The 71,867-nt window shown below is 43.8% G+C and overlaps 1 protein-coding gene across 4 annotated transcripts; it reads left to right on the forward strand.

The window, feature by feature from the left end:
• Nucleotides 1-6,983: 6,983 nt before the first annotated feature.
• On the forward strand, nucleotides 6,984-51,791 carry Lsm14a (LSM14A mRNA processing body assembly factor). Of its 4 annotated transcripts, XM_028877787.2 has the most exons (11): nucleotides 6,984-7,206; nucleotides 23,083-23,246; nucleotides 26,760-26,889; nucleotides 34,165-34,287; nucleotides 39,239-39,415; nucleotides 39,676-39,741; nucleotides 44,672-44,854; nucleotides 44,955-45,126; nucleotides 46,246-46,477; nucleotides 48,411-48,467; nucleotides 50,455-51,791. In XM_028877787.2, the coding sequence occupies exons 1-10, from the start codon at nucleotides 7,086-7,088 to the stop codon at nucleotides 48,432-48,434; spliced, it is 1,392 nt and encodes a 463-aa protein (XP_028733620.1). In that variant the 5' UTR covers nucleotides 6,984-7,085; the 3' UTR covers nucleotides 48,435-48,467; nucleotides 50,455-51,791. The 4 variants fall into 4 exon arrangements, with proteins under 4 accessions (XP_028733620.1, XP_028733621.1, XP_028733622.1 ...); XM_028877788.2 differs by lacking the exon at nucleotides 48,411-48,467; XM_028877789.2 differs by lacking the exon at nucleotides 39,239-39,415.
• The last annotated feature ends 20,076 nt before the right edge of the window (nucleotides 51,792-71,867 follow it).

The following is a 71,867-nucleotide window of genomic DNA, read 5'->3' on the forward strand; positions in this document are numbered from 1 at the left end:
CATACACAAAAACACACATGCACATAAATAAAAGTAAGTCTTGAAAAGGTAAAGGAGCTGGTGATGTAAGCATAGTCTACATTTTAGCTAGAGAATGATAAACAGGAACAGCAGAAAGAGTTAAGCATACTTTGCCTCTGTGGGAGCACAGCTGGAGAGGCTGGGAATGGCTGCCATGTGTTATGATTGCTTCTACACGATGTGATGGTTTCATTTCATGTATGTATTAGCAGTATTTCTATTTGGAAGAAAAATGACGGCAAGTTTCTTTTTCCTTGTGTTGCATTGTTTCATTCTGGAATCTTCCAATTAAGCTTTTGGCTAAACACGTAAATATGATAATGATAATTATTCAGGAATTGAGAGGTTTGTGAAAACACTGTGTGCCATTAGAGTAATCAAGCTAAGCTCTCACACATCTTGGCTTTTCAGGATAATTACACCACACTGGAGGCCCAGACGGGGTGAATGAGAAAGCCATGGGTGTCTGCCACATAGGAACAAGAAAACACCACACAGAATTACTCAATTGGCAATTGAAATTTGCAGTTAACGTAGCACACAAGAAAGGAATTGGAATGCTTGGACTTGGGGGCAAAACATTTATTTTCAAAAACCAAACATACAACAGAAGAAATATCCCACACAACTTACCTTAATCCTTGAGTTAAGACACAAACTTTAAAGTTGGAACTAGTTCCTTTTATATAGTCTATTTTTTTAAGACTTAAAACAATTTTAGATGTATGTGTATGAGTGTTTTGCCTGCATGTACGTCTGTTTGCCACATACATACCTAGTGCCTGAGGTCAGAAGAGGGCATCAGATCCCCTGAAAGTGGAGTTACAGGACATTACTAGCCATCACCTGGGTGCTGGGAACTAAAGCTGGGTCCTCTGCAAAAACAAGTGCTCTTAACTGCTGAGCCACCTTCCCAGCCACCCACCCACCCAGATTTTACGTTTTCATTTTAGGAAGTCTCACTGTGTAGCCCAGGCTAGCAAAGGCCTCAGATTTTCTGCCTCCAAAAGCAGATTACAGGCATGCAGCACCATCTTCAGCCACCCCCTGCTCAGTTCAACTTCCAACTCAACTTCCATTGTAATAACTATTTTCTCTGTGGGAAGAGAAAGGGCTTAGCTAACCAAACGTGAATCTCAGGAAGCTCCTGAAATTTACATGATTCAGGAAGCTTGGAGAGTAAGGCCTTTCCCCAGGGTTCTACCAATATCCAATAATTGCTGAGGGGAAAGTGTTCTGAATAGCTCAAGTAGGGAGCTCCAGGGATGCAGCTTTTGAGATGGCTTGTTTCCATGATGTTGGGGCCTGTTTCCCTGTGAGTAAGCCAAATGAACATTTGCTCACCAGCTAGACTTGGGTGCAGTCATTTCTGTCTATGGATAACACCCTCCCTGGTATGAACAGGCTTTTGTTCATCTCCCCCAGGAAAAGTCACACAATAGCTCACATCTTAGTTGACTAGGAAAGGAAAAGACTTGCCCTCTCTGGGGAAAAAAACTGACTCCAGTCACCTTAGTTCTGTATCTAGCATAAGATGTAAAGGAAGGCTGGGCAGTAGTGGCACACACCTTTAATCCCAGCACTCGGGAGGCAGAGCCAGGAGGATCTCTGTGAGTTCGAGGCCAGCCTGACCTACAGAGTGAGATCCAGGACAGGCACCAAAACTACAAAGAGAAACCCTGTCTCAAAAACAACAACAAAAAAGACAGCAGTGTCTCACTTTGTAGCCCAGACCTGGAACTCACAATTCTCCTGCCTCAGCCCTCCTAAGTGCTGGAACTACAGTTGTGCAACACCATTCCTAGCTAAATTTAAATAGCTAACTGCACATTCTAGAACTGAAAAAGACTATACTTACTGTGATGACTAGCTGGTTAAGATCAGGACAAGAGGGGCTGGAGAGATGGCTTAACAGTTAAGAGCACTGGCTACTCTTCCAGAGGACCTGGGCTCGATTGCCAGCAACCACACAATGGCTCACAACTGTCTCTAATTCCAATCCCAAGGGATCTAACACCTTCTTCTGGCCTCCACAGGCACTGCACACACTTGATACACACTTGTTCTGCAGGACAAACACCCATATACATCAATTAAAAGGAAAGAAAAATATTTTTTTTAATATCAGTACCAGAAAGAATCATTGAAATCAAGGGTTTGGGGATTAGCTCAGTGGTACTTACCTGGCATGCACATCTAAGGCCCCAGGTTCAATGTCCAGCACCACACACACACACACACACACACACACACACACAAAGAGAAATATATGCTGTGTGGACATCCATGCTTTTAATCCCAGTGCTCAGGAGGCCTAGGAAGGTGGATCCCTTTGAGTCCAAGCCCAGCAAGATCTACATAGAAAATTCCAGAAGAGTCAGGGATACACAGGGAGACCGTGTAGCAAGACAACAACAAAAGATTTTGTGTGTTTCCTAGTTAGAGTCACCATGCTGTGATAAAACACTATGACCAAAAAGCAACTTGGGAAGGAAAGGGTTTATTTCACTCACACTTCTAGGTAACAGGGAAGTCAGGGCAGGAACCTGGAGGCAGGAGCTGATGCAGAGGTCATGGAGAGATTCTGCTTACTGAGAGATTCATGGCTTCCCTCAGCCTGCTTTCTTATAGCACCCAGGACCACCAGCCCAGGGGTGGCTCCACCCACAATGGGCTGAGCCCTTCCCCATCAATCACTAATTAAGAAAATGTCCTACAGAAAGATCATATGGAAGTATTTTCTCAACTGAGGCTCCCTCCTTTTACATGGTTCTAACATCTGTCTAGTTGACATAAACTAGTATTCACAGTGTGAATGCATGCTACCCCCCCATATACAAATATTGAGACAAAGGAAAGTAGAAAAGAAGGAACAAAACAGAATAAGAAGGAGAAGAAGAAGAGAAAGAAGAAGAAGGAAAAGGAGGAGGAAGAGGAGGAGCCTATATGTGAAGAGATAGAGCCTATATGTGAAGAGATAGAGCCTATATGTGAAGAGTCAGGACCAGAACTTATCTATCAACTTGAATAAAAATACAAAAGTTGGGTTCAGGCCATGACTTGGTAAACTGCTTGCCACGAAAGCATGAGGACCTGAGTTCAATTCCCAGGACCCACACCAAGAAGGAAAATTGGGTAAATCCCTATAATCCCAGTACTGGGGAGGTGGATACAGGAACAGATACATGGGATTGCTGGCCAGCAAGTTTAGTTAAACCAGCAAATTTCAGGTTGCAGTAAGAGACCCTGTTGCTGTGGGATGTTTTCTATGCTGTGAATGTGTTGTTCTGATTGGTTAATAAATAAAGTGCTGATTGGCCAAGCAGGAAGTATAGGTGGGACAAGGAGAGAAGAGAATTCTGGGAACAGGAAGGCTGAGTCAGGGACAAGCGGCCAGCTACTGCCATGAGTACCAACATGTAAGATACTGGTAAGCCACGAGCCATGTGGCACGATATAGATTTATAGAAATGGGTTAATTTAAGATATAAGAACAGTTGGCAAGAAGCCTACCATGGCCATATAGTTTATAAGTGATATAAGTCTCTGTGTGTTTACTTGGTTGGGTCTGAGAGGCTGCGGGACTGGCGGGTGAGAGAGATTTGTCCTGACCGTGGGCCAGGCAGGACTGGAGAAAAACTCTAGCTACACCCTGTCTCAAAAAATAAGGTAGAGAGCAACTTAAAAAGATACCCAGCTTTGACCTCTGGTCTCAACATACAGCATACATCCTCACATCCATGCATACGTACCTTCAAACACATGAACACACATGAACACATACATGAAAAACACAAAGCTTAATTATGTTATTACAACATAATAAAGGGTATGCAACACCTAACATTGCCACAAGAAAGCTGTTATAGCCCTCTCATGATAAGCAAAGCTGACTTCACAAAAGGATCATGAAGACCATCCATAATGATGAACTATGAATTGCAAAGCACAAAGTAGAATTAACAAGATTAATTGCTGAGTACCTAAATAAGAATCCCTGTTCTCAAAACTGGATACTGTATTGGCCAGTTTTTGCTCTTACGTTGTTTTGGTTTTAAGATGGGGTCACATGTAGCATAGCCTGGGTTCAAACTCACTATGTGGCTGAGGCTGGCCTTGAATTCTTGATCTGCCTGACTCTGCCAATAAATACTGGGTTACAGGCATGTCACCATACCGCATCATTCTGTTGCTATAACAAAATACCTGAATCTAGGTACTTTAAAAGCAAACAGGGATTTGTTTAGCTCACTGTTGAAGACTGCAAATCCAAGATCAACTGTTCATTTGATTGTGAGAGATGCCACCCCCCCAAGTGAGTCACACATGATGGCATCATAGCTGAGAGCATATAGTATGTTTAATAGGAAGAAATACAGTGAGACAGGAAGCCAGACAGCAGGTGGAGGTCAGCCTTAACATCTTGCTCTTAAAAGAACTTATTTCTCAAGACTAGCACTCATCCCCCCACGGGTGAAGCCACCAATAACCTGAGGACTTGCTGCCCAGCTCTTGGGAGGCAGAGACAGGCAGAGCTCTATGAGTTCAAGGCCAGTCTGGTCTACAGTTTTAGGACAGCCAGGGTTAGAGAGTGAGAGCCAGATGGCAAGATGGCTTGAGTGGGTAAGAGCTACCTGCTGCCAAGCTGGATGGCCTGAGTTGATTCCCAGGATCCACATGGTGAAGGAGAAAACCGATTTCCTCCAGCAAGTTGTCTTCTCACTGTACTTGGGTACAATGGCACATGTGTGCATCTACATAAACACACACACAAACACACACACACACACACACAACCATTTCTCAATATTGCCCCAGTGGGCACTCAATTTTACATGAATTATTAGGAGATCCAGTAAAACTATAGCAGACACAAACCACAGGACACTAGTCACCCTAGGAAACATGGATAACAGCAGTTTTTGTGGGGAGAAGGGAGAGGTAGATGCAGTAACGGAGAAGTTGTCAGACTGGCAATTAAATGCACTATGTGATTAGGGCAGGGGTATAGCTCTGTATTGGAGCACTTACCTAATATGCATGAGGCCCTGAGTTCTATCGCCAGCCAGCCCCATGGGAGAAAAACCAATGTAGGTGGCAGGGGTGTGGTGTGTGTGTGTGTGTGTGTGTGTGTGTTAGAAGCCGGGAGATGTAAATTTGAGTACCGCATATCATCGGTTTATAGGAACTGCCAATGGGAAAGATGTGCTCACTATGAAGCATGAGAAGGCAACTCTGGTCTGAGACCTACAATGGGAAGCAAAGCCAAGCCCAAGCTTTGCACACCCTGGTACTGACTCTGTACTGAAGCAGGGACCCTTGGAGCTATTGTGCACCAATCACACCACAGCTCATTACCCTCTCCGGCTTCCCCCACTCGAACACCCAGATAATCACTGGGCACCCTCTCAGCTCACCAGACATTCTGCTTGCTGCTCTGAGCTCTGCTTTCATCCCAGTTGTTCATTCTGGCAGCAAAAATCTACAGAGCAGCTGTCCTGTGCCAGTTGCTACACTTGGCCGCGATGACGCAAGCAGTGACCAAAAACAACATCCCTTCCTCAAAATATTTGCATTTTAGCCAAGGATGTAGACACACACCTATGATTGGACATAGTAGGAGAGATAAGTGCTGTTGGGGGAGGGCAAGCCAAGTAGGGGTGCGAAGTGAGGTCCATGACAGTATTGTGAACAAATCATCTCTTAGGGCTTGGAGCGGAGTGTAATGAATTGTGAAAGCTCTGTGTAAAGAAGGGATGCTTGGAACAGCATGGAGTTGTGTAACGAGAAGCTAAATCATCTATGTCCTTATAGGAAGTGTTGTTGACAGTTAGTGTAACATGTAATCTGTGGAGAGTATTGAGGAGAGGAGGGATGTTATCTGACTTGATTTGCTGAAGAGTCCACCATCTCTTGCTACTTGAACATGATGCCCCGGCTGCTGTGCTAAGAAAAACCTAGTAGGAGTAAGAGAAGTAGAGAATTCTTAGGAGGCTACTGCCAATAATTCTGGCCAGAGTAATTGAAGCTTCTTGTAGAACTGTGCGAATGGAGATAATCCAGACCCAGCAGACAAGATTTACAGTTATAACAGATGTGGGGGTGAAGGAGAAGTCAATCCAGGGTTAGGGTTTTGGTAGCTAAGTAAATGGTCCCGGTTCCTAGTTAACTCAGAGAACAAGCTAGAGGGACGAATTTGGGGTAAAACCGAGCACAGCTAAAGCTTTGGACGCAAGAGTATTAGGATGCTAATTTGGCACCCACACGGAGAGACGATCGTTGTTAAGACACTGGAGTTGACATAATCAAAGCTGCAGAGACACACTTGGGACTTGATGGTGTCCAGTGGCATCTTGAAAGCTACGAGCCCGGATCAAGCCGTCTGGAAAGCGTTGGACCTAGCAGGAAGGGAAAACAAGTTTTGAGGACAGTCCCAGCGCCTCCTGCAGCAGCAGCCTTGGGGTGTGTGTGTAGGAAACTCGGTGGGCGATGAGGGCTGTGCTGGCATGACAGCGAGAGCTCGGTGACCCGCGGATGACCGGCAGCTGGCCATGGGCTAGGCGGCGACCGCGTACAAAGACACTGGGCTCGTGACAAAGTACAGCCCGCCCGGAAATGGCGGAGGCCGCAGCCAGCGTCACCAGGCGGGATGAGAGCTCGCCACACGGCGTCTCGGTGCCGTGGAAAAAAACTTTCGCTTCTCCGAAACCGCCTCCGAAGCGAAAGCCAGCGAGAAGCCAGATCCACGGGACCTCCGGACGCCGCGGAAAAAAAAGCCAGCCGGGAGCGGGCCGTGGCTCGCCGAGTCTCGCGAGAGGGTGCGCGGCCTCGCCCTCCCAGCATGCTCCGCGCCGCCGCCGCTGCCGCCGCCGCCGCCGCCGCCGCGCCGCGGTTTGAGGGCGGGAGGCTGGGGGAGGGTAGCGGAGCCGGCGCGGCCGCCATGTTGGTTCTGAGGCGGCTGCTGTGAGGTGCCGAGCGAGCGAGCGAGCGGGCGGGCGGGCGTGTGGAGCGGCGAGCGCAGCGCGGGATCTGCCTGAGTGAGTGCGAGCGACGGCGGCGTCGCCATGAGCGGGGGCACTCCTTACATCGGCAGCAAGATCAGCCTCATCTCCAAGGCGGAGATCCGCTACGAGGGCATCCTCTACACCATCGACACCGAGAACTCCACCGTAGCCCTCGCCAAAGGTACGGCGGGGCGGGCCTCGGGGCTGGGGAGCGCGGCCCGGGCGCCCCGCGCGGCCTTCGCGCTCTTCTCCCTCTGCGAGCCGCAGGGGAGGCCGCTCCCGGGCCCCCGAGCAACGAGGGCCGGGGCGCGGCCTCTCCCGGCTCCCCGGGCTGCTTCCTTCCCCGGAGCTCCGCGCCTTCCATCCGGGGAACTCCGGGAACGAGTGCGCGGCGCCCGGGGCGGGGCGGTCCTGAAGTCCCGGGAACCAGCCGGAGAACACACCCAGGTTCGTGGCTTCCAAGACCGAAATTCGGTCTTTCAGTCTTCTGAACCGCCGAACAAAGCCGGAGGAGTCCAGGAATTTTTCCGCCTACCTTGACTTGGATGCGATGTGTGGATTCCCCGGCACCCTTTTTCCCCCTCTCTCAGCGTTCTTCATCTCGGTTGGTTGCGATGGTGCTCGAGTGAAGTACCAAGTAATGTGCTCAAAACTTTGGGTTTGCGCCGCAGACGTGTGATCGCGGAAGGCCATTGGTACGGTCGAGCCGATCGCATCCGGTTTGTCTCCTCCGTGATTGTTACCTGTTAAACGGGAATTCTCGTGCAACCATCTCTTTAGGGTACACGTTAAAATGCTTGCTTGCTGTCCCCACGGGCCTCTTTTCTGGAACCTTGGTAGAAAGGAAAGTTCAAGTTTGATGATCCGGGACTCTTGTGCCCAATTCAGATCGAGTATTATAGGGCGCTCACCGGCTCTGCTGTACGTGTTCCACGGGGAGGGAGTTGTGTTAAAGAAGGGGGACCACCCTACCCGATAGCCTTTAGCGTCCGGACGATCTGGGTTGTGTTTCGATACACACGTGCTGGGCCTTTGCCAAGAAAGCGGAAAGAAAATAAACTTGAATGTCTGATCTTAGAGGAAGTCCTACGACGATTTGTAATACTCGGGAGAAGTATTTTCCCACCATGAGAACTGCGTCCACTAGGATAAGAGGTCTGGGGATAGGAAGGTTCTGAATCTCAGATCGTGTCAAATCATTAGCTGAATGGGAGAGTCGTTCCACAGTACCAAACAAGTTTTAATGACCCGGTTTTTGAGATGTTTTGGTAGACCCTTTAAACAGTATTTGTTTTGGGACAAATCGACCTAGGTAAGAAAATTTTTTATGTTGTTGAACCATACCTGATAGAGATTAGGGTTCGGTCCGATTGGCAAGAGCTCTGGCCTAGAAAGTGGGAGATCTGGATTACCTCCTCAATACCATGAAAACGCTAAAAAGGTACACTATAGAGGAGTAGGGTGATATTTCCCACAATTGAATTGTAGTGATACTTGTGTAACTTTTGGCAGTTTGCTTTTAAAACATTCTTGAATCAGACACTTAAGTCTGTTTTCTAAAAAGCAGTATGAAGCCTGGTGCTGTGACACTTGGCTGTAGTCCCAGCTATTCCAAAGGCTTTGTGAACTAAGGAACTTTGGGCCTGCTTTAGCAGTACAGGCAGGTCATCTTAAAAAACAGATAAATACAGGTATCTCAGTTGATAGAGTCCTTGCTTATCATGCATAAAACCCTGGGTTCAGCCGGGCGGTGGTGGGCGGTGGTGGCGCAGGCCTTTAACCCTAGCACTTGGGAGACAGAGGCAGGCGGATCTCTGTGTGTGAGGCCCGCCTAGACTACAGAGTGATTCCAGGAAAGGTGCAAATCTAGACAGAGAACCCCTGTCTGGAAAAACCAAAATGAATGAATGAATGAATAAATAAATAAAGCAAGCCCTGGGTTCAGTCTGGAAAAAACAAAATAAATAAATAAAGCAAACAAGCCCTGGGTTAAATAAATAAATAAATAAATAAAGCAAGCAAGCAAGCCCTGGGTTCAGTCTGGAAAAACCCAAACAGATAGATAGATAGATAGATAGATAGATAGATAGATAGATAGATAGATAGATAGATAGAGCGATAGAGCCAGCCCTGGGTTCAGTCCCCAGTGAGAAAAGCTGGTTGTCGTGGGTGGTTAGTGATACATGCCTATAATTCCACTAGGGAGGTGGAGGCAGGAATTCAGACATTCAAGATTTGCCTGGTATACAGGAAACCCTCTCAGAAAAGACAACTGAAAAGCCAAGGAACACCCCAAAGCTTCCTCTTTGCTTTGTGGTGTGCTGTCACACATTGCCTGTTAAAGACCCTGCTTTCATCTTTTTAGACACTCAGTATACTTGAGGATGTATGTTTCTCTTTAGTAATTAGGACCTGACCAATGGTGTGAAGCTGGTCATAGTAGCACAGGTCTTTTTCCCAGCATTAAGAGTTAATGGCAGGTGGATTTGAGTTCCAGGCCTGCCTGGTCTATTTAGGGAGTTCTAGGCCAACAGAACTACATAGTGAGACCCTGCCTCAAAAACAAACGAGAAAGCTTGACCTAGATGCTTTTTTATCTGCTTCTTACTGATGGAGATTTTGCTTCATAGGATCGGTTTTAATGATTTTATTCAAGTGTGGGAAAAGCTCTCAAGTTCTTGGTGCTCTCACCAAGTGATCTAGATACTGGTTGAGAACAGTATTTCTCCTTAAGGTGGTTTTGTAGAGGTCTGGGAGTTTGTTTATTTGAGTCTCATGTAGTTTGGGCTGGCTTCAGACTGGACATATAGTCAAGGGTGACTTTGAAGTATTGATCAGCTTCCACACTGAACACCTAATCTTCTAGCCACCACCTAGGTGCTGGGATTGATTATAAGGGATAGTAACTTTTGTTTTGTATTTTTAGACAGGCTTTCTCTGTGTAGATTTGGTGGCTGCCCTGGATCTCGCTCTGTAGACCAGGTTGGCCTTGAACTCACAGAGATCCTCCTGGCTCTGCCTCCCAAGTGCTGGGATTAAAGGCGTGCACCGCCACCACCGCCCGATGGGATAGTAACTTTTATTATTCTTAAATAAATAAGAATATTTAATATGTGTGTGGTCTGTGTGGTGATAAGCACTTGTGAGTACAGAGACTGACAGAAGCCACAGGTGTCAGATCCATTAGCCCCATCTTGAGCTGGAATTACAGGCGGTTGGGACCCACCTGTCAGTGCTGGGAATCTAACTCAGGTCCTCTGGTGGAAGAGCAGTATGCACTTTTTTAATGGGTGAGCCAAAAAGTTTTTGAGATTTCTTTTTCCTATTTCCTCTGGGTTGGTCTGTTGGTCATTTGGTTTACCTGAGGAAATCTAGAACTCTACGTAACTCAGACTGGCCTTGAAGTATAAGTGATTCTTTGGCCCCTGCTCACCAAGTATTGGTACTGCAGGGATAAGCCCCCATGCCCAGCCCTTTTGGATGTTTTGACGTAGGGGGTCTCCAGGATTATAGACTTGAGCCATCACAGTCTATTTTTAATATTTTGAATGTATTAAATATTTCTAAATTGTAAACCTATCCTTTTATACTTTAACCTTAATAAAACCTTTAATGATCTTTTTTTTTTTTTTTTTTTTTTTTTTTTTTTTTTTTTTGGGTGTTTCGAGACAGGGTTTCTCTGTGTAGCTTTGCGCCTTTCCTGGGACTCACTTGGTAGCCCAGGCTGGCCTCGAACTCACAGAGATCCGCCTGGCTCTGCCTCCCGAGTGCTGGGATTAAAGGCGTGTGCCACCACCGCCCGGCTAATGATCCAAATTTTTAATTAAAAAAAGTGTCTCTTTAACGAAACAATTTATTAAGATAAAATATTAGGCATTTTGCCAGTTTGTAATAAATTCTGATTATTTAATTTATAACATTGTTATTTAATCTATATATTGATATATGATTTTTTCCTTAATGTCCAGTACTTAACACCTCCATTTTCAAAATGAGAAGTTGGGGGGGGGGCTAACTAAAGCCTGTGAGATGGCTGACAGCCGGAATTCAGTTCTTAGGACTCTCATGGAAGGAGAGCACCAACGCCAGCAGATTGTCCTCCATCCTCCACACGTACACACAACATAAATTTAATATGTTTAAGAGTATGGATGTTTTGCTTGCATATGTGTCTGTGCACCACATGCATGCCTGGTGGGACTGGAATTACAAGTGGTAGTGAGTTCTGAAAGAACAGCTATGCTCTTAACCCCTGAGCCATTCTCCAGCCCCCCACATAATTTTTAAAAGTTACAAGGAGCTGGAGAAATGGCTCAGCTGGTATGAGCACAGCAGTTAGAACTTTGTGTAGATAGACTCTTTTACTTTGGCTTTTAACCTTCCCACAGGTTTAGATATTTGACAGTTAACACTTAGTTTGTTTATAGCTTGGGGCTATTCAGAAAAATGCTTTTAGGAAAATTAGTGTTTAAATGCACTGATGTGTTGAAATCTTTTGGGGGACATACTTAGAATTTGAATTGCAGGAGCACAGGAAGTGTATGTCTTTACTAAGTAATGCAAAGCAGGTTTTTCTAGTAGGTGCTTACTAGTTTTTATTTCAATAGTAAGAATTCTAGTTGTTCATATGTATCACCAACAACAATACTGAATGCCATATATTTATAATTCTTGCCAGTCTGGTGGGTAGGTAGTTCAATGTGGTTTTATTTTTTTTTTTTTTTCCAGAGCTGAGGACTGAACCCAGGGCCTTGCACTTGCTAGGCAAGCGCTCTGCCACTGAGCTAAATCCCCAACCCCAATGGTTTTATTTTTGTTATTAATTAGACGAATGTGTAGGAAGTTATGTGCACGTGAATGCAGACACCCACAGAGGGCAGAAGCTGGAGTTACAGATGGTTGTAAGCTACCTCGAATGAATGCTGAGAGTCAGACATGCTCTTACCCGCTGAGCCATCCACAGCCCTTGAGTGTGGTGTTAGTCCCTATTTCTCTGGCTACTAATGAGTTTTAAAGGTCTTTCCATAGCTAAGCCATTTGATGTTTATCCTTCCTTAAGTTAAAGCCTTTGAAATTTATCACTGGAGTTAGTCTCTGGAGTGTGAGTTCTAAATATAAATCCTTTGATGGATGTACATACATATTACTAATAACTTTTCCCATGTAATGGTTTTATTGTATATATTTCCTCATTTTAATTTAGACATGTTTATCAGGCCTTTCTTTAGGGCTAGTTGGGTGGTGTTTCTTTTCTTATTTATCCATGTTAATAATGTCTTTTTCTTTAATCCAATGCTGTGGTATTTCATCTTTTTTTTTTCTCTTTACATTTAGGTCTAAAATGTACCTGATACTGATTTTGTATATAGCATAAAATGTTTAGATCTTTAACTTCAGTAAAAGAGTCACTTGACTTTTATGGTCTGTACTATAATTTAGGTCTTTTACATGGATATAATGTATAATATATGTATATACAATATATTGTATTATAATATATACATTATATTATGTATGTGTATATGATATATACATTATAATATAATGAGGTGTGTGTGTGTGTGTGTGTGTGTGAGAGAGAGAGAGAGAGAGAGAGAGAGAGAGAGAGAGAGAGAGAGAGAAACTACACAATTCTTTTGAAATGTGGCTAGTTAACATTTGGTATGGTATAGAATTAGAGTGACCAAGCCGGGCTTGGTGGCACTTGCCTTTAATCCCAATCTCCGATGAGCGATGAGTGTAGAACACTCATTAAGATTTGTGACATGGCTGGGAGGTGGTGGCGGCGGCGGCGGCGGCGGCGGCAGCAGCAGCAGCAGCAGCAGCGCACGCCTTTAATACCAGCGCTTGGGTGGCAGAGCCAGGCGGATCTCTGTGAGTTCAAAGCCAGCCTGGTCTACAGAGCAAGATCCATCCAGGACAGGCACCAAAACTATACAGAGAAACCCTGTCTCAGGGGAAAGAAAAAAAAAAAATTAGGGTGGCCATATCTGTGGCTTTGCCTGGTAGAAAGTCATCATTTATGCCTGTTTTAGTGTCATTATTAAAAGCATTTCTCTCTTAATGTTCCAGTTTTGGTAATTAGTTGTATATCCCACAATAATAAGAAAGTGAAAGCCTGATGGGGAGGAACTGGTAATGGTTGGTTTCCCTTGTGTTCTGCTAGAGATTTCATAAATTAGCTCCCTTCTAGGGATGAAGTCCAGATAAGCTTGATGGCCTTTGATCCTAACAGCCTAGGTGAATGTCAGAAAGTCTTAAAAGGTGATCTGAAATGACGTTGGCAGCTGCCTTTAAGTGTGTTTGTAAATAATCTAGGTCATGGTGGTTTCAGCAGCTCCTGCAGTTTGTAGTCCTGTGTTAACTCCTTTAAAATTAAAACATCTGGGGCTGGAGAGATGGCTTGGTGGTTAGAAGCACTGGCTGTTCTCCCGAGGACCTGAGTTCCCTTCTTAGCACTCACTTGGCAGTTACAGCCATCTGGAACTCCAGTCTCTGGAGATCTGACTCCCTCTTCTGGCTTCCAAGGGACTGCATGTGTAGGGTACACATAACACACATATATGCAGGCAAACCATCCATACACATAAAACTTTTTAAAATTAATTTAAAACCCCTAAATGGGAGTATTGAGGAATTTGCATGAGTGGGTATGTAAAAGAGGAAATTTTATAACAAGTAGACATTATTAGGGAGGTAAACTTTTACTCTGTGACTTAAGTTTTCACTTAGGAGAACCAAGCAAGGATGTTGAAGAAAACTAATAAAGCAAGTAACAGGCATACATAATTTGTGGAAAAATTCCAGTCTGTTTGCATTTCACTTGTGGATGAATACATTTAATAAACCCGGTGTGCTGAATGAGGAAATTTTTGTTATTGTTGTTTTGTTTTTTGAGACAGGGTTTCTCTTGTGTAGTTTTGGTGCCTGTCCTGGAGCTTACTCTGTAGACTAGGCTGGCCTCGAATTCACAGAGATCCTCCTGGCTCTGCCTCCCAGTGCTGGGATTAAAGGTGTGTGCCAATGCTACCCGGCTGAGGGAAATTTTTATATAAATGAAGAAATTCTTGTATGTTTAGTTAGTTATCCCTGGGGAATCATTCAGGACGCCATTGCAGAAGGAAGAGAATAGAAAATGAATGGCAAGTCAGTAGTTTTTAGATGAGTTGCCCTTAAACTTTCAAGGGATTTGGGTCATATACAAAGGTGGTAAACTGTTAACAGTCTTTCATCATCTGCGGGTCTTGTCCACTGTCTTAGTTTACCCTTCTTGATTGTTCATGGACCACATAGTCATAAACCACCATCCTAATGGAGTGAGCAGGAGCATTGGAAGTGCCGATGAGGCACCTCATTGACCTATTTTGAGATAGGGTCTTTCTATGGAGCCTGGCTGACCTGACACTTAACACTGGCCTCAAATTCATGAGCTCACCTGCCTCTGCCTCACGGGTGCTGAAATTAACAGTGTGCACCATCATGCCTGGCCACAACTTGATGGTGGAAAACAACTCACAGAGTTGCTGCCTGGAACAACAAAGATCTCATGAAATTTAAAGCCCTGATTTCTTTTGTTTGCCCTATTTAGTGAGGTTGCCTGAACTAAGGCTTAAAAAAAACATCTTTGTTGTTGCTGCTATACAAGCCACTGAAATACAGACTTCTAAGAGTCTTAACTTGCGTTTTGTTTTTGTTTTTTCTTGGAAGAGGCATAAGATGAGCCATGACTTTCTGTATTCTAATACTGAAAACAGTGTATGCCAGAAAAAAAAAATAGAGGAGGGAAATGAAATAACAGTAGAGAAACTTTACTGACTTAGGGTAACAGCAAGAGCTGTATTTAACTCAGTGCTTCAGTACGAACCACAGCAAGTACAGGTAGTTGAGCTTCATTCTTCTCCAGGAACACTTTGCCCTTATTTTCTTTCATATATTGTGTAGATAAAGTGTGAGTTGGTCAGGCTTACTCTAGTTTAGTGTGTTTTTGGAAGAACATACGACCCAACAGGTTGATTGGAGTACAGAGAGAGTACTTGACCATGGCCAAGTGTTTTTGCATTTGTACCTTTTCCTGTGAGAATGTAATGCCTACCTTTTACTCTTCCTGATAATTACATGAAGTGTTGCATAAAAGTAATCAGCTTAGAGTCAGTGCTTAATGAAGTAGCAAAGCATTTTTAAGTGCTTAGTAACTAAACCCCAACTTCTGTCATCCATTCAGCTTCCAGTTTCTTGTTGTGATAGTCTTTTGACGCCTCTCATTCTCACTCATCATTTCACTGTCTTTATCCTGTTTAAATTTCATGAGCAGTCATCACAGAGTATTGTACCCTCCTCACTCCACACCCTACATCTCTCTTGTGCTCTTGTACATAGGAGCTTGCAGAACTCACAGCCCTCATTATATAACCAGCTTCACTCTGAATTGACTTGGATTCCCTGACCTCAGCAGTCTTAGCCACTTCTCCTAGGAGTCATGCTGTATTTCTATCCTCTACTCTTTCCTGTGGGGCTCCTGTGTTCCTTCTCTTTTCTTTAGGCCTTCAACACTTTCTACCCCATTTTTACCTCCAGTCTGTTTACTTGTTTTTTGACTCAGCAAAGAGCAGCAGGCAAAATGCAGTAGATAACAGTTACCGTGTTATAAATCTCAAAGGACTAGAAGTAAGGATTTTGGAAGTTTGGCGATAAAGGAATAAAGGTAAGGGGACAAGTATGTTAAACCTGACTTAAACATTACACAGTGCAGATCCATGTAACAAAATATCACATGGCACCCCATTGATAGGTACAGTTTCTGTGTTCTTATGTATCAGCTTAAAAATAATAGAACCACTAAGGTGGGTCTATAAAAGTCACGTGCTGAAAAGTCTGATGTGATGACCTGAGTCATTTACCTATAACCTGGAACCCACAGGGCGGAAGGAGAGAACCAGCTCCTGCAGATTGTCCTCTGACTTCATGCAGTGTGTGGCACATTCGTATGCACACATAATATGCCTGCTGGTCAGTAAGAGACAAACCACCTCCACCCTTCTACTCGGGCACTTTGATCAGTTCTGCTCTCCTCGATGTTTTCTTCTCCAATTGTACTTCTATTTTTCTTGGTTGTATCATTTGGGAGATTAAAATAAAGTACCGAACAAGAAGGAATGCCCAACTGAAAGCAGCTTACAAAGTCAGTATTAGGCCAGGTGTGGTGGCCTACACCTTTAATCCCAGCACTCCGGAGGTAGAGGCAGGTGGATCTCTGTGAGTTCTAGGACTACATGGACCCTGTCTCAAAAAAAAAAAAAAGTCTAGGTTAAATGTTGACTGCTGGGGAAGGATAGCAAATTAGACCTTTTTTTTTTTTTTTTAACTTTTTCTTCCTGTTGATAATTCCTATCAAAAATGCACAAGATGAACAAAAGACCAAGTACATTTGGAAAAGAGATAATATTAAAAAAATCTTGGAGGCCGAACAGCAAGCAAATGAGTTTAAAGGACAGATTCTTAGTAGAATTGTACCTGTAAGCTAAGTCAGTGGTGGATAAAGCCAAGAAGTAATCTGATCTGTACCCTGAGCCCCTGAAAGGCTCAGAATTGGCATACAAGGAAACTAGAATACTATGAAGTCGTTGAGGGTATAGACAGAGCTAAAAACTAGAGTTTATTCAGACAGTGCTCAGACCAGCAAGTCCTTTCTTCCTTTATATGACTGGTTACTTTCTAGTTCACTGGAGATGGTAAAATAATAAAACTGGTTGCAGAGAACCTAGGCACGCTCGAGAGCAGATGGACTGTAATGAAGATAGACACACTGGATGCTGAGACAACTGTGCCTAGTGTGTTCCTCTCCTAGTAAGCTGCATTTTGATAGTAGGAATTAGTCAGTGTGTTGTTTTTGTCTTGTGGTTTTTTGTTTGTTTTGGGTTGTTTGTTTTGGGTCTCATTATATAACCCTAGCTGGGAACTTGAAGATCAGGATGGCATTGAACCTGCCTTGATCAGCTTGCTTCTTTGTGGATGCTGGGGGTTATAAGCATTTACCACCACACCCAACTACCTTAAATTGTATTAAGTACAATTCGGCAACTGTAATTTCTCTCTTCCCTTTTTAGCAGCTTCGTTGTCTATAGTTTACATGCTGTAAAATTGACCCGTTTTAAGTGTGAGGCAGTAAGAGTCACACAGCCATCACCTCTTTCCTTAGAAGGGCTTATTGGCTTACAGTTCAGGGAAAGGTGAGATAGCAGGTGTCTCCATGGTGGCAGGAATGTACAGCTGGGGCTCCTCCCATCTTAGTAAAATAGGAAACAGAACTGGAATCTGGTTTTGCAACAATTCCATCATCCTAAAGTTTCTTTGTATCTGGTTAGTCTATCCACTCTCCTTTGTTTTTAGTCTTGTATTTCCTTACAGAGCCCAAAATCAAGCCCAGGACCTTGAACTCCACCACTGAGCTACAGTCCCAATTCCCTTTGCTTTTAATATGTAAATTATACTGATTGGGTTCCTGATTCAGAACTGTATTTTAGAAAGCTACATTTCAGACAGTTATACTGGAATCCCCAGCTTATTGTCAATTTTGCTTGCATGTATCTATATGCATCACATGTGTGCCTGGTGTCAAAGTTAGAAGAAGGTCTTGGATCCTCTGGAACTGGAGTTACAGATGGTCGTGAGTCAGCCATGTGCTAGGAACCCAGGTCCTCTGCAAGAGCAACAAGTGCTCTTACCCAGTGAGCCATCTCTAGCCTAATCTAGTAGATTCTTAACATGGAGTTCATAAGTAGATTTCACAGAATCCTTGGTCCCCTGAAGTTACATATAAATGGATCTTGTCATATGTACAACATTCAGGAAGACTTCATAGATGTTAGTAGTTTTCTAAGACACTGATGGGTAAAACCGGCTTCTCTATGCCTAAGATAAAATATTAACATATTATAAAATATGACAAAACATACATATTAAGTGTGTTTGTTTTTCTTTCTTGCCTCCTTTTTCAGGTTTATATAGTTTGAAATTATAGTTACAAATTTTTCTTACATTCCATAATTATGTTCTTAGAATCCCTTAAAACGGTTTTATTAGCAATATTAATTTATAGGAGACATTTATCTCCTATGAGTCAACATGAATTTATTTAGCTGAAAATATTTCTTTTTTAAGGGGGGAGAGATTTTTTTTTGTAGACTCTGAGGTATGTCTGCCTATGTCCTAACTATTCTGCTTGTGTGGTAACTTGCCTTACTGGCTGTCTTGTCTCCTTGTCCCTACCTCCTTCCCAGTGCTCGGAACAGGATTTAGGGTCTCACACAAGTTAGGCAAGCATCATACCACCAAGGCATCTCTCTAGGACCGTCGTTCCCTCCCGCCCTACCCAGTATACTTTTTAAACATTGTCCTGTCATTTTTCTAGCTACTTTTTCACATAAGAAGTTTGGTCCCGTTCTGGTTTTCTTTTTTTATGTAGAGCACATCTTATTAGCTGGGCTCATCAGTCACTCCATCACTGGAGAAGCAAAGGCTGGAGGATCACCACAAGCTGAAGTCTAGCCAGTGGCAGACACAGTCTCAAAAAAAAAAAAAATCCATATTATTGGTAGGCTTTCTGGCCAACTTTCTGTTTGAGCTGTAGTGGGGCCTTTCTTTCAAGAATATCTTGTACTGCGGATCCATGTTGATCTAAGGAAGTTAGCCTTTCTTTAGCCCAGGAAAATGTCTGTTTCCTATTTGGTTGTTGATTTTTATTGTGGATCTGCTTTATAGATACTTAGTTTGAAATATTTCTCCTCTATGTAGTTCTGGCTGGCTTGCTGGCATAATCCAGTCTGTCCTTGAACTCAGAGAAATCTGTCTGTCTCTACTGAGTGTTGGGATTAAAGGTATGAGCATGGCTTTATAAGTAAATTCTTATTGAAGCTTATTTGGAAACAGTGTATTGAAGCTTTCTAAGAAGAGTTAGCCTTCCTGCCTTTGAGTAAACAATGAGTGCAATAAAATAGCAACTAAAATTTGCCCCTTCTCAGGAGTGTGGGAGCCAGAAGGGTCAAGGACACCATGAGAAAGCTCATGCAATCAACTGACCTGGGCTCATAGGGGCTCACAGAGACTAGACTGACAATTTTCTTATGGAACCCCTAATTGTGGAAACAGGGCTACCTCCACTCCTTCCTGGCTTTTGGGACCTACTTCTCATACAATGTTGCCTTGCCCAGCCTTAATACATAGGGAGGTGTCTTTCTGCAACTTGATATGCCATGTTTTGTTGGTACTCATGGGAGACCTGCCCTTTCCTGGATGGTTGAAGGAAATAGAGGGGAGGAAGGGGAGGAGTTGGGGATGAGGCTGTGGCCAGGATCTAAAATAAATAGATTTAAAAAAAAAAAAAAAAAACTTGCCCCTTCTCCTTAAATGTTGCATGTTAGTCAAACCTTTGTGTTTAGATTTAGAGGTCTCAGTCTGTGATCAGCTTGCCCCTTAGCTTGGACAAATGCCCCAGCACCAGGAACCTGTGGCAGACAGAAGAGACAGTGGACAAGATAGGTCTTCAGATTTCCCAATCGTGCTGTCACATTGTGACTCCATGGAGGGATTCATCCATTGTTTAGGTCAGAGCCCTCAGGATCCAGTCACTTCCCCAAATCATGTCACTCTGCGAAACAAATTCTTACTGTGATTTTTACTCTTTTTACTCACTACTTTGTTTATCCCTTCTTTCATCTCATAACATTCGTGCATCTCTGCCCCAGGGAGTTCACCAGAATCATCTTGGAATCTCAATTCAGATGTTGCACAGTAAAAGCAGCTCTTTGATCTTCATTTGATTTCCTTTAATCCTCATTTTTCTCATTTTTGTCATTCTTTATGAGAGGAATAACCATGTGCAGTACAGTCTTTGTGTAGAGTAGCTAAATTAGCACATTGCAGTTCCTGGTTTATTCCCATATTGGGGAAGGAAAGGCTCAAATCCCTGGTAGTCAGTTCTCCCTGTTAAATTATTGTAAACCCACGGCTTTCCTGGGTTTTCTTCTGATATATTTCCAAGCTCTGTTAATTCTGATTTGTCCTCATATAAGGAGAGGCCACAGCTGGATAAGGCTCAAGTTGTAGCTTACCCATTTCTCTTGGCTTCCATGGCCACATCTGCTTCATTTATCATTTGAATGGCAGGTTAATGTTTTCCTGGAGTGCTCTAGGAGCCATGAAAAGTATTCATCAGTAATGTGACTTATCAGGGCCTAACGTAGGACGTCCACACTGACAGTACTATGTAAAGCCTGGTTGTCTCAAAGGGAAGATGTGCTAGTGAGGTCAGTTGCACTGTTTTGAGAGGTTGAGGAAGAGGAAATGTAGCCTTAAACATAGTTTTGTGCTTATCAAGCTTTATTTTTCTGTTTCACTACCAGACATCTTTGTCTTTGTACGTAACATATTAGTTATTTGTTGATCACATGAAAGGTACTTTTTTCAGAAAAAAAATTGCCTGGTTGGAAAATATATGATTCAAATTTTGATAAGTATTTATTTAGAAGACAGTACAGTGGCAATGGGGGGTGCTTTTTGAGGCATGGTCTTGCTGTGTAACCCCCACTGGCCTCAAATTTACAGTTCTCTTGTCACAGCCTCCTGAGTGCTGGGATAACCATCACACCCAGCCTGAAGACAGTATGGGGATATTTTACTTTATCAGATGTGTTTATATCAGTTTCCTTTGGCCATCCTGTACTCTGTAGAAATGTGCCAGGATCTCTCTTAACTGGCAGATCCTTAGTATTTACCTTTTAATAAACGGACCAGAGGGCCATTATATTGTTATTATATCATCATGTTAAAACCTCAAAAATATTTTGGGTTTTTACATTTCTGTGTTGTTTCTCTAGAAATTTTTATCTTTAACAGAATCAGCTCAGTTATCTATCCTGCTGCATTCTCTTTTTCTCCTCACATACCTTTAGTATGTGTTGTTGCCTTCAATAAACAAGGAAAAGTTTTGGGGTTTGTTGTTGTTGTCGCTTTGGTTGTTTTTGTAATTCACTGGACTCACCTGGATACAAGTTGAGTGGTTTCTAGGCCTTGGGAAGCCAAATCGAGTGTTCTGATTTTGTAGAAGGGCCTTGACTTACCCACTCTACTTCAGAATAAGCCAATGGGCAGCTTTGAGGCCTGGGATAGTATTCATTTGTGGTGATGATGAAGATGGATTAAGATCTATGTTTATATGTAATTTTCTTAGTTCTGTTTTCTGTTCTTCGTCCTTCTGTATAGAAAAGGTTGAAGTGGGGACTGGAGAGATAGCCCAGTGGTTAAGAGCAAGTACTGCTTCTGCAGAGGACCCAAGTTTGGTATCTGCACTCCCTATCAGGTGGCTTACAACCACCTGTAACTCCATCTCCAGGGCATCTGATGCCCTCTGCTCTCCTCGATGGGCATTTGTACTCATAGGCACATAGTTATACATAAACACACACAAGTACACATCATTTAAAAATAAAGCAAATCTTTTTATCAAGAGGTCAAAGTATGAAGCTTTTTACCTTAATTTATTATTTATTTTGTGGGGGAAGTTCCTGCCTACTAACATTTCATTTGGCCATGAAAAGAAATCGGGGGAGTGCTGCTCAGCTAAAGCCTCTATATCAGTTTCTCTTAGCATACCTGTGTCTTGGCCTCCACCTACCCATTTGGGTTTGCTAGTGAGATTTTCTGTGGAGGAAGAGTGGGCAAAGGATGTTACTTATTCTGCCCCTGTTCTTTCAGTTTAGACTAAATCTGTATTCAAATGATTGTCCTTTTTAGACCAGATCTCATTCACCACTCCTGATCATAGATTATAGGAATATGGAGTATATTGCTGTGCCTGGTTGTTTAGGTGTTCAGTGTGGTTTGGTTTTTTAGTCTTTTGAGACAGGGTCTCACTCTGTTGTGCTGGCCAACCTGGAACTTGTGTATAATCCTTCTGCCTCAGCCTCCCATGCGCTGGGATTACAGACGTGAGCTGATGCTTGTTTTAGGGGTTTATTTTGTTGGTAGTTTTTTGGTTTGGTTTGGTTTTTTTTTTTTAGCTTCCCTTTGACTTTCATTTCTTTACATTTTAGGGAAGGATGTTCTGCAAACCCAATGATGATGCCATAGGCCATAGTCATTCCTAAAACTTCCTCTTAAGTATTAGGAGGAATTTTTAGAGTAAGAAAATAGGACATTATTAAACTGAGATAGCATTAGTTTTCAATCTAGCTGTGGATCAGTTTTATGAAAAATTAACTGCCAGTCAATCTCTGCCCTCTACTCATTCACTCTTGCCATGAGCAGTTTGTGATTTTGGCACTTTCTTATTTGGAACATCACATGGATGCTGATATTTTCAGTAGTTTCCTAAAACAGTAATCCTGAAACTAGTGCAAGAGACTCAAGAGTGGCTTAAAATGTTCTCAGAACATAATTCAATGGAGTTCATTTATAGCCAGCTTACATTGAATGTGATCCACAGGTTAACTTTGATTAATTCCATCATTGGTGTTAAATACTGAGAGTTAGTATATAGCAGCTACTTTAGGTGATGGACATTTTAATCTTGCCCATGGAAACTTAGCGTCTGGAAGACTTACTTTTCACCAAAGAAATGTTACCTCCATTGGCTTCTCTTTGCCTCAAAACTTAAACTTTGGATTTTGTGGACTGCAAAAATGTTGTTGCCATCCCTTCCCAACCAAGAACTTATGATGTAAGTTGTCAGATCTTTATTTGCTGAATGAAAACACTAAAAATAAAAACACTTAAAAAAAAAAAAGCAATGGGAAAAAAGACATTTTCACACCTTATCACAAACAGGCACCAAAGATAGGAGTAAAAAGAAATCCTAACACTGGGCTTTTAAATGGAATGTGTTCTGCTTTTAGCAAACTGTGTTCTATTTCCCTCTTCTAAAAATGTTTGACTATATATTAATAAGTGCTTTCTTATGAATGAATTTGAGAACGATGATTGGTGTTTGTAACAGAATCCTTAGACCCTGCCTTAATATGGTGAGTAGCAAACATTCATCTCATGTCCTCTATTTTCTCACCAGTTCGATCCTTCGGTACAGAAGACAGACCAACAGACCGTCCAATACCACCTCGAGATGAAGTCTTTGAGTATATTATATTCCGGGGGAGTGATATCAAAGACCTCACTGTTTGTGAGCCACCAAAGCCACAGTGTTCTTTGCCTCAGGACCCAGCTATTGTTCAGGTAACTTATAGTAAATTGCCTTTGAGTGGTACCGTTACACCGGGTTACCCTTGGCTTTTTCCTTTCCCGTTGAACTTTCATGTAGCTTACTAACTAGTTAGAAGTTACTTGGATAATGTTCTTCTATAGGTTTCTTTGGGTGAGGATCGGAAGTTGAAACTTATAATAGCTGAAGAATTTAAATTTCACAGTAGTTTCTAGTTTCAACATTACTACATTGTTAAGATGGCTGACATCAAAAGTTAACTGCATAAGACTTTTTTTAATACAGAGCACAGACACTGCACTTAAGTTGGTCCTCGTGGTGCTCTTTCAGCTTGATACCCATAATTTTTTTTGCTTTTTTAAGTGAGGAAATTGAAAAGGAACTGCAGTGTGAATGGATCCAGGTAATAAGACTCCAGAATCTTGGACCCAAGCCTCTACACTATTCGGATAACGGTTCATATTACAAACCAGGGTGATAATGGCTACTCTGGGATAAAGTAACTAGCTTAAATGGGGGTGCTAAATCATAGTATATATTATACAGTATGCGATGGTATATAATGGGATACCACAGCACAGAAGGATTGTAACATAAATTCTTTTAAGGCCTCAAGTTAAATGTTAGCTTTTAAATACTCTTAGAATTGAATCTTTGCATATTTTATTAAAGATGGACCCACCCACTGGGCAATATTGCCCACACCTGCAGTCCCAGCACTTCAGAGGTGGCCATGACCGTGGTGAGCACATCAGGAGATGGAGGATTTTCTCCACTGCACATGAGCTTGAAGCCAGACTAGGCTACAGATCTTACTAAAAACAAAAAATAAGCAAACAAAAGTGGGAGAGGGAGGGGGCAGAGGAGGAGGATTATAGTTTTCTAATGGTTTTTCTCTTGAATTCATCTTATTTGTAGTCTTTTTTTCCTGTCTTAAGTCTGTCATTTCAAATGTATTTGTTGGCTTTTTAACAAGTCACATATGCGAAAATTTTAGTTTTCCAGAAATTACTCTTAAAATATTTATCTTTCCTGGGCTGGAAAGATGGCTCAGAAGTTAAGAGCACTGGCTGCTCTTCCAGAGGTCCTGAGTTCAATTCCCAGCAACCACATGGTGGCTCACAGCCACCTATAGTGAGATCTGATGCCCTCTTCTGGTATGTAACACATGTAGGCAAAATGCTGTATACATAATAAATAGATCTTTTTTGGGGGGGGGGGGAACCTATCTTTCCTAAGATTTTTTTCTTCTGTTAAAGGAAAATATCAACCAAACCCATCTAAGTGAAATGAGACAAAGAACATAACTCAGTAGAGTGCTTGCCTAGCATATTACAAAGTCCTGCTTCTGATCTCCAGTGCTGGGGCAGCAAAGACAAGGCGGGGAGAAAATATGAAACATACAGTTATTAATAACTATTAAGGAAAGTACCTTGATCCTATTTTTTTCTGAATATAAAAGAAGCTTTTTGGTTAAACTGGAACTTTCATTCTTGCAGAAAAAACTAGATTTTTGTCTCCCTTTCTTAATTTTTATTTTGGGGCAACAAAGTCTGAAGTAGCCCTAAGAAAACATGTGTTGTTTAGGTTGAGAAAGCAGAGACAATGCTGTAATAGAGGTGGCTCCCCACACCAGCACTGCTGTACCTTATTTAGTGTTTTCTGCATATATCATTCAGTTACCAGTTACTTTGATTAATCAGCTTTGTGGAAACAGAAAACACAGGCGAACAAGGCAGAATGGTATGACTTCTTCTAACCATAAGCCTTCACTTTGTTTTTATTCACTCGTGCAACCATGTGTTTTGAATTCCCAGCATGTACCGATATTAGCAGAGAACAAAAGGTAAGGTCTAAACTAGCAAGATAGCTTAGTAAGAAAAGGTTCGTGGCACCGAGCCTGATGACCTGAGTTCTGCCCTCCTGACCAACAAGGTAGAAGAGAACTGACTCCCACGAGTTATCCTCTGGTCCTCTATATGCATGCCAGGCCAACCCCTTCCCTCCTACACACAATAAATGTTTTTAAAGAAATTTTAAGGTTTTGCCATAAATTAGCTTATAGCCCTGTAGTCTTCAATGCAATTCATATTTGTGTTGTAGAATGTTTTATAAGATTAGTTAACAATATATATGTATTACAGTACACATTTTCATTTAGTAAGTTAAGATAAATGTATTACCCAGAAAAATACCTTAAAAGGAGGAAAGATTTTATCTTGACTTACAATTTCAGAACCCTTAGTCCACTTTGTTAGATCTATTGTTTGGGGTCTGAGGGAAAAGACATTGTCATGGCAGCAGGAATATATGGCAAAGGCTGTTCACCTCATGGTGGCCAAGAAACAGGGAAAGCATGTCAGTAGAACAGGACATCTCTCCTTCATTCTCTTTTGTTCCATCTGGATTTGAAGCCTATGGGCAGCACCCACATTCAGGACAGTTTTCTTCCCTTAGTCATTCAGCTCTGGAGAAAGCGTTCACAGATATACCCAAAGTGTGATTTACTGATCTCCTAATCAGGTTGACTAGATAAACCATCATATTACAGTTTATTATAAAAAGTTACTTGACTTAATCTAGTAATATTAAAACATAAACAACTTGATGTAGGGTATTTGTTTCTGCATCCCTTTCTGTGAATTCAGCAGTGGGCCTCAGGTGATTGAAAATAAGATGGATCTGGAGAGATGGCCCACTTGCTAAAGACACTTAGAACCAAGTCTGATGACCTGAGTCCAATCCTCAGAACCCACAGAGTGGAGGAAAGAAGGCCCTCGGCAAGTTGTCCTCTGACCTATACCCGAATGCATGAATAATACACACTAAACGAATGATGTAAAAATAAATAAATAAAAAATTATAAATGAGAGTTCTTTTTATGTCAATATCAGACTAAAAACCCATTTACTGAAAGTGATTTTTTTTCTCTTTTTTTTTTTTTTTTTTCCCTGAGGGGTGAGGAACCCAGGTCTCTCATAGCTGTGGCTATCCTGGAATTCACTGTGTAGATCAGGCTGACCTCAAACTCGCAGATCCACCTATCTCTGCCTCCTGAGGGCATGCACCACCACACCCAGCAAGTAATTTTTCTATAAGCAGTTACTTTATAACTTATTCACTGTTACAGTTAACAGTGAACTGAAGTCACTGTTCATATATTTCCTAAATCTGTTATAAAACTAAACTCAAGAGGAATTTATCATAGAGAAAATGTTTCTAAATAGCATTAAATGTGACTGGTATGTAGACATTGGGCAGAGAGATAGCTCAGCAATTAAGAGCACTGACTGCCCTTGCAGAGGTCCCGAGTTCATTCCCAGCACCCACACGGCGGTTCACAAATAGACAAATGTGGAAATGAGGTTGTTGATTGTTGTAATATTAAGTGTATCCTGTAAGTCATTGTGATTGCCTTTTTTGTCTAACAGTTAAACTTAGCATGTTTTTAAAAAGCGTAGAAAAATCTGAGTCTCCATTATATGCATGTTGCTTAGAACTTAGAATAACCTATGGTTTTCTTTCAGTCCTCACTAGGTTCATCATCTTCTTCATTCCAGTCGGTGGGTTCCTATGGACCTTTTGGCAGGATGCCAGCATACAGTCAGTTCAGTCCAAGCACATTGGTTGGGCAGCAGTTTGGCACCGTTGGTGTTGGTATGTGGTGACTTTTTTTTTGTCTCAATTTCTTAACTATAAAGGTATAAAAACTTGCCAAAATGTTGTTTAATCTTTGTTTTATGATTATAAGTACTTATGTTGTAAGTTGGGAGTATAATCCTAGTACTTAGGAAAGGGAGGCAGGAGGATCAGAAGTTCAAGGTCATTCTCAGAAACCTAGCAAGTGTGAGGCTAGCCTAGAATACATGCAACCCTGTCTCAAAAACAACAACAACAAAAAAAAACTTACACTCTTTAACATTGGTCATAGTAAACGCTCAAAATGCATTTAAGGAGCTGGAAAGATCCTCAGCAGTTAAGAATACTTAACTGTTCTTGCACAAGATCCTGGTTCCATACCCAGCATCCTGCATAGTGGCTTACAACCTTTCTGTAGCTCCAGTTCCAGGAGATTCAGTGCTCTCTTCTGGCCTCCTAGAGTTCTTGCACACACGTGTGCACATACTCTTAGGTACATATATGTTTAATAAATAAAGGTCCTGAGTTCAATTCCCAGCAACCACATGGTGGCTCACAACCATCTGTAATGAGATCTGGCACCCTCTTCTGTATACATGATAAATAAATCTTTAAAAAAAAAAATTTAATCTAGCATTAAACCCATATTTCATGAAGTACAGAATCTCATCTATGAATACAGATGGTATTTGCAGACATGGTGGGGTGTGAAAACCCAAAGTATCCTTTTTTTTTTTAAGTCAAGATTTATTTTTATTTTATGTGTAAGTCTGTGCACCACAAAGGTGCAGTACCCAAGGAGGCCAGAAGAGGGCATCAGATTCCCCCTGGAACTGGAGTTAGAAATGGTTTTGAGTTGGGACTCAAACCCAGGTCCTCTGGAAAAACAATTTCTCTTAACCGTGGCACCATCTCCGCAACCTCAAACCCTTCCTTTATTAAACTGCTCTGGCCAGGTTATTAGTCATAGCAACAGTAAAAGTAACTAACGTAAACAGAAAGTGACAGCATGTCTCTGGTCAAACCCTAAGTCTCCAACTAAATAAGCATGGATGATATTTAGATATCACTAACCGTAATGTGTGTTAGAGTTGCAGGAGGCTATGGCTTTGGCCTAAGCTCTTGCACCAGGCCCTGCACAGGCACAGGAGAGGTCAAAGACACAGCCTGTCTGTTCTGGTAAAGAGTTAAACAAGACAAAACTTCCTTTAAAATTAAAATTGTATTTTTGGTTGTGAGCCTAGCCTTTAACGGCTGAGCCATCTGGTGGCGCACGCCTTTAATCCCAGCACTCGGGAGGCAGAGCCAGGCGGATCTCTGTGAGTTCGAGGCCAGCCTGGGCTACCAAGTGAGTCCCAGGAAAGGCCCAAAGCTACACAGAGAAACCCTGTCTCGAAAAAACCAAAAAAAAAAAAATTAAAATTGTAAAAAGGTTCCTCCAGGACCAGCACTTTAAAGTCAAATGTGTGCTCATCAACTGTGCTGCTTTAAGTCAGCCAGTCACAAAATAATGTGAGGCTAAACCAAGATGATTCAGGCACAGGATCTCTCATTGTTAGGAATAAACGGGAAGATGGGCATGCAGACTTATCCAAGCACCAAGGGAAGGTTGTACCACTGGTTCACTATAATGCAGGCACTAATATATACCACCAACCCCTCTTGCCTTTTTACAATGCCTTTTCCTTTAGGGAAGTACAGAGAATAGAGGACATAGGGAATGGTATGGAAATGGGGAATCACATTAGTCCACAGTTTAAAAAAAATTTAATCTAGCATTAAACCCACTTTTCATGAAGTACAGAATCTCATGTATGAATACAGACGGTATTTGCAGACATGGTGGGGTGTGAAAACCCGAAGTATCTTTTAAAAAAAAAAAGTTGGCCTGGCTGCACAGCACATGGTAGAATGGGGGCAGTTGGCTCCTGATCACATGGCTGACCAAGAGCTATAGCTTGCTGCTGTCCAGGATCATAGACAACTATCTTGTTTCATATTGCTAGCCTAGGAAACAATTTAAAGAATAATTTCTACTGAATAAACATGCTTTCCTATTACTGTAAAATAGTCATTGTAGTCAACCCATCTTAATTTGCTGCTGTCTATAGTAGTACTATTCCTTCATAATAGTTTTATTTGCCATTGAGTCCACTGTATTGCATTATTTAATTTCTTAAATGAGAGCTTCTAGAAATAGTGGAGAAGATGAACAGCTCAACACAATCAAGTAAGGGTTTGGAACTCATAAGAAACACAAATGTCTAGGGCTGGAAAGTTGGCTTAGCCCATAAAGACCCAAATTCAGATCCCCATTACTTATATAAAATCCAAACATAGCTGTTGATGGGTAGAGATGAGCTCGCTGGCCAGCCAGTCTGGATGAATGGTGAACTCCAGGTTCAGTGAGAGACCCTGCCTCAACAGAGATGAAGAGCAACTAAGGAAGACACCCGATGTTGACCTCTGGCCTTGACACATACTTGTATACACGTGTACAAGTGCCTCATACACCTACATATTAAAAAAACAAACAAATGCAAGCCAGGTATGGTAGCACCCACCTTTAATCCCGAAGGCAGATTTCTGAGTTCAAGGCCAGCCTGGTCTACAAAGCCAGTTCCAGGACAGCCACAGAGCTGCACAGAGGAACCTTGTTTCCAAAACATAAATACAAATGTCCCATAAACATGTGAAAAGGTGCTTTGTTCTTGCTTACAATAAAAAATGATACAAAGCAAGAGTCTCAGGATGCGGCTCTGTTAATAGAGTGCTTGCATAGTATGTAGGAGGCCCAGGGTTTGATGCTAACACCACAGTGAACTGGATGGGAGAGCCATACTTGTGTTCCCAGCACTGAGTTGGAGGCAGAGGGTCTAAATATTGATTGGTTGATTTTTAAATTTAGTGTGTGTGTGTGTGTGTGTGTGTGTGTGTGTGTGTGTGTGCGCGCGTGTGTGTGCGTGTGTGAGTGCGCGCGCGCGCGCATGTGTGCCACATGTATGCAGGAGTCCATGGCATCATGGCAAGCATCACATGGGACTGTGAGTGCTAGGAACCTAGGACCTCTGTATGAACAGTAAGTACTCTTAACTGCTGAGCAATCTCGCTAACCCAGAGGCAGAAGATCTAGATGTGGAAGGATTGAGGCTAGCTTGGGATAAATGAGACTGAGATTCTGCCTCCAAAAATAAAGCACACTGAGATACCCTTTTTTTGGTATCAGTTTGGCAGAAACTCAACGTACTTTTGCCAAAACATCAGGAAATAGATACACTGAAGACATAATATACTATAACCACTGTTTTGTAAGCTGATACTGAAATCATCTTTGCAAGATTGTTTATATAGAAGTGAAAATTATTGACCTTAATTTGTAGATCCTCAGAAAAAACTTAAGTTATCTCAGAATAAGTAAAACATCAAAACAGTATGTCCATGTTGGTATTAAAGAGTGGACAATAGGAGTGTATTGCTAGGGCAGGAAAAGGGAGTTGTAGAAAGGTGAGTAATATAAATGAACCAGCAATTCTGCCTTTACCAGGCCTCATACTTTTAGGACAAGCACTATATAATTAAGCTGCATCCCCAGTCCCTGACTGCTTATTTTAATTAATTTAATTAAATGTACAGCAAAGGTTAAAATAAAGAACATGGGCATAATTATTAGATCCCCTCCTCCCATTGTTTACACCAGTTGATGAGTTCAACAGGAGTAATTTAAGACAGGTTTGCTGGTGTGTCATGGCATGCTGATGTTCAGTACTCTTACCTGCAGAATGGCAGAATATTGACCAAATAGACAGATGCTTGCATGTTAGTTGGTTGGTCAACCAACTGTTTGATGGTTCTCTTGGGTCTCTAGAGTTAAATAGAAATAGTATTTTAAAGATTTATTCTATTTGAAAGGGGTGGAGGTGTCCAGAAAAGTACACTGAATTCCCTAGAGCTAGAATTACGGGCAGTTGTGAACCACTTGGCATGGGTGCTGGGAATTCAATTCAGGTCCTGTACAAGGGTAATGTGTACTCTTAACTGCTGAGCCATCTCTCCTTTTGCCTGTGTAGATTAATTTTTAATTACTAAGAAAGGCACCAAGACAATAAAAAAGAACTGTCATACATACTGATAACAAAGCATATAAAGGGCATATCTGCTGTCAGACTTTTCATAACGATACAGTGGTCAGTTAATTAGAATGCTATAACAATCCCAAATGTGGCCAGGCATACAATACCTTTAATCCCAGCACCTGGAAGGCAGAGACAGGCAGATACCTGTCTGTGAAATTGAGTCCAACCTGGTCTACATAGTAAGTTCCAGCACAGCCTGAGCTACACAGTTGAGACTCTGTCTCCAGCAAATAAATAAGTAAATAAACACACACACACACACACACACACTCACTCACACACACACACACACACACACACACACACACTCCTAAATGTGTGTTAGCTTTTAGAGACATAACAGTTGCAGAATGTTGATTCTCTGCAAGTAGAAATTGATTCTTCGGCGATCCTAATCAGGGGCCACAGACAAGTTACATTAATATCCAAAAGAACTGGACGCATATATGATATCTTCTTAAGCCACAAAAATGAATGTGGAATTAATAAAAATAATTTGAGAAACTACATAAATAATTTGAAATGGTGCAAAGTGGTTGATTAGTAACAGATCAAAGATGAAATCACAAAGACCGCTTGCAGAACACATTTGCTGGCACCTTATCTGAACAGAGTATTGAAATAGTAATGCAACACTACTTACAGTAATAGCACCAATAACACCTTATACCTGGGCCTGGAAAGATGGCTCAGCGGTAAAGAGCACTAGCTGCTCTTCCAGAGGACCTGGGTTCAATTCCCAGCACCCACATGGCAGCTCACAACTGTCTGTAACTCCAGGTCTAGAGGTTCCAACACCCTTACACAGATACACGTGTGCAGGCAAAACACCAATGCACGTGTATAAAAGTAAATAATTAAAAAATAATTATACCACATACCCAGAAATGAAAGATAACTTAAAACTTCTGTGGCAGTTTTTTCACTGGAGAGAAACTAAATTGCCCACATTCTCCAAGGGACATTTGGCAGTGAAGGGCTGAGTCAGTTTTGACTTTTAAAACTAGGGCTGTATTGGTATGTAGTGCATAGAGTCTGGGGTGCTGGGACAACTCCTTCTGAAACCTCTCCCGAATGGATCTCAGCTGAGCAGGTTGATCAGTAGGGCAATCTCACCAACACCTCCAAGTTGTTAGGTTTCCGGCAGGATCGGCCGCTGGGCCCTGGGTTGGCCTCAGGCAGAATGTTGGGGTCCATTCTCGGGACAACTAGTAGCAAGCATTGTCTGACCCAGAATGTAACGAATGCTGAAGTTGAGGTAACCCTGCTCTACAGAGAACCACAAAACTGCTGAGAGACTAAAGCGCTGCATAAACAGCTAATCCATGCTTATGGATTGAGAGTCAGAACATTATAGATGACATGCTCTCCTGAATTGATTCACAGATTCAAGTCAAAATCTCATCAGTCTTTTTAAAATAGAAGTTTGAGGTTTATACGACCCAATTTAAAGACTGTTTCAGAGATAGAATAATTAGAGCTTTGAATTACTGGCATAAAGATAGACAAATATGGATAAATGAAAAATAGAGAATAGAAGTAGATATACCCAAATACTGATTTTTACTTTTCCCATGAAGCTCCTAGTACTGCTCAGTGGAAAGAAAACCACCATTTTAACATATAATGTTGTAGTAGCTGAATATCTCCATAAATAATGCAAACCTTGATTGACCCTTCTTAAGCCTTGGATAAAAAGTGATTTGGGAGGCAGTTGAGTCTCATGCTTATTACCCCATGTACTGAGTGGTTTTGTGTGTCAACTTGACACAAGCTGTAGAGTCATCAGAGGAAGGAGCCTCAGCTGAGGAAATGCCTCCATGAGATCCAGCCCTAAGGCATTTTCTCATTTAGTGATCAATGGAGGGCCCAGCCCATGGTGGGTGGTGCCATCCCTGGGCTGCTGGTCCTGGGTTCTATAAGAAGGTGGGCTGAGCAAGCTGTGGGAAGCAAGCCAGTAAGCAGTTCCCTTCCATGGCCTCTGCATCAGCTCCTGCCTTTGGGATCCTGCCCTGTTTTGAGTTCCTGCCCTGACTTCCTTCAGGGAAGAACAGCATTGCTGAAGTGTGAGCCTAATAAACCCTTTCCTCCCCAACTTGCTCTTTGGTCGTGGTGTTTCATCTCAACAGTAGAAACCCTAGCTAAGGCACCCCAGTACCTAGAAAGCCGAGGCGGGAAGACTTTGAATTTGGAACTAGCCTGGCCAACATAGTAAGACTTTGTCACTAGTAATAGTGACAGTGATGATAGCATGTTTGAGGGCTGCAGACATGGACCAGTAGCAGGATGAGGTCGAGGAGCAGGGGTACGGTGACAAGAGTTGCAGGTCCAGAGCTTGCTACCATTGAATCAGCACTCCAGCAGGCCACAGGCCCGGTGAGGGGAGCGCGGCCCTCAGAGTAGCTTGTGTTTGTGGGGGTGATGTCTCATCTCTTCCAGAGCTGCCCAGATCGAAGCCTAACTGGAATGTGCCTTGGTGGGTGAGAGTACTCCATGTGTGAGGTGCTGCTGTGTTCTGGTGGCCCATTTTAAGGGGATTTGAAGAGTAGAATTCATCAAATCAGGAGTCCGGGGAGCTGTAAAGTGTCTTAAACACTATGACTAAAGTGTAGAAATATTTGAAAGGACTGAAGTGCACCCTGGAAACAAGCAGATTGCATTTTAAGAGCGATTTACAGATTACACAGGTTCAAATACACAAAGGGATGTGAGAAGTGGGGCAGGTAATAAGGGCTTTATAAACTGGTAGTAGTTAGTTGACATTGGGAAGCATTAGAAGGTTCCAAATGCTATAATGGTGTGACTATACTTGTATTAAGTACGAGCTTATTCTGACTACCATCATAGAGGTATACAAATGAGAGATGAGATAGGGATTGTTTTTGGTTCTTGTTGTTTTTTTGTTTGTTTGTTTGTTTTCACCGAGACAGGGTTTCTATGTGTAGCTTTGCACCATTGCTGGAGCTTGCTTTTTAGACCAGGCTGGCCTTGAACTCACAGAGATCCGCCTGCCTCTGCCTCCTGAGTGCTGGGATTAAAGGTGTGCGCCACCACCGCTCGGCAGTAATTTTTATAAGTATGGGTTGGGTACCCAGACAATCAGTAAAATGCTGGGTTTTTGTTTGTTTGTTTTGTTTGTTTTTCTTTTAATCTTTTCAAGCTGGGAGCTCCTTGACATCCTTTGGAACAGAAGCATCAAATAGCAGTACCTTATCCCAGAGCAGCACAGTTGGTTCTGCCTTCACACAGGATACAAGATCTGTAAAGCCACAGCTAGCCCAAGGTAAGCTGTTCTGCCTGGCGAGTACTTGCATTCTAAACTTCTCTAGCAGTTTTTGCTTTGTTCTGAAGATTTATAAACAGCATGTATTACTGGTTTTGGCTCTTTAAATTTTGTTTTTGAGACAAGGATTCCACTCCTTATCTTAGGCTAGCCTCTAATTCAGTATATTCTTTCCTTGGCCTTCTGAGTACTGGGATTATAGATGTGTGCCAACATACTTCCCTAGTTCAGGGATTTTTTTTTCTCCTAGTTACTCTATTGCAATAAATGTTTTGCTGAATGGCTTCTACTTATTTTACTTTTTAAACTTTCTACACATTGGAATTGAAATGATGAACATTCTGTGTTTGACATTAGTTTACCAAGTTTATCAGATCTGTCCTAGACTCCCCACTGACAGTTAAAACTATGCTAGGTGAATTTGAAAACCCATCCAAAGAAACTGTTGATGTGCATGCTGTTGGGTCTTGCCTAACACCTCACGCAGGTAGGCCCTTCTGTCTCTGGATCATCACAAAAGAACCATCTTGTAGTGCTTCTGAAAATGCAGGGCATAATTAAGATCTGGAAGATTAGAAACCTTGGAGCCTGGAGATTAACATTTTAATAAGCTTAAGAGATCCTGTTGTCATTTTGAAAAATTCTGTTCTTCTGCCAGATAGTCTCATAATCTGAGTCACAGAGTCCTGTGTCTGCTGTGTCCACTGCTGCAGTCAGTGTGACGGGCCATTGCTTTCCGTTCAGGAGTGCAGTGCAGGTTTCTTCATGACGGTGGAACAGTGCAGGGCAAAGCTGATGAAGATCAGAATCAAGCCAGTACTAATAAGCATGATCCTGTATGTTTGCTGTTGTGCCTTAAAGTAATTGTAGCAGTGTTGTTCATGTTGGCTGACCTAGTAAGTGTGGAGCTGGAGAGATGGCTCCAGTGAAGAGGACCTGAGTTGGGTTCAGAGCACCCACATGGGGCCAGGTCAAACCTGTCCATGACTCCAGCGGGTTCTAAGCTGTTAACCATTAGCTTCCATGGCCACTGAAAGATACTCACACATGTTGGGGGTATCTCCTGGACCTACCTTCTCCAAACCCTGCCGCTGAGAAAGCCTGCCACACAGCAGCTCTACCCCCACAGGGTATTTAAGGTCCTCCCAAAGACTTCTCCCCTCATGGTTCCCTCTCATAGCTTCTTCTCTTCCCCTGGGACCACCCAGGAATGCTCTGCTCAGATTGAACCTGGATTTGCTAATTCGGCCTGATCTGACATATTAACATCGGTAGCAGCAGTGTTACTGCCGGAGTATTTAAGCTTTTCAACACACAAACATAATTAGAAATAAAAATATAAATATATCGGTTATGTTTTAAGTTTTAAATACTTCAAAGATTTTCTGTAAATGACTTGTAAATAGAAGCATAAGGAATAAAACAAAACCATAAGCCAAGTGGCAGTGGCTCACGCCTTTAACCCCATTACTTGGGAGGCAGAGCCAGGCAGATTTCTCTGAGTTCAAGGCCACCTACAGAACGAGATCCAGGACTTTTCTAAGCTAATATAACTGTATACTTGTGACTTTGTTGTTTGCTATATTTTGTTAGAGATCTTTCTAATAAAATATAACCCTTAATTTCCTTTTGCTTGTGAAATTTTGCTGAGTATGGTGGCTAATAACTTTAATCTTAGCAGTTTGGAGGCAGAAGCAGGCAGATCCCTGTGAGTTCCAGGTAGCCAGGTCTTTAAAAAAAACAAAGAGGGGTTGGAGAGATAGCTCAAGGGTTAAGAGCACTGACTGCTCTTCCAGCTCACAACTGTCTGTAACTTCAGCCCCAGGGAATCTGACACCAATGCACATAAAATAAAGGTAAATAAACTATAAAAAGAAAGAAAGAATAAATAGCTATTAGAAAGGTAGCTCAGGGTTTAAGAGCACTTGCTGCTGTTTTCAGAGGATCCAGGTTTGATTCTCAACACCCATGTGGAGGCTCATAATCATGTGTAACTCCAATCTCAGGGATCCAACTTCCTCTTCTGGCCTCTGTGGACACTGCACATGCGTGGTACACACATGCAGGCAAAACTCCATATACATTTAAAAATAAATAAATAAATAAATTGTAAAAAATAAATGTTAAAATACACCTGGAGAGCCGGGTGGTGGTGGCACATGTCTTTAATCCCAGCACTCAGGAGGTAGAGCCAGGCAGATCTCTGTGAGTTCCAGGCTAGCCCAGTCTACAGAGCAAGATCCAGGACAGGCACCAAAACTATACAGAGAAACCCTGTCTCGAAAACACACACACACACACACACACACACACACACACACACACACACACACCTGGGTGTACAGCAAAACACACTAAAAAAATAAGAGTAGCAAGCTTAGCTACTTGGTATAATAAAACTATAAAAATAAATTTAGAGGTGAATAAAACAGTGTACAGTGTTGGAAACAGCTCCACGCTATAAATGCAAGATGTAATGGCTAATGGTATAGTTTAGAGGTAGAACATTCCCTAGCTGTGTGTGATGATCTGGGCTTGAGCCTCTGTACAGCCAGTATGGGGAAAGGGGTGTGATGAAGATTTTTAGATTAAATCGTAGTAGAAAAAGGCTGACATTGGTGCCTGATGGTTTAAGAAAAGTAGGATTGGATTCCCTCGTACTGCAGACTTGAAAACAAGTATTTTTATTAGATTTTGATGTGGATATTTATATAAATCTGTGGCATAGAAAGCCTAAGAATCCATTTAAATTTTACCAATTAAAATGTTTGGATTGCAGACGCTTGACAGGTGGCTCAGCAAGAGCTTGTGCTGCTCTTGCAAAAAGTGTGTATATCGGTATGTGTATCAGACACCTCAGCCCCCAGGGCGTCTGCTGCCCTCTCTGGCCTTCTCAGCACACACATTCAGGTGCACAGGCACGAACACATACACGGAATAAAAATAAATCTTTTTAAAAAATAATAAAGCTGGTCATGGTGGTACACACCTTTAATCCTAGCACATTGGAGGCAGAGGCTTGTGGATCTTTGTTAGTTCCAGGCCAGCCAGGGCTACAAAGTGAAGCACTGTCTCAAAAAAACTAAGTAAATAAATTTCTGAATTTCACACAAATAAATGAGATTCTCTTTTAATTCTATGATAAGAATGTGATGGTCGCTCAGGGAGGTGGTTTTGATTTTTCCTGAAGTCATTTCTGGATTTATTCCTAATCATACACACCACATTTCCTTATTTGTAAGTTAGTAAGTTGTTAGTAAAAAGAAATTTTTACACTCTGTGTGCCCCATTGGGTTCACCTCTCTACTTACTGCTTCCACATCATGGGCTTTCTTCTCAGAGGAGCAGGGAGGAAAGTGGTTTTCTGAATAGGAAAGGTCATTGATAGAGTACTATACAGTGACCTGCAGCAACAGGCAGTTCTCAGATCTTACCACTTCAGCTGCTTGTGATGGTGTCCTATGTTCAAGGCCAGCTTTGTCTACTTAGTAAGGACATGATCTAAAGGGAAGAGAAAAGGAAAACCTAACTTTGAAAACTGCATAATGGCATATGCCTGTGATCTCTGCTGCATAGGCAACTACATTGGAAGCTGAGGCAGGAGGATCACTTGAGTCCAGGTGTTGAGTGCCAGCCTGAGCAGCTTATCCATTCCCTATCTTAAACAATGCTCCTTTGTAAGTATGAAGTGAGCCAAAATATTATAACCACAAACAACAAAAACTTCGTGTTTATATTAATAGTACCTTATGTTTCCACTGTTTTACTGGTAATTAAACTTTTGACTAAAGTAACTTTGCCATAAATCTGGAAATACCGTAGACATTGTAATTACATACTTGGGGGATAGTACTGATAGTTGTCCCTGGGGTTCTGAGTACTCACAACCAGAGAGCAGTCAGCAACCACCCTCTTCCCCAGTTCCTTGAGCCTGGACAGATGTAGATCTGGGGATTTTTTTCTTATAGATAATAATATAGATAGATAATTTTTAAATAAAATTCTCTATTTTGGTACAATATCATGGAATCTAAGAGCTTCTTTAGAAGTTTAGAGCAAACATTACAGGAACAAAAAGCATGATTATTTAATAAGTCAATCCCATGATAAGCAGAGACATGACAGGAGAGCTTTTATATGACTAGGAATGAGTGACTATTCTGGAATTCTCAGAAGAGTTTGTTTTTGCTGCCTTTTTAATTTTGACATTTAATTACTCAAATATGCAAGGCTTCCAAGGACTACCACCGTGCTTTATTGTTCTTTACATTCTTGTAACAGAACTCCGTGCTTTAGTTTGCTTGGACATGCATACCTGGATCCTAGCACCTTGGTGATGGGGACAGGAGGGTCAGGAGTTTAAGGCCAGTGAGAACTATATGATATTCTGTCTCCTTTCCCACCCCCCAAAAAAGAAAGAAAGAAACTGAATGTGTCACTCCTGTGATTAGGGAAAGCCTCCATTTGCCTACAGTGTGGTCTTTGCATCCCAGCACTTGGAAGGCAGTGCTAGGTGGATCTCTGAGGCCAGCCTGCTCTACAGAGTGAGTTCCAGGACAGCCAAGGCTACATAGAGAGACCCTGTCTCGGAAAAAAAAAAAGAAGAACTAGAAGAAAGAAAGAAAGATGAATAAAGTCATAGCAGTGGTGGTGTTAATGTAGTGTGGTTTGTTTTGTTTTGTTTTGGGGTTTTTTTTTGGTTTTTTTTTTTTTTTTTTTTTTTTTTTTTGAGATTTGGGGTTTTTGTTTGTTTTGGTTTTGTTTTGTTTTCATTAGCTGAATAATTAGCCCACTAAAGATAAGTAAATTTAAACACTGGTCTAATAAAATTCAGTTTTATGCTGAGGATTTGAGTTAGCAGAATAAAATTCTAGACTTATTTTTTTACAAGGTCTAGATGATTTTGAAATCCCAGGTTAGGGTAGTTTATTATCTTTTGGTTACATTTTAGGTCGATCAAGCCCTCAGTTAGACCCTTTGAGAAAAAGTCCAACCATGGAACAAGCAGTACAGACCGCCTCGGCCCACTTACCTGCTCCAGCACCTGTTGGGAGAAGGAGCCCTGTACCAACCAGGCCTTTGCCATCTACCAGCCAGAAAGCAATAGACAACCAAGAGCACAGGCGAGGTAGAGCTGAGCTGTTTACTGTTCCTGCACTGACTGATCACTCTCCATCTCCTCATTTCACCAAGAGGGTTACTTTATATGAACGACCCTAGCAGGTTCAAGCTGAACTTGAATAGTGTTCGGACTTTGAAATTTTGATTGAAAGTGGTGGTGGGGGTGGGGGTTTTCTAGGGGGTGTTGCCATCTCCATTCTAACATCATGGAAATTTTTGGTTATATATTTTGAATTGATTTGTTACTTTGCATGTCTCTTTTTGTAGCTGAAGTACACAAAGTCCCAAGGCCAGAAAATGAGCAGCTCAGAAATGATAGCAAGAGGCAAGTAGGTAAGTTACCTGGATCTGGCTGGTTTGGGTTCATTTGATTTGAGGGTTTTTGTGGTTGGTTGGCTGACTGATTGGTTGATTAGTTGGTAGGTCGGTTGGTTGTGACAGGTCCTTACTGCATAGCCCTGGCTGGCTTGAAACTCTGCCTCTCAAGTGCAGGGATTAAAGGCATGTGCCGCCACCCCCCCCCCCCCCAGCAGCTACCTGAATCTGTGGCTCTCAATGGGGGAAAGCATCTTGGAGATGGTATAGTTGCTATAAAAAGAAAAAAAGTGGGAATTGTTAACTACAGAGGGCTGACCCCAGGGGAGTGAATCATTGTGAGTCTGTGCATGTGGCAGACTGTTGCTGACCTCTACAAAAAGACATACCTGAAGATGAATGTCAGTAATTAGTGATGTTGAGGAAGATGTAGTTTGGTTAATTACACTCTGCCAATATCTGTTTCCTAGTTTTGCTAGTATACAGTAGTTCAGATATTACTGTTGGTGAGGAAGCTGGAAAAAGGACTCAATGCCATAATGCACTTTTTTTTTTTCTGTTTTCTTAAATCTATATATAATTTTTCTGAAGTACTGTTTTTCTGGAAAAGACTTGATGGTACACAGTTGTCTTTGGGTTTGGGTTTATGTCCATGTTCTTGTGGATGTATATGCAGGCAAGTACATGATGCATATATGTACACATGGGGGTGGAGGCCAGAGAGCAATATTGGGTGTCTTTGTTGATCACTCTCCACATTATTTTTTGAGGTAAGAGTCTCTCGCTGAACCTGGAGTTCATTAACTTGACTGGGCTGGCTGGTCAGTGAGCTCCAGGAATCCACCTGTCTTCAGGACTTGGGTCCTCATGCTTATGGCAGATGGCCTCAATCGCTCTTCATCCTGTAAATTGAAGAAGGTTTGCTCACCTGAAACTTGAGCTTGCTAATTAGGGTAGTGTAGCTAGCAAGCTTGCTCCAAGGATCCCGTCTCTGCCTTCTGAGAGCTGGAATCATGGGTGCGGGCTACCGTGTCCTCCCAGCATTTATGTGGTTGCTGGGCATCTGGACTTCAGCCCTCACAGTTGTATAGCAGGAGAGCTTTACCCTCAGGAATCCCTCCTCAGCCCTTTTAATATTTCTTAATGTGTATTGAGTGTTTGCCTGCATGTATGTATGTATGGTTACCAATGTGTGCCTGGTGCCCACAGTGGGCCACCATGTGGGTGGTGGAATCTCAGGTCCTCTGCAAGAGCAGCCAGCACTCTTAACCTCTCAGCAGTTTCCAGCCCCGCAAAAAGTCAGTCAGTCTCTCTCTCTCTCTCTCTCTCTCTCTCTCTCTCTCTCTCTCTCTCTCTCTCTCTCTCTCTCTCTCTCTAAGTATTTAATGCACCAGCAAGATGGCTAGCTCTTCAGATAAAGGTGCTTCTTGCTAAATCTGATTAAAGTGAGAAAAAAGAAAAGTGTTTAAATCCAGAGTTTGGGGTTTTGTTTTGTTTTGCTTTTTTAAGACAGTCTCATGCTAGCTTGGAAATTACTGAAAAATCAGGGATGGCCTCCAACTCCTGATTCTGCCTCCCAAGTGCTGGCATTATAGGCATGTGCCAGCAGATTCAGCCCAAAGATTTTTGCTTTGTTTATTTTATGTGTATGAATATTTTACCTATATGCATATATGTGCACCACATGCCTGTTGGATCCCTGGAACTGGAGTTACATATAGTTGTGAGCCACCTATTATAGGTGCTGGGAACCAAACCTGGGTCATCTCTTAAGAGCAGTAAGGGATCTAAACCTGAGCTTTCTTTCTCTCTAGTCCCTTTTTGCTTTTTTAAATGAAGTGCTTGTATAAAGAGCTTTCCATTTTCTTTCATAATTATTGATTGAATAAGGTTTTATATTTTCTTGGCAATATTTAATATTTAAAAAGCATGTTTTGTTAATTTCCAATTAATGGAAAACAAAATTTAAAACTGTTCCAAGTTAGAACATAATGGTAACATGTAATCTCCTTCTTTTAGATGATGATTAGAAAGGAATCTTTGTATTCATTGTTAGTGTGCTGTTTTTAAGTGTATGAGCGCTCATTTCTCCTGTGCTTGTTTTGAGGTACTCTGTGTGGCCTGGGCTGGCCTGGACCTCTTGGGCTGAAGAGATCCTCCTCCTTCACCCCTTGAATGGTTGCTTATTGTGTCTGTGGTTTGCTATGTTGTGTGTGTTGTGGAGTAGTCTAAACAGGTGACTCTCAGAATAATTGCCGTATATTGAATCATTCACAGTTCTGTAATACCTCCGCAGTCAGGAGCACCTGCTGCTCTGGCAGAGAAGGGCTTGGTTCCTAGCCCCACAGCTGGCGTCTCTAACACCCCTTTCTGACTGCAGGCACACTAGAATTCTTGCTCGGTAATTGTTTCGTTATATGTAATTTTACCATGTTAAAGTTAAAACCTTTCTTTTTAAAAAAGAAAAAAGGGGAAGTGCTGTGGATATCGCTCTATATAAATAAAACACTGATGGCCAATGACCAGGCAGGAAGTAGGTTGCCAGGCAGAAAGTAGGTGGGACAAGGAGAGAGGAGAATTCTGGGAAGTGGAAGGCTGAGGGGGGAGACACTGCAGCCACCACCAGGACAAGCAGCATGTAAAGACACTGGTAAGCCACCAGCCACATGGCAAGGTATAGATTTATAAAAATGGGTTAATTTAAGATAAAAGAACAGTTAGCAAGTAGCCTGCCACGGCCATACAGTTTATAAGTGATATAAGCGTCTGAGTGATTATTTTATAAGTGGATTGTGGGACTGCGGGGCTTGGGGAACCTGGAGAGAAGCCCTCCAGCAACACCTACATGTGGATGCACATAAATAAAAACAATAAATCTTTTAAATAATATTATGTGAAGTAATAAGGAAATTAGTCTTAAGAGTGTCCCTAAACTCACTACCTGTGTTGGAGATAGCACTCAATGCTTGCCTAGCCTCCAAGAGGCCTTAGGTCCAGTATCTAGTATCACAAAAACAAACAAAAGATAACTAAAAAGTTTCACTACCCTTATCCACCACTAAGGGTCACTAACAGAACAGTGAATGTTCTTGCAGTTTCTCCTTGGATTTTACACAAATAGGTGTTCTTTTTTTTTTTTTTTAGATTTATTAATTTATTATGTATACAGTATTCTGTCTGCATGTGTCCCTGCAGGCCTGAAGAGGGCACCAGATCTCATTACAAGTAGTTGTGAGCCACCATGTGGTTGCTGGGAATTGAACTCAGGACCTCTGGAAGAGCAGTTGGTGCTCTTAACCACTGAGCCATCTCCCCAGCCCAAATAGGTGTTCTTTATGCAGAACTTTAAGGTGAATCATGCCCTGTTTCCTGGCATGTAAATTAGTTGCTTTTTTAATTTTTGGAGACAGGGTTTCTCTGTGTAGCTTTGCGCCTTTCCTGGGACTCACTTGGTAGCCCAGGCTGGCCTGAACTCACAGAGATCTGCCTGCCTCTGCCTCCCGAGTGCTGGGATTAAAGGAAGTTGCTTTTAATAATAAAATTGAATATGTTAAAATACCTGCTTCTCTAGACCTAATGAAACTATTGGGTTTGTACTTCATTAAAGTCATCCTGCTTTGTGTTCTGCATTTTTTTAAAGTTCAACTCACACCAAGTACTATTCCATATTCTGTTTTGTTTTGTTTTTTTCTTAGTCACACATGTGTTGGATATTTGGGTTCCCAAGTTTTCACTATGAATTATGCTACTTTGTATTGCTTTACCGTATCTCAGATGATTGATTGAGATCCTGTAGCAGTGTTATAGAAAGAGAATACATAGATCCAGAAGACTTGAATAAGTGGAGCCACTTAAAGGGAAAAACGTGAAAGCAGGAAGTGCTTGGAGCCATTAAAAATGGGTGCTTCTCTTGTCTGTTGTTTTATCTGAGTTTTGAGAAAAACATTTCCTACCTTACAGTCTGTGCTAAGTAGTGTTCATATATATTCTTATTATACATCTTGTTTCCTGTTATGCTTTCCACAAAGGACCTGACACTTTGGGTATGGTACGAGGGACATGGCAGAAAGAACAGAGCTTCTTCTATGTTAATATAGTGAAGAAGGCTCCAGATCTGTCTGTCGATTATACACCTCTTTGTTGTGGTCTTCATAGATACAACTATATAAAAATTACATAAAAAAACTTTTATGTTTTATTTTTTAATATACACACTAACTTTAAGCAACTTAATTTTTTTGTGTCTTGACGTCTGTTTGTTTGTTTGTTTGTTTGTTTGTTTGTTTTTCTCTGGGCATGTCTGTGCCACAGTGCACCTATAGAGGTCGTCAAAGGTCAACTTGCAGGAGTTGGTTTTGTTTGTTTCATTTTTTATTTGGTAGTTTGTTTGTTTGTTTGTGGATGTGTGCCACTGTGCAGGTGTCACAGTACAGATGTGGAGGTCAGAGGACAACTGTGGAAGTCAGTCCTCTTCTCCTACCACATGAGTCTCAGAGATTGAACTCAGGTCATCAGACTTGACAACAAGCTCCTTTACCACTGAGCCATCTCTACAGCCCCAATTTCAGCGGGTTTTGTTGTTGTTTTAAGATGTTTATTACCTGTGTATGTATGCTTTATCTGCATGTATGTCTGTGTGCAGTGTGTGTACCTAGTCCTGCAGAAGTCAGAAGAAGGCACCAGTCACTTCCTGGAACTGGAGTTTTGAGTGGTTGTGAACCACCATGTGAACACTACGAATCAAACCCAGCTTCTCTGTGTTTTTAATCATTGAACCATCTCTCCACTCCACCCCTCATTTCTTATTTATATAAAAATACATATATACTATCTGTATAGAGACCTTTAAACATTTATTTTGCAGATTGTTTCATTCAAAGACCATATACTGTTCTAAACCAGCTGCTACATACTGAATGTCTGTTATAAATACTCTTTCTTACCATAGTTCCAGGTGTTCCTTCTGCTCCAAGGAGAGGACGTGGGGGTCATCGAGGTGGCAGGGGAAGATTTGGTATCCGTCGAGATGGTCCAATGAAATTTGAGAAAGACTTTGACTTTGAAAGTGCAAATGCACAATTTAACAAGGAGGAAATCGACAGAGAGTTTCATAATAAACTTAAATTAAAAGGTAAGTTTTTATTTTTTACTCATAAAATAATTTGGTTGGTGAGGTAAAAATGTTTTACAGCTTAGATGTTTATGATTGTAACTTGCATGTTTTCTGTTAGAAGATAAACTTGAGAAACAGGAGAAACCTGTAAATGGTGAAGACAAAGGAGACTCCGGAGTTGATACTCAAAACAGTGAAGGGAATGCTGATGAGGAAGATCCTCTCGGACCCAACTGCTATTACGACAAAACTAAATCCTTCTTTGACAATATTTCTTGTGATGACAATAGGTACTGTCTTTTAATGTGCTCTCGGGGTATTGGTGTGTAAAATTTTTATATGGATTCACAAGTCTTAGTGAATACCTAGAAAAACCTAATGACCACAGTGAATTTTTATGAGGTTTATTCATTTCTATTTTGTGTATATTGTAATGGCCTTTTGCCTGCATGTGTGTCCTGTCTGTACACCATGTGCGTGCCTTGCCCACAGAGGCTGGAAGAGGGTATCAGATCTCTTGGAATTGTAGTTGGAAAAGGTTGTGAGCTACTTATGTGGGAGCTTGGGATTGAACCTAGGTCTTCTAGAAGAGTAGCCAGTGCTCTTAACTATTGAGCCATTTTTCCAGCCCCCACAATTGGTTTTTTGTTTTGTTTTGTTTTTTAAGTGGTGTTTTCTTTTCCTAAAAGAAATTACTATTGAAAGGTTTGGTTTGGTTTGGTTTGTGTGTGCACATTCTATGGAGTGGGTGTGGTGGTCAGTTCTCTCCTACTGCCATGTGGTTTTCCAGGAATGGAACCCAGATGTCAAGCTTGCTAAGCAAGCACCTTTATCAGCTAGGCCATCTCACCAGCCCAGAAGTTTTTTTGTTTTGTTTTGTTTTTTTTAAGATTTATTTATTTATTATGTATACAGTGTTCTGTTTGTATGTATGCACACCAGAAGAGGGCGCCAGATCTCATTATAGATGGTTGTGAGCCACCATGTGGTTGCTGGGAATTGAACTTAGGACCTCTGGAAGAGCAGTCAGTGCTCTTAACCTCTGAGCCATCTCTCCAGCCCCCAGCCCAGAAGTTTTAAATAATATTCTTTCTAAAAAAGTAAATGCTGAGGATGTAGCTCAGTGGAGGAATACTTGCCTAGCATATGCAAGGCCCTAGGATTTATCCTAGTAACACAAAAAAAAAAAAAAAAAAGAGGCTGGACGGTGGTGGCATATGCATGCCATGAAGGCTAGGGAGAATTTAGATTAACTGCTTTTTTTTTTTTTTTTTTTTTTTTTTTAATTGATTTTGAGAACTCAATTAAATTTATCCAGAATTGGGGAATTAGGGCTACATGCATAGATTTGCTGAGAGATGAACTTTTTTGAGTTGACACACTGATGTTCATCTGCTCTTGTATAACAGAGAAAGGAGACCAACTTGGGCTGAAGAAAGAAGGCTAAATGCTGAAACATTTGGAATCCCGCTTCGTCCAAATCGCGGCCGTGGGGGCTACCGAGGCAGAGGAAGCCTTGGCTTCCGTGGTGGCAGAGGACGTGGCAGTGGCCGAGGAGGGACTTTCACTGCCCCTCGAGGATTTCGTGGTGGATTCAGAGGTGGTCGTGGGGGCAGGGAGTTTGCAGATTTTGAATATAGGGTAAGTATAGCTGCATGCTGTGGGATTGGCCTTCAGAACATTTTGCTTATATCTGTTTTGGCAGAATTATTTTTCACTTTAACTTCTTGGAGACTATACATGGTTGGAATATTTATTTTAACAGTAATTTCTTGACTGATGAATAAAGAGAGCCGGGCGTGGTATATGCCTTTAATCTCAGCACTAGGGAAGCAAAAGCAGGTGATGTACATACATAGTACCTGAACTTAGCAGCATCAGGCTGAGCAGCAGCTAGAGTGCTGCCTGTAGCTAAACTGCGCTTTCAGCGGAAGGAGACCAGGAAGACTGGTGACTTTTGAGTTCTTAGACACCGCCCCCAACTCCCCCCCTAAAAAAAATAGGAATGTTCTGCTAGCAGCTGAGTTAGTGTTACCTTTTCTGTCTTTAAAGAAAGTTTTTAAGGAAAACACACTAAGGAGCACTAAAGCTGTACATTAGAAAAACTGTAATATCACCTTTATTTCATATTACTAGATTTTTACACGTTAACACCAAAAGACCCTAGGAAGCAAAGCAAACCTGTACATCTGAAAGCATTGGCCTTCACATAGTTAGTGAGTGGCAGGTATAGTGCTGAACGGTTCTCACACACTAACTTAAGCTCTGTGAGACGGGTTCTATTATTATCTAAGTTTTACAAAGGAGACAGATACAGAGATATTAAATAACTTATCCAAGGTCACAGAACCCGAGAGGGAGGATGCTGAATGTTGGGCCTAGCAGGTTGGCTCTTGAGTCACTGCTCTTAATATAGGTTTGTAGAGAACTCACTCGGCTCTTGTTTTCTTATTATGGCATGCTCTTGTGAGCCCTCTCGTATATTGGCATTCACCAACAGTTGGGGAAGAATTCAGTAGCTCTATGTAGTATGCTTTTGTGTATAATTTATCTAATGAAAGAGGCCTGTCAATTAAGGCAGTATTGTAACTGTCTTATTGAAGTATCTTAGTTTTTTGACAAAGAAAGAAAATAAAGAGCAAAATCCTGTTATACAGAGATCCACTAGTAACAGCAAAAGACAGTTGCAAAGATTTGCTGGCTTGAGTTTTGTTGTCCGGTTTTTATAACTAGCTATTATTGAGAGTCTCTGTGGAAGGAGATCAGTATTGAAGGGTTTGGGACCAGTTATGTTAATTTTATGTCTTGGATATTGTGCCAGACTGCTCAGAATTAGCTTCAAGTCATTTGCTCCTGTTACCAACAAGGTCCTTCAGCTCAGTTTCTCACTCTCTAGACTGCTCTTGCTTATCTGATTTGTCTTAGAGTTGCCAGCTACTCCGTACACAACTCAGTACTTTGAGCACTGGCATGGGTATTAGTTTGGGGAAGAAGGTAAACAAACATGATTTAACAGAAACAGAAGTAAAGATAGGACCATAGAGAATCAGCCACACTAGATCCTCTCTTCCACCCCCTCCCGGGGGTGGGGTGTGGTTAAGAAGAATGGTGGACACATGGGCTTTGTGTCCTGCGCTCTTTAGCTTTTTCTTTTTCTTTTTGGAGAAGGGGATGTCTGGGTTGCGGTATGGGTGTAGTCAGCTTCTGTCTCATGCTCCTGTAAGTAAATTGAGTCACCATGGTGGGTGAGTCTTCTGTTTCTTCAGAGAGGGCACTGAGACAATGAAGACTCCGAAATGGGGGCTAAAGGTACTTGCTGCACTTAGAGAGGACCAAGTTTGGTTACCAGCACCCATGCCAGGCAGCTCAGACCTGCCTGTGACTGCAGCCCAGCCCCAGAAGTCTCCTGACTTCCACAGGCATACACACACACAGACAGTAATTTTTTAAACTGGGATTGGGGAGGAAGAATCTGAAATGACTCCATCTCTTTCCTTCCCCTTTTATTTTCTCCTCCCTCCCCTTGCCCCTTTCTCTCCCTCTCTTTCGCCTCTCTTTTTTTTTAACCTTTCAGAAAACCACGGCTTTTGGACCCTAAAAGGTCTGGATTGGTCATACTGCTTTCTGAAAGGTAAAAAAAGAAAAGAAAGAAGTTGGGAGGTGTGAAGGTTGGTTTGATGGGGGACAGGGTTCATCTTTAGTTCATTTGTTTCTGTGCCAACTTGTACTTTGCGGTATGTGCTTCAGTTTATTAGTAACTGTACAGATTGTTTGTATTGTACCCTCAGATGAAGTCAAGTCTTTCAACTAGGAAGTACTTGTCCTGCCGTTGGGGTGTGCATCACTAAAAATGAGGTGTGGTGCAGGGCATGATGGCGCACACCTTTAATCCCAGCCCTTGGGAGGCCCGGTCAGAAGGATCTCTGTGAGTTCTAAGACAGCCAAGGCTGTTACACAGAGAAACCTTGTCTCAAGAAACAACAACAACAAAGTACGGCCGTAAGGGGGCTTGGCTCCCAAACCCATGGATGCTTAAATCCCTTATAAAACAGCATTGCATTTACATAGACTCCATCATATCCTCTTATCTGTTTGTGGGTTCTGAGGGTTGAACACGGGCCTTCGCCCATGCTGCGCAGGTGCTGTATGCTGGGCTTCACTGCCAACTGCCTGTATTTTCACTAACCTGCAGACCCTTCTAATACGGTCATGCAGGGTGACTGGGATGCAAACGGTTGTTAGACTCTGTTGTATAGGCCCTACAGGGAAGGGACAGACCAAAAGAGATTGCTGCATGTTTCCACAACTGCAGAAACAAAAACACACATCTGCTCCTGAGACCCGTGCAGATCCCAAGGACACAGAGAGTGGACTATGTGGTGGCTTCTGGTCGGAGGGCAAGCCCTGGCTCTGTACTGAGTATAAACCTGAGTTTAGGGTCAGTCTCACTGGGATCTCCTTCATAGCCAGCTGCTCTTCTTACTGGTGATAGTTTGTAGTTTTCCCAGTCAAGTTTGTTTTCAAACTTACTTCAAATTTAAGAGTTGGCCAGGCGGTGGTGGCGCACGCCTTTAATCCCAAGAGGCAGAGGCAGGCAGATCTCTGAGTTCCAGGCCAGCCTGGGCTACAAAGCGAGTTCCAGTGCATGCTCCAAAGCTACAGAGAAAACCCTGTCCAAAAAAATAATAATAATTTTTTTTTGTTTTGTTTGTTTTCTAAGGCCTGGTTGTATGTGGCTTAAACTGGCCTTGAGCCTCACTGTATAACCAAGGACGACTGATTGTTTGTCTTGCCTCCATCTCCATAGTGCTGTTATTAGAGGCTTGTGCCACTGCCATGGCTAGTTTGCATAGTGGTGGGGATAAAGCCCAGGCTCCGTGTGTGGTAGGCAAGGACTCTGCTAGCCAAGGTGCTTCTTCACCCTGCCTAGAGACAGCTGAACAGATAAGAGTGCTTGCTGCTCTCTTAACACAGAGCTCAAGTGTGGATGGATTCCAGGACCCATACTGGGGTTCACAACTCTCAGAACCCCGTAGCTGCTGCTCCAGGGACCCAGTACCCTCTGCTGGCCTCTGTTTGAAAACACAGGCACACTCGTGCGCACACGTACACAGATAATAAAAGTAAAAATAAGTACATTTTAAAGTTACTTTTAAAAAGTAGATTTCAAAATCCAATACTATTTTCTCCTAGCATGCAGTTTAAGAGAGAAATGTTATGTTACCTTCTGGATTATTGTATTGCTTGGTAAAATATGTCAAAACTTAGGGATTTTATGATGCTTGTTTCAAAAGAGTTGTAAGAGTGACTAAATGAAGGTTCACCTAACTGTTGTGTTTAAATTGTTGGGGCAACCAAAGGTGGTGAGGTCCCTCCATGTTGCAGAGTGGCCACAGCCTCTGCTGACTGGAAAGCAGTGAGCAGATAGCAGAGCCACTCGCTGTCAGATGTAGAGCTTCAAGCACTGTCTCCCAGAGCCCAGGGATACGGGGTTTTTCTGTGAGAATAAGAGGAGGGTGTATTTAAGGTCCTCTGAATAAACTTCAGCAAACTAAGAAAAAAGTGTTCCTAATGAGCGTGGCTTAGGACATGAACTGATACTTCTTTTTCCTTTTTAGAAAGACAACAGAGTTGCTGCATAGTCTACAAACAAGTCTTTGAAAATAGGTGACTCCTAGCTCTTCGTGGTCCTGGAAAGTGGTTTCGGTCTTTGTGAAGAATGAAGAAGTCAAGTTGCTGTCTGTCTGTCACCAGCACTGGGTTTTGTCTGTCTGTTTTTCTGCTTCATTTCAAAGCAACACTCAGTTGCTTTGGGGCAGGAAGGCTTGTCTTAAAACATGAGCATAAGTGTATGTGGAGTAGCAGAAGGTTGTAATCCTTGCTTAGAGTCGAACGAACTACAGTGAGCTGAATGGAACTGCTAAGTATTTTTTCATCACTGAAAGGATTTTTCTTATCACTAATTAATTGTATTTGGTGATTACTTCCAGTTGCCTGCAGATAGGCCGTGATACTGTGTTTTGAGCCACAGAAGGTTTTGTGTTTGTGTGTGGTGTGTGTGTGTGTGTGTGTGTGTGTGTGTGTGTGTGTGTGTGTGTGTGTATCTTTTTCTTTTTGGAGATCCTATAATATGAGGTAGCTTATTTCGACACTTAATTAGGGTGCTGGATGGTAGAGAATTTTGTCAGTCAACTATGTACACACAGGTAAATACTGTTTCTTAGGCAAAGGTAACTTTTTTATATAGTTGTAAAATTCCATTATATTCCATTGCCAAAGAAACATTTAAGAACTTTGTATAGCTGTATAAAAAGCAACTAATTTTTTAAAGAATAAACGTTTAAAGTCAGCAAACATAACGTGTCCTTGCTGAAGTCGGTGTGCTGAGGAACAGGGCTATGGGTGGGTCCTTTCCGCTTGCTTTTCAGGCTGAAGGTTTTTGATTTCTTTTTTAATGTTTGGAACACAAATGAAGATTTGATAACTTTATTCCATTATCTAAAAAGGATAAATTATTCATGCATAGTATATGGACTTCATTTTGTAGCAGATCACAGGATTTGTCCAAATAAACAGATATTTTCAGTGTATGAATGTAAATAATCATAGACGAGAATGTACCTCGCTGTATTTTCAATAAGTAACCCTCCCCCTTTTTAAGACATGAAAACTAGGCATCAGTGGACCTGTTCCTCCTGCCGTGCCTGGAACTCTGTTGTGCTGACACTGACTCGTGTTTTCCTTCAAGAAGATGGAGTTTTCAGAATCGTCCGGCACCTGTAAAACATCACTAACACAGTCTGGGCCCGTGACCCACTGACGACTCCGTGTACACGTTTGTTGCTAACTGTAAATTACTAATAAATCTTTTTTGATATTTAAGCTATAGTGAAAAAGATCTGGCCACTTTGTGTTTTTAACGAAGGCCATGGAATAAAGGGATCCAAAGATTTAACTATTTTTATCTATTTTGATTTTTATTACCTTTCTCATTAACATTCCGTAGTGGGAAAGTGCACTGTAGGAGAATCGGACTATTTAAGGATGGTTGATTACTTTTTAATTTTATATCTTTTGTATAGATTAACGCGGGAATGTTTTGTAATTTGGTTTCATTGTTGAGATCTAGTACTTGGCAGCCATAGTTTACTGTGTTCCTGCATGTGAACAACTTACCCTTTAGCAGGACCCCCAGATCATGTTACTGACCACATTTTTAATCACTCTGAGCATCAAAGCATGTACTGTGGCAATACTTCTATACTGAGATGTCCCAGGCCAATTCCAGAACTATCAGGGCCCAATCCCCATGCTCACGCAGCACGAGCTTGCACTTCTTCACAGCCCCTGGTCACTGACGGGGTGCTCATTGTCCACAGTGTACCTCCCAATAGCAAGGCTTTTATCCCAAAACAATAAAACTGTTCAGTGAACATGTTCTCAAAATTCTATCTCATGAGTAATGACCTTCTGTTTCCATAGGAAGATTAATAGGAGGCATCTTGAGTGCAGGATGCAGCGGTGATAATGTTTGCCTGGAGTAACTAAGTCATGTCTAACTACTTCCAACATTTATTTGTTGTTGTAGATAGTCAAGGAAAGCTAGAAATCCCTTTCTCCACGGAGCATAAAACACTCATTAAGATTGGTGACATGGCTGGGAGGTGGCGGTGGTGGCAGTGCACACCTTTAATCCCAGTGCTCAGGAGGCAGAGGCAGGTGGATCTCTGTGAGTTCGAGGCCATCCTGGTCTACAGCGAGTTCCAGGAGAGCCAGGGCTACACAGAGAAGCCCTGTCTTGAAAAAACAAGCAAACAAAAGATCTGTGACATGAGAGTAGGACAGTCACACATAGCAGCACTGTCCAGAGTGCACCTCTGCTGTAGATGTGGCACAAGGGAGTGTAGAGCTTGCCCAGCAGCGTGAGGCCCTGGGTTCAATCCTCAGCACCACAGAAGTGATGAAGATGAAAACCTTCTGTTTCTCCCTCCTTGGGAGGGCTTGATGTTAATCCAGCCTGGTGCTTCTGAGGCAGACTTGGATTGACCTCCGCAGGGACTAAGCAGTATGAGAAGTGGTGTTTGGCTCTGGATAACCAGGGTGCATCATTGGTATTTAAGATTATGGGGCCAGTCGGGCCAGTGGTGGCGCATGTCATTAATCCCAGCACTCCAAGAGGCAGGCAGGCAGGTCTCTGAGTTTGAGGCCAGCCTGGTCTACAAAGTGAGTTCCAAGACAGCCAAGGCTGTTAACACAAAGAAACCCTGTCTTGAAAAACCAAAAAAAATTTTTTTTTGCAGAGCCATTGCCCAGCATGGTGTACACAGCTTTAATCCCAGCACACGGGAGACAGGAAGGCAAAAGAAAGGGAAAGGGTGCGGCCGGGTAAATGTCAGTCAGTCCCACAGCTCAGTGTACAGCGTATTTGACCTTGGGCGTGGTTCCCAGGTGTTTGGAAGGCTCTACACTGAGCTGTGCAGTGTGCTTTGATCTAGCCAGGGGGAGGTCTTTTGTTCTGCCCCTTGGTATTGTTATTAAAAAGCCCTTTTGAAGAGGCAGAAGGGGCCGTTGGGTTTTGACCCAGGTCCTTCCAAAGCTATCCTGTTTCTGTCTTCTATCTTTCTATTTAATATTTTCTTATCCCTCTCTCCTCCTTCTAAGAACCCTGGAAAAGGTGGGAGCTGGCTTCCCACAATTGAGTGAGAGATTTACTTTTCCTGACAACTAGAAAGTATTTGCTACTTAAGTTTTTCTGTGGGCCATGGCAGCACAAGGGATATAGGTAGCCTTAGATGGAAGAACTACCCATTTTGTCCTGCTGTCTGTGATCCGAAAGTCTTGGATGAGAACCTGCTAATGAGTGGTTTTTCCTCTTTGTACATGTCTAATAGCTACAAAGTTGTGGATTTGATCCCAACACCCCAAAAAAGGTAGCAATCAAAATCATGAAAATAACACTGTTTACCCCTGAATCAGGGTGGTAAAGGGGGACTGGCCACATAGCCTCCAGAAACTTCCTGGAGGAGGTTTCTGAGTAGATGTCAACACAGGAAGTCCCAGTCCTGAGTGGCCAGGTGGCCAGCTGCTGTTGTGCTCACCTGACCGTGAGAGAAGCTCCCATGGGAGCAGCCCTCGGGGAAGAGCAAGCAGAGGTGCTAGTCGTTCGTGTGTGCCAGTTAGGAGAAGGAAGGGCTTGTGGTTGAGGCTCCACCAGACCATGTCTAAAGCGGCTTCTGTTGTCTGCTACAGACCTGTGAGCCGGTGTCCTCAGTCCCAGCTCAGTTCATATTTAATAAACTTGGCTTACTGATAAAACTACTTCCAGACTTAAGCTATAAATCTGTCAAAATAGACCCAAATCTAACTCCAGGGCATAATGGGGTTGATTTTTAAGGAAATGCCTTAAAATGTGCTGATGCCATGTTACAGCTTATAAGTCCCAGGGTTTCGGAGAAACCAAACAGCTGTGTGAGGTGAGTCAAGAATGAGGCTTTCCTGGAGTGACTCATAGTCACCAGTGCTTTAAGGCGTCTAAATTGCTGAGAGCCACTCAGCCAGAAAGGTACCTCTCCTCTAGACTCCAGCAGTCTGAAAGCCAAGAATGCCAAGCCTGAAGGGTTGTGTGGAGCCTGGGCCTGGGCAGGGTATAATGAGTTCCAGCTGGTGGCTTTTGTAGATGTTCTAGAACCAAGGACAGGAGCATGTTTACTAGGTGTCTGGAGGGCACCTATCCAATTAGAGAGATGTGCTTCTCTCTCTAATCCAGGTAATCCTGGGCCTGCTAGCTTCCTGGACCTGCTGGTCAGAGTGCAGATCCCAGCCATGGTGTGGGAGTCTGCTGAAGACACTGCAAACTTCATTAGCTGCACAGTGGCTCCCCTCACCCCATCCCCCTAGATTTAACAACACGTTCTTGTCCCAAGTACAGGGAGCATTGCAAGCTATAGTTTTTTGTTTTGTTTTTTGTTTTGTTTTGTTTTTCAAGACAGGGTTTCTCTGTGTAGCTTTGTTCCTTTCCTGGGACTCACTTGGTAGCCCAGGCTGGCCTCGAACTCACAGAGATCCACCTGCCTCTGCCTCCCGAGTGCTGGGATTAAAGGCGTGCGCCACCACCGCCCGGCGCAAGCTATAGTTTTATCGGGTGGAATTAGTAGGCTTTCTTTTCATGAAGGCATCACATGTAAAAGATGTGCAAACTATAGAAGGGGTGGAGATTTTGTTTTGGAGACAAGATCTCTCTGTGTCCAGGCTGGCCTCCAACATGCCATCCTCGTGCATTAGCATGGCAGTACTGGAAGGCATGTGAACTGTGTAGCCAGGGCTGACACTGGGGTTTGAAAACCCTGCCTCAATCGGTGGTGTTGCATGCCTTTAGTGTCCTAGTACTTAGGAGGCAGAGGCAGGCAGATCTAAGAGTTTGATGCCAGCCTATTCTACAGAGTTCCAGGATAGCCGGGGCTACGCAGAGAAACTGTTGTGCCCAGATCGTGACCCCCAGAGAGACCACCAAAGACGAGCATGCCGGAATGCAAAAGCAAGGTTTAATTCTGGATATCCAAAAGCAATACAAGCCTAGGCAGGGACTTCGTCCAATACATCCAACACAGTGGAGGCTGGAGGAAGCGCCCACCTGTCTGCAAGCTCAGTTTTTAAAGGGAAAAGTCACAAGGTTACATCATTTAGGGGTGCTAGTACAGGTACAATTCTGATTGGCTCGCTTCTAGGGACTTCTAGAAATTACTTCTAAGGGAGTGGTTGCCCGCCACCATTTCTCATTGGCTGCCCTCAGGTGGAGGCATTTCTGTGATCAGTTACCCTGGAAACCAGGGAGAGGACATTCCATAGTCTGGCAGGCATTACCTCGTGACTATCTTGTGGCTCTGTACTTTTACACTTCCTGGTTTCTGGAATCTGAACTGACTGGTCTCAGTAACTTCTGGCCTGTTCCAGTAACTTATGGCCTGTAGCTAAAAGAAGCAGTCTTAGGCCTTTAGTTTTGGGGTGAGAGCATTTCTAAGATAGCTCATTTTGGTCTCACATTTCCCCCTTCTCATGTGCCTAATGGAACCCAATCATGGGTTTTGGACAGTTAGCTCCTAAGTATCCCTCTCTAATAATGGCCATGTATAGTTAGCCATCTTGTCTCTATGCCAGGGAGTTTTCTTTTGACCCAGCATTTCAGCCTTTCCTGAACAGGGAATATGGGTGATGTATTCTCTTCTGGAACTGCTTCGAGCTGGCATTGGGGCGCCGGTGTCAGGGGGCCCCAAAAGGCTGAAAAGCTAGTCAAAGACTGGGCAAGGGGGCATTTGTCAGAAGCATGTAGCTGCCTGACCCCATAGGGACAGACAGGGAAGAACCATGTTAGCTGGGCTGGTCCACGTCAGCTTTTAGCAAGTTTGGAGCTCACAGTCATCTGGAGCAGTGGAGTCAGCAACTGAAACCTGGAGGTGACTGTCAGCCAAATGGAAATCTGTTGAGACAAATTTAAACTAGGGACAGAAGTTAAAATTTATGAACTTATTTGGAACCCTTAGGTCCATACCCTTAGTAATGGGAAAAGTATTCCCAAGACCAGGAGAGAGGAAAAATACCATCTTTAGGAATACTTATCTGGGGTCCTTTTGATCTCTGCGAAGTGGGTCTAGGTTTTTATGGCTCTTTTGATCCTTTGAGGCCTACTTACAAAATGACATAAAAGTTTTAGATACATTAGTATTACCAATCTGTACTGAAATCCATATTGTAGACAAAGCAGGTAATGGGTATCTTGTAAAACAGCAGAAGTGAACTCATACCTTTGAGTCCCAACAAGAACTACAGATTTGGGTTAAAAGCTTGTGCATTTTCCTTCTGTCCAGAAAGCCAGGTATAAATTGGACAGAGATTTTTGACCTGATGAGAAGCACTTTTAGGTTTACATTTAGACATATTTAGATGACATCTAAAACAAATCCAAAATGTTGAGCTTGTGACTGAATAGTAAGTAGTCATTGCTCTACCAGCTCATCAAGGCTCCTAAATGTTAAGCTCTGAACCACAGAACAGGAGAGTAATCTGAAACATATCTCATTTTAGACTCATATCTGAACCTTTATGACTTAGAACATTTTCCTAAAAGTGAGCTAACAAGATAGCTATAGCCTTGCACAAGGATCTGGTTGATGCTGCCATGCTGACAAAGTTAGAGATAGCCTGGCCATCAGTACTGTCAGAGATCTGAGAAGGATAAACTATATCTAAGTGCAGACCAAGAAGCTTCCAATCCTGTAAATTACAGGGACCAATCCCTACCCAGGTCTCCATACCGTTGGAGGCACCAGTCAGAACAGCATCAATCTTCTTCCGCCATCAGGTCCATAAGGCAGAGTATTTTTCCTGTGGAATAGGGACATGGAAGACTGACCTTGGTCATGCAAAAGGGTGCAATCAATTCCAGTGTCCTACTGCTTGTCCACAGTCTGGGCTGGGTCCTGGCGGCAGGCGTTGTACTGGGGCATCTTGCCCTGTGGTCAGCGTTGTCATATTTCAGGCAGAGACGTTGTGGTGCCTCGTACGTAATCTTCTTTGGAGACCTTGGGTCACTGCTAGGATCTGGAAGCCTGTCTGATATAGTAAGCTTTTAGATCAACATTTAAATGCCATATTCTGCAGATCTCTGAAGTATGAGGGCTGTCCAGGTATATCTGAATAGACAAACTTTGTTTCTAATTACTTGTTTCAAGCTCAACCCTAAAAACATATGCAAGAGACTGAGTAGATGAGTAAACTTACATCAGTACTTACTTACTCTGACTACAATTAAAAAACTTGATTACTTATGACTGACTATTTATGTTCTCTAACAGCCTACAAAAGTAGCCTAAAAACAATGCTTTACCTTGGGTAAGAAGAAACATTTTTTTAAGCCATTGGTTTTTAACTATAAAAACTGTTCTTAAAAGACTGAGATCTCTCAAATGTCTTCCACCACTGCAACTAGACTCTTTTTGGAACTCTAGTCCTGCCATACATTTACAAACCTCAGCTGTTTCCTATGATTCCTTTATGTTACAAAGTTTAGCTGCCAGAGCAAGGTATATTTCTGTGTATAAAAGCATTGATGTGCAGCTTTAATATTAATCAAATACCTTATTTATTAAACATATGTTGCCATCTATTTAAATTCTCTAGAAACTTGCTGTTGAACACTTGGTAAAGACATAAGTATTAGGTGTTAACCCGAGTAGATCTTTATAACCTTAGTAAAAGATGGCTACCAGCCACATGGCTGCCCATGAGGTCACCAGCCAAGATGGAGGGAGCCACGTGGTTGCTGTTCAATGCTCGTTTTTCTAAACAATAATTACTTGCACACATACACACAGTTGGATCCAAGTTACACACATACATACATACAGTTAAAGCTTGCTTACATTTTCAAGTCACATGCCTGTATACATACACACATAAGCAGTTTGCAGAATCATTAGCCATTCTTAAGATGAAAACCAACCAGAATCAACTTTTAAATTCAGTATTTGCAGGTATAAGAAACCTTAACAAACAGTTTACATCACATCCCCTCTGACCTTCTACAACCTTCCATGTACCCTCAGTCCGTTCCTTTGATCCCTCAGACATTTACTCCAGACAAATTGCGCTTTTTCTTTTCCTTTAAAACAGAAACTCTTACCAAAGTCTTTCTTGTGATTTCTCTCAGCACTCTAGAATATATTGTAAAGTTACAAATATTTTAAACAAGAACAGAAATACATGCATACACCATAACCAGAATAACTCTCAATTTGCATCAGCACTGTACCGCAGACAAGAAACTGTTGGTGACATTCCATTCTTGGAGCCAGACCTTGATCAGATTTTAGCCTCAGGGCAGGTCTTGGGAGCCCCACCCAACAGCATGGAAGAGAACGGGGAAAGTGTGCACCATGGAGACAAAAGATTGCTGTTAACCTCAGACCCTCAAGTACACGAGAATGGCAGACTGAAAGTGACTCCATGCCCTGGCTGGGCCCACAGACCTGTAGGCCACTCCTCAGCTGTGACCCTGGAGGGGCAGTTAGTTCTCCACCAGCCCCCACACTGAGCTCCTTGAGGCTCCTGCTGGCTCCTGCCAGCTCTGCCCCATGTCCACACAGGAGCCCAGCCAGAACCTGCCGGCCATATCTGGGCCCCACCGTGCTCACAGCCCGCTCTAGCACAAAGCCATGCCTAGTTCCCATGCAGCCAAGCCTCTACTCCACAGCTTTTTGAGCGAGCTGGGGCCCGAACCCGCTGCATCTAGGCCCCGTGATGCTCACGGGCCGCCTAGCCCTCTCAGCAGCGCCCTGGGTCCCCGAAGTAGCAGCTGTGCAGCCGCAAGCTTTCTGCTGCCTGCTGCCTGTGCTCTGGTCAGAGAGAGCAAGGAAGCAATGTTAGGTTAGTCTGTGCCAGTTCGACCACCGAAGGGGTCTCCATCCCTTCGGCTGGCAATCCGGCCCACAAGTCCCAATGCACACACAAGCTCAGGCATAAAACACTCACACATGTGGCCACAGTTCTCACACATTTATACATTTATGAAGGTATAACAAATAACACTGACGAACAAGATAGGCAGACAAAAAGGAAGAACAAGGGCCCTACAGATGGTCCAGGCAGACAGACGAGAGTCCGGAGAGGGAGCCTCAATAATGCCAAAGACCTACGGATGGGACAGGGAGAATTCAACAGAGTCTCCCGATCCCCAGATGGATCCAAACAGACGGACCCCTCACGGGCATCTCCCGATCCCCAGACGGATCCAAAAAGACGGACCCCTCACGGGCATCCTAACAGACGGACCCCTCTCGGGCGTCCTATGACGGGGGGACCTGTGAGGACCCCCGCGTCCTGATGAGGGGTTGGAACGTCTTCCAACTCCTCCAGCGTCACCTTACAGGCGCGTCCGCCAAGGTGAGCCTGTCAGATTCAACCGCCGGCTTCGGATAAGAAAATGAAAGTAAAAGGAAAGCAAAGACAAGAAAATTGAGCGCTCTTACCGATCGGTGCAGATGAACCTCCGGAGCTCTTAGGGATCCCGGCAGGGGTCTCTGGGGATCCCGGAGAGCCCCCAAATGTTGTGCCCAGATCGTGACCCCCAGAGAGACCACCAAAGACGAGCATGCCGGAATGCAAAAGCAAGGTTTAATTCTGGATATCCAAAAGCAATACAAGCCTAGGCAGGGACTTCGTCCAATACATCCAACACAGTGGAGGCTGGAGGAAGCGCCCACCTGTCTGCAAGCTCAGTTTTTAAAGGGAAAAGTCACAAGGTTACATCATTTAGGGGTGCTAGTACAGGTACAATTCTGATTGGCTCGCTTCTAGGGACTTCTAGAAATTACTTCTAAGGGAGTGGTTGCCCGCCACCATTTCTCATTGGCTGCCCTCAGGTGGAGGCATTTCTGTGATCAGTTACCCTGGAAACCAGGGAGAGGACATTCCATAGTCTGGCAGGCATTACCTCGTGACTATCTTGTGGCTCTGTACTTTTACACTTCCTGGTTTCTGGAATCTGAACTGACTGGTCTCAGTAACTTCTGGCCTGTTCCAGTAACTTATGGCCTGTAGCTAAAAGAAGCAGTCTTAGGCCTTTAGTTTTGGGGTGAGAGCATTTCTAAGATAGCTCATTTTGGTCTCACAAAACCTTGTCTCGAAAAACAAACCAAAAAATCCTCTGGCTTCTACCTCTTAAACCCTAGAATTACAGGCATGCACCAGCCATAGAGACCTGGTTTTGTTTTTTGAGGCAGGGTCTCACTGGGTGGACTTGGCTGGCCTGGAACTTGTAGCAATAGCCCTACCTCGGCTTCCCACGTTGCTGGGATTGCAAGCGTGTGCCACCACACCTAGCTAGAAGACATGTTTATAGAAAGGAGGGGGAGGGAAATGGAATGCAATGTCATCACCTAGAGCCGTGTTAGCTGTGAAAACTGAAGCTGGTGTGTTGTTTTTGTTTGGGGTTTTGTTGGGGGGAGGGGTAATGCAGCTGTTGAAAGCATGTATGCCCTAATTAACCCATGGAATCCAGGTCAGAAATCAGCACGCCTTTAATCCCAGCACCCGGGAGGCAGAGGCAGGTGGATCTCTGTGAGTTCGAGGCCAGCCTGGGCTACAGAGCGAGTTCCAGGAAAGGTGCAAAGCTACACAGAGAAATCCTGTCTCAAAAAACCAAAAAAAAGAAAGAAAGAAGAAAAGAAATCAGCACTGGCAGAATCCCAGCCTGCCACACCCCCAGGAGCCCTCCTACCCCTTTGAGACTCACTCCTAACACTTCTCAATGAAGATCGCTTCTTGCTTGTTCCTATCGAAATAATTGGGGGTGTGCCGTAGGGTGTTTTTGTTTGTTTTTGTTTTTCATTTCTGTGCATGGGTAATGGAGGTAGACACGTGGACCCAGAGGACAACTTGCAGGGTTCACTTTTCTTCTTCCACCGTGTTGGTCCTGGAGGTCAAACTCAGGTCAGCAGGCTTGGAGGCAAGTGCCTTTTCCCACTGAGCCATTTGCCGCCCTCACTCTGTGCTCTCATGCATGTATGTGTCTGACTGGCTCCCCCCACACACACACACTGTTTAGCCCTGGCTGGCCTAGAACTCACTGTGTAGACAGGCAAGCTGCCTCCCAAGTGCTGAGGTTAGTGTGGGGCTCACCTCTGTTGTCACCATCTGGCTTGCGGGCACTTGACTGTCATTACAGTGGAGTAGATGTGTAAACAGGCCAGTTCATCTACCCTACCGATAATGCCACATGGGCAATTCCTAGCTTCTAGTAATTAAAATGTTGCCGGCACTGTTCCTAAACTGGAGGCTGGATGGAAAGAGAAACACTGGCTTAGGGCTCCTGAGGACTTGAGAAGTCTAGCTGTGTCCAGTCCTCTTTCGTTATCTACTTCAGTAATTTGTTTCTAACCCTGTGGATGCAGGTCCAGGATTAATTCTCTGTGTCTAGCCTTATCCCATAAGAGCATTACTGCACCTGTCTCTTGTGGCATTTGTCGCAGTGAGCTACATCTTGCCCTGGGTGTTCTTGTGCCCTCCTCTCCTTCAAAAAACAAAAAATCGTGGATCGGGCATGGTGGCACACGCCTTTAATCCCAGCACTCAGGAGGCAGGGTCAGGCGGATCTCTGTGAGTTCGAAGCCAGCCTGGTCTACAGAGTGAGTTCCAGGCCAGCCTGGAGTACACAGTAAGACCACTCTATTGAATGACATGCAATCTTTTCACTCTTGGTCATGACTGCCCACCCGGTTACCACCCTCCTCTTGTGAATGCCGGTGTTCTCTGCCCCCTTCTTTTATTAGTATGTGTTTATTTTTATTTTCTGAGACAGACTCAGGCCGGCATTGAACTTGAGAACCTCTTGCCTCCCCCTTCTAAGTACTGAGCTCACAGGTATGTGCCAACCACACCCAGCTCTTTTCTGTCTTTCTGTCCTTTGGGATGTCTTGCTTCCAGCTGGGGGTCGGGGGGCAGGGTAGATAGGGTTCCATCCACACGATCATCCTTGTGGCTGTGATGTGTTACTGTGAAAGAATTCAAAGCACATTAGCAGAGTGCAAGAAACCAGGCCCAAGCCTTAAAGGGGACTTGGGAAGCGGAGCTTCTCAGATGTGCTCAGTCCTCAGGCATGAAGTGTAACAAGATGGAAGGAAGGTTGTCTGCCGAGGCTTAAGTCTCAGTGCCCACAGCTTTGGGCTGAGGTGGGGCGGACTGGCTGTGGAAGCAGCCTGTGCCTGACTGACACCCAAACTCCACACTTCCAGAAGGAACCACAAGTAAACCGCACTATTTGTGCAGACAGTTGAGAGACAGTGAGCCTTTCTTAGCAGCTCTGGAACTGGGTGGGAGCGGCTGTCTTGGAGTCCACATTTCCAGATGCCGGGCAGGAAGCAGGCCTGTGACCGTCTTTGTAAAGTGTCAGCAGTCGGACCGGCTGTGTTACCCTGACCAGCCCCCCCATCGTCCAGTGACCTTTTCCTCTCCCCCCTTCCCACACAACGCCGTGGACACACCTGTCCATCCACCCCAACTGCAGTAAGTCTAAATCAGCTGTCGGATGCTTTGGTCTTCAGCTGGCTGGAGGGGTGGAGGGGAGGGGAAGCACAGCCCTATCTCCAGCCTGGGATCTCTCTTTCTCAGCTTCATGAGCTTCCTCCTTTCTGTTCCCCGCCACCCCATCTCTAGCCAGCCTAGATACATAATCCAACATTTATCTTGCAAATATCCTCAAGTCCCTGGCTCCTCTTGTGAGCTTCATGTGCTTTTGCCTGGCAGAAATTTCATTTCTGGAAGGATCCTCTTGTCCATAGTCACTCTTCACCCAGAAGAGAATCGTAGTTGAAGGGCTGGGGGTGTAGTTTCATGTTAGAGCACTTGCTTGGTGTACACAAGGCCCTGGGTTCAATTCCCATACAAACAGTTGGGAAATGAATACTGTTGTGATGTGCGTCTTCCTCTCCTGGGCCCTGGGCATGGCCAGCAAGGTGTATTTGTGTAATCACTTCTGTAAACAGCAGGTGGTCTAACCAGCTACTTCAAAGGCACCTGGAAACTGATGGGCGAGACTGCCACCAGGGTCTAAGCCACCCCTGTCTGCTTCCAGCCATCCCTGGGGACCCTATATAAAAAGACCTGTCAACAGTTTTGCCTGGGCTCTGGTACCCTACTCCCACCTCCCAGCCTTAAATTACAGACTCAGCTTCCGTGAGAGCCCTTTCCCATTATCATTTAATTACTGTGCTAGTGTACTGTTTGATGCTGTATACATAATTACATTTATACTGTAGTAGGTACATGACACATTTTTGCTTTATGCTTTTTTGTGGGTACTGGGGATCGACATCAGCCTTTCACACAGTAGACAGGCCCTCCACCACTGAGCTTCATTCCCAGACTGTTTTAGAAAAGGTTCTACTATGTAGCCTTATTTGGCCTTAAACTCACAGAGATCCACCTGCCTCTGCCTCCTGAGTGAGTACTGGGATAAAAGGGACTGTGCCACCCACACCTGGCCCTGTTTTCCTTTATTTTTTTATTTTTATTTTATTTTTTTGAAAAAGGGTCTTGGGCCGGGGTGGTGGCAGTGCACACCTTTAATCCCAGCACTCGGGAGGCAGAGGCAAGAAGAGGATCTTTGTGAGTTCAAGGCCAGCCTGGGAGTCCTGGGAGAGGTCTCAGATATATCAAGGTCACCTGAAACTAGTTATGTAGCCATGAGTAGACTTGCGCTCCTCATTCCTTACCACCCAAGGGCTGGGGTTACTGTGTGTGTCCCCACACCAGCCCTCAAAAAACACGTTGAAGGGCCTGAGAGATGGCTCAGCAGTTAGAGAGCTTACTGCTCTTCCGAAGGATCTGAGTTTGGTTCCCAGCACATATATGGGGTAGCACACCACCATCTGTAACTATAGGCCCAGAGCCAGGCGGATCTCTGAGTTCGAGGCCAGCCCGGTCTACAAAGTGAGTTCCACGACAGGCACCAAAATTACACAGAGAAACCCTGTCTCGAAAAATAAATAAACAAACAAATAATTTCTTTTGTGACTGGGCATGGTGGTGCATGTTTTTGGTTAGGAGGCAGAGGCCGGTGGATATCTGTGAGCTGGAAGCCAGTTTGGCCTACAGAGGAAGTACCAGGCCAACCGCAGGTGCATAGTGAGACCCTGTCTCAAAAAAGAAAAAGAGAGAGAAAGGAGGGAGACTTTTATTATTTATTTATTTATTTATTTTTGATTTTTCGAAACAGGGTTTCTCTGTGTAGCTTTGCACCTTTCCTGGAACTCACTTGGTAGCCGAGGCTGGCCTCGAACTCACAAAGATCTGCCTGGCTCTGCCTCCTGAGTGCTGGGATTAAAGGCGTGCGCCACCACCTCCCGGCAGGAGAGAGACTTTTGAGCTATTCTGATAGGGAAGGTGGGTGGTTCATGCGTCTAATTTACATCTTTTAGAAGGTCTTGTACCATCACTTGGGAAGCTAAAGCAGGGGAATAGTGAACTTGAGGCCAGCTTGGGCCACATGACAGGAGCCTGTATCAAGCATCCTGTGATGTGCGGAATGGGGAAAAGGGAAGAGAAGCAGCATGCAAGCAGCTGGTGTTACCCCACCCCTGCCTTCTGCTTCGGGTTTTGGTCTGTTGTTGATTTCCTTCCTATGAAAGAGGAAAAGCTTTTATTCAGCAGACTAAGTTCTTACTGTACAGCAGCCCTAGTTCTTATTGCAGAGAAAGCAGCGACAAGTAAAACCAAGCTCTCACTGGTGCCTGTGTCCTGCGAGGTGGAGCCTGAGTAAGAAGAGCTTACTACCCCAGATGCTGAAGAGATGGAGAAAGCAGGGAGTGGGCAAGAGAGTGGGCATAGGGCAGCTGCCGCCTCCAGCTTTAAATAGGTGAGGGATATGTGCATTTATAAAGTACCCTCACCGGGTATGGTGGCGCACGCCTTTGATCCCAGCACAGGGGAGGCAGAGGCAGGTGGATCTCCGTGTGTTGGAGGCCAGCCTGGGCTACACAGTGAGTTTCAGGACAGTGAGGGCTACGTAGTGAGACTGTCTCAAAAGACAGGTGAGCTCAAGGACTGGAGAGATGGCTGTATTCCAAAGGACCTGGGTTAGCGTCCCAGCATCCGCGAGGAAAGCTAACTCTTACTCGGGGGATCTGAGGTCCTCTTCTGTCCTCACAACAATGCACACACAGGGTGCACAGACATATGCAGGCAAAACACCCCACACATGAATTGTTGTTAAGTGTTCAAGGGGAAGCAAGAGCAGCTGCGAGGCCCTGCGGCAGGGGTGACCCGAGCAGCTGTCCTGCAGTGAGGATGGAGAGCAGTATGTCTGAAAGTAGGAGTGGAGCAGTGAGGGGGCCCCGCCCCCATGATTGGCACGTAGGCTGAACTCAGTCTAGAGTAAGCTAGCCAGCCAAGAAGCAAGATGGCCCCTATAGCAACCCCAGGTGTCCCTGCTCCCTGGCAGCTGCAACACATGGCTTGGATCTTGAGTGCTCACTCTGCGTTGCAATGGTCTTTGTCACAGACCCCTCGAGTGGAGGCCTGGTGACACCCTTAGCAAATTGTCCCTCTCTCTTTGATGTATGTATTTACCCAGCTGAGCTAACCTAACAGGGTTTAGAATGAGACCTATGGGGCTGGAGAGATGGCTCAGTGGTTAGGAGCACTGGCCACTCTTCCAGAGGACACGGGTTCAACTCCTAGCACCCACGTGGCAGCTTACAACTGTCTGTAACTCCAGTTCCAGGGGATCGGACACCCTCACATGGACATGAAGGAAAAACATCAATGCACATAAAAATAAAGTTTAAAAAAATAGCCGGGCGGTGGTGGCGCATGCCTTTAATCCCAGCACTCGGGAGGCAGAGGCAGGCGGATCTCTGTGAGTTCGAGGCCAGCCTGGTCTACCAAGTGAGTTCCAGGAAAGGCGCAAAGCTACACGGAGAAACCCTGTCTCGAAAAACCAAAAAAATAAATAAATAAAGAAAAGAAAAGAATCAGACCTATGGTTACAGGCAGCTAAGTTGTCTGCCAGGTATTTTTTGTAGTCCAAGCAACACTAGTGAAAGGCCTTCATTATCACTTCATGTATGGGTTTATCTGAAAGAGGAATTCTAAGAACTGGAAATGCCTGTGAACAACACGGCTTTGTACTTCCAATAAACACCTGCTCTGTCATCCTCACTGTAGCAGTTCCTTCCTCAATTAGTAGTCCGTCAGGGTGGGATTGCAACATATGGTCAACAGTACTGTGTCAAGCAGTTTTGGAAGTCTGTGCCGTGCTGGGCATGATGGCGCACACACCTTTAATAGCAGCACTTGGGATGAAGAGGCAGGCAGATCTCTGTGAGTCAGAGTTCCAGGACAGTCTCTACATAGAGAGATCCTGTCTCAAAAGGCAAAGCAAACCAAAAGGCTGTGGCAGTGAGTTATGTGGGAAACGACATCCGGAGCTAGAAAGGCAGCTGAGCAGTAAAATACTGCCTAGCATGTGATGTGTGCGAGCCTGGGGTCAGCCACCACTACCACACACTGCAGTGCAAGCACACCCACACACACAAATGGCAGGCATTTGTCTTCATGAGCATTGGGATTGTTTTATCATGTAAGATGTTTGTACTTCCCATTCTGTGGGTTATTTATAAATACTCTGTTAGAGAAAACCTTTTTTAAAAAAATATATGAGCATGGTTAACACAAATGGAGAAAAACAGGATATTCCAAGTCTAGTTCCTCGCTGCATATGTGGCTGCATGCCTGAGATCCAGCATGGAGAGGCTCAGGGAGGGTTGCAAGTTCAAGGCCATCCAGGGCAAAAGTGGTAAGAGCCTGTCTCAGAAAGCAATGTGGCTGGAGAGATGGTTCAGCAGTTAGAAGAGTACTTGGTGCTCTCCTGAAGGACCTCAGTTCCGATCCCAGCACCCATGTCTTTCGGCTCACAGCTGTCAGTAACACCAGGGGGAGCTGATGTCCTCTTCTCACCCCCTTCAGCACATGCATGCACATGGTGTACACTCACACAGCCTCGTGAATTAAAACTAAATCTTTAAAAACTGTAAAAATGGGCTGGGTGGCAGTGGTGCACGCCTTTAATCCCAGCACTCGGGAGGCAGAGCAGACACGGGTCTCTGTGAGTTCAAGGCCAGCCTGGGCTACAGAGTGAGATCCAGGACAGGCACCAAAACTACACAGAGAAAACCTGTCTCAAAAAAATGGAGCTGAAGAGAAGACTCCGAAATTAAGAATGCCTGCTGGTCTTCTAGAAGGCCAGAGTTCAGTTCCTAGCATCCATACCAGGTGGCTCACAACCATCAGTAACTCCAGTTCCAAGGGATCCAACACCTCTGGCCTCCTCAGGCACCTGTGTACACATGCAAATAATTTTAAATAGTGAAAATAAATAAAAACATAAAGGGACCAGGAATAGTGGCACACACCTTTAATCCCAGCACTGAGGAGGCAGAGGCAGGCAGATCTCTGAGTTCAAGGCCAGCCTGCTCTACATAGTGAGTTCCGTGACAGCCAGGGCTACATAGAGAGACCCTGTCTCAAAAGTAGGTGGCAGTCAGACTAGGAGACGGCTCAACAGCTGAGAATGGCTGCTGCTCTTAGGACTTGAGTTCAGCTCCCAGCACCCCATGAGATGATTCACAACAGCCTGTAACTCCAGCTCTAAGGATCCAAACGCCTTCTGGTTTCCAAGAGCACCTGCACTCATATGGCATACACTCACAAATACAAACAGGTGAACAAAATCTTAAAACCGGCAGCAGCAACAGTGTCAGGGACTGAGAGAACACAGTTCAGCCTGTCAAGTGCCGGCAGCATGGGCGAAGAGACCTGAGTTGAACCCCAGCACCCCCGTGAAAAGGTGAGGCTCGCGGCTCATGCCTGCAACCCGGGTGCTGGGAGGCCGAGGCTGGAGGAACCCTGGGCTGGGCTCCAGGTCCACTGAGGGACCTGTCTCAGATGAGGTGGAGAGCAACTGGAAAAGACACCTGATGCTGACCTCTGCCCTTAGTGTGCACAAACATGCAAACACCTTCCTGAGTGTATACATCCCCCACCACATACACACATACACAAGGCGATGGAGAGCAACTCATCATACATCTAGTTCTTTCCTCTTTTCAGACACACTGCTTTTTGTTTTTAATTTATTACCAATGGCTGCATTTACCTCTCATAGGAGCACACAGGGAGGCCATGAAGTTCTGGCGGTAAGTGGGAAGTGTCCGGTCTTCTCTGGAGGAGTTATTCCCACATGACTTCAAAGCAGGCCTGCCTCAGACTGTTACAGTGCCCGTGGGCTAGGATGGAGGCTCAAAGAGGAGTTAGCATGAATCTTGGTGACACAGGGAATTGGTGTCCATCAATAAGTGTAGTTCGAAGATCTTGGGTCCCAATGGAGGACATTCCATTTTGAAAGATCATGGCATCACCATGGACAAGTCCAGCAGCAGTGAGGAGAAGCAGGAGAGCCAGTCTTGGTTCCTCACTAGCTCAGACCAGAGTCTGCTCCTGCACTTCTGCAAGCCTGGGCACAGTTCAGGACCCATGCCTAGCGGGGCCATCATCCTTATAAGAGCTTTGGTCAGGCTAGAAAGTCTGTAGCTAAGAAGTCCTTCCCAGACTCTCCCTGATCCATTCGTCTCAAAAATGTCACTTCCTCAGGGTAGAGATGGTGTGTGTGTGTGTGTGTGTGTGTGTGTGTGTGTGTGTGTGTGTGTGTTTACTTGAGAGGATGTAACAGGAAAATCTCAAAGGCCAGCCCCTAGCAATTTCCAAGCCAGCCTGAACTACACAGTGAGACTGTCGGAAAAAAAAATGAGAGAGAGAGAGAGAGAGAGAGAGAGAGAGAGAGAGAAGATTCTGTTGCCGCAGCTGCCTCTTGGTCCTATGAATGCCACTGCTGTGTGAAAGTGGAGGTGCCCATGGAGCCAGCTCTCAGCCAGACAAGACGGCAATCCCAGGGCTTAGACGGCAGAGGCAGGGGGGCCTCTGTGAGTCCCAGGCCAGCCTGCTCACACAGCAGGAAAGCCAGGGCTAGTGGTAAAACTCTTTCTTAAAACAAAGGAAACAAACAGGCAAACAGGCAAAACCAGTTCCCAGGCACTCCTGCTGGTCTGAGCCTCGGAGTCACAGACCTAAAAATACCCCACAGGGCTGTGACCCAAGCGGCTCCTCTGCTTCTGTGGCTAGCCTGTGGTCAGCACTGGGAGCCCACACCAGCACCGCCGCTGCCACTGGCTCTGAGGGCTCCTTTTCATTCATTCATTTTTCAACATTTTTATTTATTTTCCTTAATTAATTGATTTATTATATGTGTATGGGTGTTTTGCCTACATGTATGTATGTGTACCACATGTGTGCTTGGTGCCCCTGGAGGCCAGAAAAGGACATCCCCTGGGAGTGAAGATGTGCAAACTAGGAATCAAACACGGGTTCTATGGAAGAACCCCGGATCTTAACCACGGAGCCATCTCTCTAGCCCTTGTCATTAAATCTTGAGATGGAGTCTCACTGTGTGGCCCAGGTTGACTTACAACTCTTTATGAAATCAAGGCTGACCTGGAACTTGTAATCCTCCTGCCTCAGCTTCTGGAGTTGGGACATTATAGGCATTCATTACCAAACCCAGCTCTTTCATTCATTCATTCGTTCGTTCGTTCATTATTGGGACAAATCTCACTGTATAGGCCAGACTGGAACTGCACACCCCTCTGCCTCACCCTCTCGAGTGTTGGGGTTACAGGTGTGCCACTACGCCTAGCTCATCCTGACAGATAGCACAAGCCTGCGCCTGGGCCAACCTCTCCTTGGGTCAAATGCCTCAAGTTGGTCTTCCAGATTGTCACAGGACCTGTTCTGCAACTTTTGTCAACCCAGACCATGACTTGTGCTGAGATCTACCCAGTGCTGGGAACAGCGGTACATACCTATAATCCCAAACTAGGAGGCTGAGGTAGGGAGATCGCAAGTTTGAAGGCAGCATCCAACTTGATGGGAGCTTGGGTCACATATGGTGTTTCATGCCTTTAATTCCAGCATGTGGGAGGCAGGGGTAGCTGGATCTCTGTAAATGTAGGTCAGCCTAGTCTACATAGCAAATTCCAGGACACCCAGGGCTATGTGGAGAGACTTTGTAGATAGATAGATAGATAGATAGATAGATAGATAGATAGATAGATTTTTTTTTTAAAAAAAAAAAAACTCTGTTGTAGACCAAAACAAACGAATCTTCCAAACCATCCCTGGTGTCTAGACCAATTTACTTCCTCTTCTAGCTATGACCTGTTTTCAACCTGGAAACTCTGGACTGCTCAGAGCTCAGCTGAACTGAGCTGGGCCACCGCCCCATGATGTTGTCTCCAGCAGTGAGAACGTTGCTGTCCTTGCTCTTGTCGGGAAGGAAAGTACCTCCCAGACACATCCACTGTTGACTTATCCCAACTTGAACTTGCCATGTGCTCACCTAACTTAAGGAGGGGTGGAAAGTTAGAAGCAAATATTGATGGACACAACCAACATCTGTCACAGCCAACTGCTAGGAAGGACAGCCAACTAGAGACCTGGCAGAGCTGGGCTGGCTGTTGGGGGTAAGGCAGGCAGTTCACTAACAGTGGCAGCATGAGCCCCAGGGTGCCTTCTAGAGCAGGCTAACAGCTCCCCACTGCATTCTCCCATGCATAAACTAGGTGGAGGGGAACAGCTACCAGAATCTCAGAGTTCCTCTCTCTCTGCCTGCTGCCTGTGGATAAGATGTGAGCTCTCGGCCACTGCTCCAACGCTATGCCCGCTTCTCTGCCTCCATGCTCCATGCCATAGTGGTTATGGACTTATCCTCTGAAACTGTAAAAAGCTCCCAATTTAATGCTTTCTAAAAAAAGAAAGGAAAGAAGGAAGGGAGGGAGGGAGGGAGGAAGGAAAGGAAAGAAAAAGAACCTTAGAGCCAGGTGGTGGCCAAATGCATAGTCCTAGCACTTGGTGGGGGGAGGGTCATGCAGGAAGACTCCAAGTCCAAGGGTAGCCTGGGCTATAGAAACCCTGTTTCATAAACAAACAGAAACCTTAGAACATTTTGTTTCATGATGAGACATAGAATTCTTTAACCTTGACATTGGAAACAAGCCACACATATCAACTATCATGCCTTCAATTCCATGCTGTATTGGAAGCTACCTGCTGCAGTTGGGCACGAAAACTAGACAATTTTATGATCTTTAGTACAACAGAAAAAGACAGAAAGGGGTGGGGAGGCTGTATGCGATGTCCTTCAGAAGGAGAGGCAGGAGGATCGAGGCCAGCCTGGGCTATTTATGAATTCTGGGCTATCCTGGGGTATATGAGACCCTGTCTTTGGGGAGAATGATGACTTAACCAAGTATAAAACCCAAACCCGGGGCTGGAGAGATGGCTCCCTGTTACTGCTTGCTGCTTTTCTGGCTGCTGAGTTCAGCTCAGGACCACCTGTCACTCCAGCTCCAGGGAATCTGACGGCCTCCTC

The sequence above is a fragment of the Peromyscus leucopus genome, chromosome 1, assembly GCF_004664715.2.
Source record: "Peromyscus leucopus breed LL Stock chromosome 1, UCI_PerLeu_2.1, whole genome shotgun sequence".
Taxonomy (NCBI): domain Eukaryota; kingdom Metazoa; phylum Chordata; class Mammalia; order Rodentia; family Cricetidae; genus Peromyscus; species Peromyscus leucopus.

Excerpts from the sequence above, each read along its gene's own strand:
- Lsm14a (XM_028877787.2), top strand. The coding sequence starts at position 7,086 with ATGAGCGGGGGCACTCCTTACATCGGCAGCAAGATCAGCCTCATCTCC. Across the intron at positions 26,890-34,164 it reads GTTTGGCACCGTTGGTGTTG|CTGGGAGCTCCTTGACATCC; the intron begins GTATGTGGTGAC and ends AATCTTTTCAAG. Across the intron at positions 39,416-39,675 it reads CAACCAAGAGCACAGGCGAG|CTGAAGTACACAAAGTCCCA; the intron begins GTAGAGCTGAGC and ends CTCTTTTTGTAG.